General features: G+C 40.1%; 1 protein-coding gene and 1 pseudogene across 1 annotated transcript; one reads left to right on the top strand and one right to left on the bottom strand.

Annotated features, from left to right (window-relative positions):
• Positions 1–21,574: 21,574 nt before the first annotated feature.
• On the bottom strand, positions 21,575–56,656 carry LOC149145043 (glucan endo-1,3-beta-glucosidase 14-like; annotated as a pseudogene).
• Positions 56,657–56,978: 322 nt separating this feature from the next.
• On the top strand, positions 56,979–65,336 carry LOC149145042 (uncharacterized). Its single transcript, XM_089447233.1, has 5 exons — positions 56,979–57,363; positions 57,443–58,046; positions 60,422–60,825; positions 61,298–61,396; positions 64,788–65,336. The coding sequence occupies exons 1-5, from the start codon at positions 57,239–57,241 to the stop codon at positions 65,020–65,022; spliced, it is 1,467 nt and encodes a 488-aa protein (XP_089303359.1). The 5' UTR covers positions 56,979–57,238; the 3' UTR covers positions 65,023–65,336.
• Positions 65,337–72,089: the final 6,753 nt, after the last annotated feature.

Genomic DNA, 72,089 nt, shown 5'->3' with positions numbered 1-72,089 from the left:
GAAGAGTATCTTCCACTGGTAGAGTTCGCTTAAAACAATGGGTATCAGGAAACTTTGAAGATGAGTCTGTTTGAGGCATTGTATGGGCAGAGTTACAATACTCCCATCAGTTGCAGTGATCTAGTTAGCAGGGTGTTGATTGGACCAGACATGTTGGCGAAAATGGAATAGGAAATGCAGGTTATAAAGAAGAATTTAAAGGCATCATATGATAGGCAGAAGAGCTATGCAGATTAGAACAGGTTGTTCAAGGAGTTACATGTTGGGGAACATGTGTACTTGCGCATCAAACCAAAGAAGATCTCCTTACGGATTGGATCATGTGCCAAGCTGGCACCACGGTTTTGTGAAGCCTTAAGTATTATTGAGAGGATTGGGTCAGTATCCTATCAACTTGCAATATCTCCTATAGTGAAAGTCCATGATGTTTTCCATGTGTCATTGCTTAATAAGTATGTTAAAGATGTTGGTCATGTGATGAATGGTATGTATTGCAGGTGGAACCAGATATAGGCTTCCAGCCAGAGCCTCAGTGTATATTGTAGAAAAAGGTGCTCATGCTCTGAAAACGAGAAATCGAAGAGGTTAAAGTGCAGTGGAAGCAATTTGAGCCTAATGAAGCTACATGGGAGATGGTGGATCAAATGTGTGCTATGTATCCTTCATTGTTTTCCGGTTGAGGCAAAGCAGTTTTGGTATTGTGTTTTGGTATATGTTTTGGTACATGTTTGGTGATGTGTTGGTATATGCACATATGTATATGGATGTAAATACCGCCATGAGCTATGTTATAAAGCTCCAATAAGTAGTATGGGTGTCGTGTTTCATTATGATGTTATGCTGGTTATGTCATGTTGGTTTTCTTTTCAGCAGGGTGATAATTGTAAATACTGCATCGAGTTATGTTATAAAGCTCCAAGGGTAGTGTTGTAGCTAATCCTAGCACCTGTAGCAGCAGTGCTTCAGCGGATAAGAAAAGCCTCCTAGAGACAACCTTTGGGTTGATTGTAGGCTAGTGCCTAAGATATCTTAAGAGAGGATTGCTTTGGATATGATGAGTAGGGATTTCTGTTGCACTCCAATTGTCACATAGTTGGACAAAGAGAATAAAGGGAGCTTGGTTCAATATTCTTTCATTTCAGTAGACTCAAGCACATACATGGATCTAAATGCGTAGGGGGTAGATCTAGTTCATTCCAAAGAGAAGTGACTGATTCTAGTGGCCGACACACAATAATAGGCAACATTAATATTATCGTTGTAATAAAATGAAGAGGGGGAAAGAAATGAGGGAATTCGATGCATAGGGTTTGTACACAAGACAAAGTCCTAAGCAATAATGTTCTGACAGAAATATGGAAGACTGAAGAGGTGGAATGGAAGAAACAATGGAGCGTTATCAAGGTCCCAAGATCTATACATTATGAATACATTTGTTACTAACTAGCATATGTAAATATGTGCTCCTATAGGTATTGTAGGCTATCGAGTAACACAAGTAAATCTGTAATTACCATAGGTAGTATCACTACTTAGCAACAAAATATACAACCATGATTAAGAGTGAAACTAACAGCTTCATTACACTATTTCAAGAGAAGATAAACATACATGAAGTGATAAACAAAGGAGAAAACATATCGCACATTTCTCTGATATGAATCAACATAATAGCTTCATTAATCCATGAGTCCAAATCACCAGTCCATTACATTTAGCAAGATATCACTCAAGTCCCTCATGAACAGACAAGTAGAACCAAAAGTGGAATCACATAATTTGGACCACTGCGAGTACAGAATTCTAGAACCTCTTCTAATTGTTTCTTCCCCCTATTTATATAGAGAAGGGGGGGCTTTGAATCAACAGTTATAAAATATCTCAGCCAAGGGCCAACTGTTCGATTGACGAGATGTCTCAACGTATGATAGCTGTGCTGCCCAAAATGATTCTAAAGGATTTGATTCCTTTCTTGAAAATACATAGAAATCACATAAATAAGAAAAACTGAAAGATAACTGAGGAAAATATCCTTCTCCCATTCCTGTGAAGACCCTTGATCAGGCCATGTCTTTGCCACAATGTGTCCCCCTAGCTGCTCGGTCGATTCCCATCACTTTCGCCTTAACTTCCTGACTTCACCACTCTCTGGAGTTGGTAGCTATCAACTGTGGTGGCTTGTCATAGAGCAGAGGCAGACTTTGTCCTGGCAATCCTTCATAGTATGACTGAGTGGAGTTCTATGCTGAGCTATTAAGTCTCTATGAGCCCCCATACTAATTTACCGTTGCTCCATGTCTTTATTTTATACTGCACCTGCAGACCCATACGCATTCAAAGTTTTGTACCATACTACCGGGACTTTACTGCATCAGGACTTTTACTCTTAAAGGCGCTATAGAATAGCGAGACCCAATCTCCTTTGGCCCCATTTGGTTTAACCCCCTTTCTACATTTCTTCTCATATGACTTGGGTTCTATGAACTAGGGCTTGGCCCTAAGGCGCTAGAGCCTTTGGACTCATGTCCAGGAACCCTTTTCCTTTGTTAAATATTTCGGCTCCTTTTCTTTTATTTTCCTCTATAGATTGTGTTAGCGCTTGGAATTCACCTAGGCTGAGATAGACAAACTCTCAAGGCTACATCAAACCATTTCACCTCGTAGCTAGCCCTACGAGGTATGAGAAGGCTCTCTCGGGTCAGATTCGATAGATCTTTCAATATGATTAGGCTGACCAATTAATAATAAAGATTTTAGGCTAGTAAATTGATAAGGGGGTTGATTTAATGATTTTTGGGGTTTTTGGTGGCAATTGGTGGAAGTGCAATTCAAGGTGCGGGGATTGAGCACAATTTTCATAGGGGGATCTAAGGGGCAAGGTAGGAATGAGTGCTGATGTCTTAATCTGAGATGGATGATCAGAGATGATAGAGGAGAAGCTAAAGAGGGCAAACACACAATTCGAATCCTCTCTAGACAGTAGAAAACATTAAAATTGAACAAACTAAAAAGCTGAGCATGTCAAAACATGAGTTCAAACTTTACCACTTCATCTGTCCAATTTAGAAGCATAAGAGAGATGTGAAACACATAAACAAACTTACAAGAACATGTAGAGAACACACCATCAACAATCAGATCCACAAGAATCCTCAAAGATGTCTGTAAAACCCTGGCTTTCCTTGCCTTCAATTGCAGAAATAGATGCACAATATACAATGAAGCTTCCTTACACAAGAGTCCAACCATCAAAATGAGAAGGAGAGAGCATAATATAGACCATCTAACTCCTTTCCCCTCCTCTAGGGGTCGAGCTCAGCTTTCTAGGAGCAGTTTGAACAAATTCTAAACTAAGAACTAGAAAATAGGCAGCCAAACAACTTGCCTATATTACTTAGCTAACTCACCCATGCATTAATTTTTCACTTTTTACATCATGGAAGCTTCTAGAAGGGTAAAGAAAGATAAAATCTACCAAAGTGCCATGAAAATATTACATTTATCCATCATCTACAAGTAAAAATAGTCAACCATAGTCAAAACAGTGTTTTTTGACCAAAAATGTGAATTCTGGCAAATATTGAAGTTCTGGTCGCGCCCCTGGAAGTTCTGGTCGCGCCCCTTCACAGCTGTTTTTGAGTGGGTTCCACTGGTCTGAATCAGGTGCAAGATGGCTCATTGGAAAGCTTGGCCTGTCTACTTTCCATCTCAAGTGGAATTTCTGAATTTGGTGTTGATTTGACCCCTCAAAAACCATTTCTCCCAAGGTCACTTTCTGCAACTCAAAAAGTGGGCAGAAAGTCATTTTTTTTGATGTATTTTGAGCTTTTGGAGGCTCAAAACTCAAAACCAGGCTTCTCCCAAGCATTGGTAATTTTTCTTTTTGCATGCCCTTTCCAAAAATGCCAAGTTTTCAAAATTCCGAGCAGTCCTCCAAAATGGTCTCACCCGGGGTGAGACCAAACCGTGGGCAAAACCTGTAATTTTACCAAAAATTTCCAAAATGCTCCAAAATTCTCAAAATTTTCACATTTTGATGCTAGATCAAGGCTGATCAGTACCATGATGAGTGAGGGAGGCTTCAGCCAAGATACGGAGTGGGTTTGTCCTTTTCTTCCTCTTCCGGGCCTCAGACAGCTTCCTTTGGAGAATTTTCATTTTAGCCTTGCAAACATGTAACCACTATGATGACCACCTTTGCCACCCTTACGAGGCCTCTGCTGTGTCTCAACCTCTGTAGAAGAAGACCGGTCATCACCTTGCTCATTAGTCTCAGTGGTTGACATGGTGTTATTGAGCAAGGTGGAATAAACAAGTCAAGATGACCGCTGCCCTGCCTGCAAAATGTTGTGAAGTATGCTGTTTTCAAGGGGAAACATCATGAGGGACATGTTAGGGGAGGGAATTTACATATTGGAAAGGGAAAAATATATATATAAGCAGGGAATTCTGAAGGAAATCATCACACAATGCTAAACATGTCATTCCATCTTTCGTCATTTGCAAATTAATACTTTATTAGGGAAAATTTGTGTTTTTTAAGCACCAAGGGAAAGGACAATGAAAATCTTCATCGTGGAGGGAATGATGTCATGGGCATAGGGGAATAGGGCAGCATCATTTATAAACCATTAACAGGCTGTTCTCCTTAAATTTTGACTTTGAATGTCTTTTAAGAGCATACTCTGTTTTTTCATAGCTTTTGAAATGGTCATTGATACTAAATGGGAAACAGGATTTTGTTATTTTGATTACAAGGGGAAGAGAAGGGTTTTTATGACAATTTGAAAAGGAAATGGGAAAGGGATTGTATCAAGGGAATTAGGGAGATGGAGGGATATGGGAATTAGGGTTAGGGAGTAGGAACCCATCAACAATGCTGCCAACCATATTTCATAACAGCAGTCCTTTACAATGCTGGCAGCTTTCATACTTTTGTCATATGTGAATTAGGGTCTTCAATTACATACTTTGTCAAAAGGAAAGGGTATCAATTGCATAGGGATTTTAGGGGATTAATGAGCAATTGAATCAAGGTTTTAATGAGGGGAAAGGTAAGGGAAAACAGAGTTTAGGGATAGGGAGATAAATACCATGTCACTTTGCAAACCCTAGCACAGCAAAACTGCTCTTTTGATAACTATGCAGCTGTATATTTAATGAATTTTTGTCATGAGCACCATACAGCTACTAATCTTTGACATTTACACAGCAAGAGGTCATTTTTCTTTTGTTTTTATAAGGCTATGCAAGTTACATTTTTCACTGTTTTTTGTGTGATATTCATAAGCATGCCTTGCTATCATTTTTTCTTTTTGTTTTTATATTGTTTCTTTTCATTCTACTGTGTATTTGCATATGTAAATTTGCTGTATATACTAGTGTAGGGTTTGAACATGACACATGGGGGGAAACTAGGGTTTTGAAATGGTTTAGAAGGGGTTAGGGTTTCATAGGATTGGGGGTAGGGTTTGAGCTTTTCTTGCAAATGAGATTAATGAAAATGACATGTTAACATATGTAATTTAACTTTGGGAAAATGAATGGAGGGACTAGGAAAAAGTTGCCTTGAAAAACAACAAACAGTCAAACATATGCATGCAAAACATCAAGTCAATTCAACCTATCTTCTATGGATTCTTGGCATAAAATCATCATCATAATCTTCTTTTGTAACCTCAACACCATCACACAACACGTGGAATAGGAATACCTTTAAAAATTTGAGTGAATTTGAGTGAATTTGAGCATTTGGGAGAGTTTCAAGGCGGGCAGACTTTTTGGTCGCGCACGCCCTCAGAATGGTCGCGCCCCTTCGTTTGGTCGCGCCCGTGTTATTTAACACTGCGCTTTGGCCTCCGTTTGGTCGCGCGCACCCAGGTGGTCGCGCACCTGTCCAGAATGGTCGCGCACCACTTCTAACCTTGGAACTTGCAGAAACTTGCCCGAATTGCCTCCTTTTGCCTCTAACACAAATTTTTTGACTTTCAAATGCACAATAAGAGTGAATTGAGAGGGAAATTAGCTTTTATAGGGTCACTTTAAAAAAAAAATTAACTTTAGAACCCACTTTCTAATGCTTTCAACTTGCTTTGCTTTTTAACACTGTTTAGAGTCTTTTTGTCCTGAAATGAGCTCTTTTAATGCGTTTGACTCCGTTCTTTTTGCAGGTTGACCGCCTGAGGGACTGTAGTGAAGGAACCAGGGTTATTGCCGGCACTTTTACAAATTTTTTAGAATTTCTTTATTTTTTCAAATTCCACATGGCCTTGGACTTAAAAACAGGGTTTTTAAATCCAAGGCATAAAATGAACTGTAGCTGAAGAAAATGATAATGAAACATATGTACAAAACTCCTTCCGGCTTGCTGGGCACTTGCTGACCATGACTCATGACCTTGAAAAGATTTTGACTCAAAACCCTAGACCTAAGACCATGGGACCTCAAGACAAAAACAAAAACAAGTATGACTCAATTACATTGTTGTATGACCTGATCCAGCAAAGCCAAGAAGGGAACAAAGACCAGCTCCTCCATTCAGTGTTATGGCATGCCTAGTGGGATGCAAAACTGACACTGATGAGACACCTATAAATGCATATGCAAAGAGTTATTGATCACTGATGGAGGGCTCAAGACCGACACTAACATTGGCTCCAATGGGGATGGCAGCTCCTTGGAGGTGCCAAGAACCTCAGACCTCTTGGGAGAGCAGACCAGTGCTTTATTCATTGGGCAATGGAGTCATAAACTCAAGCTGAAATGCATGACTGAAAACTGACACAAACTAACTTAACAACAAGACTAAAAATTGACTCATAAAGGACTCATGACTCAACTAAAAACTGACTCGATACTTAAACACAACCGACAAACTGAAAATGATGCTCAAAGTGGAGCTTATTCAACACAACCTACCCTAACAGTTTCATTCATCAGCGGATCAAGTGAAATGAAACAACCAGTGCAACCAAGTAAGTATCTCGTCTGCTGTTTGAAACCTCCACACATGTTTTTTTATGAGCAACAAGAGAGAACTACTGAAAGGCAACTCTGATGGCAACTGAGAAACAGATCTGTTGAATGATATGAACTCTCTATCCGCCTCCAAAAACACTGCATAAGGATCTTGAAATTCAAGCTCACTGGAACTTAGCTCATCCAATGGATTACTTCTCTTTTCCTCATACCATGCATGCAAACTTTGATCTGAGCCTTGTGACGAGACCCCTGCTGAAAATGATGAAGAAACTGGCTGCCGGATCAAATTCATATCAGCACATTTTTCAAGCTCACACATACTAAATGGAGAAAGACTTTGACTGCAAAACTCATCCAAAACATCAGCTATTGGATCATGAAAAACTTGAAAAGACTGCTGCAACCCATTTTCTATTGGTTCCAATGTGACTACATGATTTCCTACATGCTGCTCATTCTGTTCTTTAGGGACAATATGAAAATTCTGCCTTATAAACTGAAATGCCTCGAAACAAAAAGGTATAGAATCTTCCTGCATCATCACATCATGTATTTCATCTTCCACAACTTCATCTATAATCTGACCTTCATCCTCAACATTAAGACTGAGTGACTGTTGATTTGTTATAAGCTTTTCATTTGAAGATGTACTATGCAATCGATCCTTCAAAAACTGAAATGATTCAAAACAGAATGGTACGGAGTCACCTTGAATCATTAAATCATCTGCAATTTGACAATCAATGGCTTTCGGGGGTTGCAAATCTGAATATGAGAAGTCTTGAACAAAGTTTTCATCGCGCTCAAGAGGATCCAAATCAAGACTGGTCAACAACGGATTTGTGATTGCATGGAAGTTGTCTCTGATGAACTGACATGAATCAAAACAAAATGGCAAAGATCCTTCACTTACTTCAAAATTTGCTGCACTTTCCTCGTCACTGTCATAGCTGATATATGATGGCTGATCATTGTATTCGAGCTGCTGAAAATGAACTTCTTCCTCCCACAAACGAGCTGCTGATTTGTCTGCAAGATTAGCTTCTGTTTGGAGAACATAATCATCATCATACTGATCATACTGAGGCAAATCATCGGTATAAAACACGTCATCAAGCATACATGTCATATCAACAGTTCTTTCTTCTCCAAGATGATCTACAAAACAATCACTATAAGTGCTATGACAACTAGGATGGGAAACAAAATGTTTTGGATCAGCAACTTGTTCTTCTTCAATCAGCGAGCCATGAAAATTATAATCATTCCTTGTGTTGATTCTTTGCATCATCTCCTCCACTGCACTTACCAAAATGTCAAGCTTTACCTCTAGAGATTCGGCTGGATCTATGCTTTTCATCTCTTCTTCTTTCATCCTTGCCCGTCGGATCAGCAGATGCGCTTCTACACTTACTACACAATTTTGCATCTCGTGAAGTGTTGCAATATCCTTTTCCCTCAGCTGAAACTCCATCTCCGGATCAAAGGCACCCGGATAGTGCAAGAGAGTAGATCTAGGAGTAGGCCTTATATCAGCTGGCATTGAATAATAAACTTGATTAAATCTGGCCAAAAACTGTTGTACTGTCTCCCCTGGCAATCTTTTCAGCTGGTTATACTCTTCTACAATCAAGGAAAGGTTTTGCCCGATCATCCACCTATCGAGAAAAACTTTGACGAACTGCTGGAAATCTGAGATGCTTGCATCAGGCAGGGTTTTGAACCAACTCTTAACTTCAGCTTGCAAAGAAAGAGCGAAAAGCCTCATACTAACATCTTCATCATCAACTTCAAAAAGGTCAAGAAATAACTCAAAATTCTGCACATGTTGCTCAGCGTTGACATTCTTACATTCATCGTCAAACCTCGGCAAGTATAGATCATAATTTTTGGGGAAAGGATGAAGAAAAGAAGGTAAAACAAGAGGCTTATACCGATCTGGAATTCTACAAGGTATAGGGGTATTTACAGCAGATATAAAATCGATCTTGGTCTCTTGGGGCTCATCAATTTGAAGATGATCATTACAAAATTCGGAAAAAGGATCTTGATCAAGCTCAAAGGCATGCAAATCTTTGGTATTCACAATCTTCAAAGGGAAAGAGTCCACTGTAGGCCTGGGATCTCTTCTCAAATACAATATGCTTTGCAAAGCTTTCGTTACATTCTTGGGAAAAGAGAAGAAATAATTTACGACAAAGAACAAAATATCTTGGATGAAATTCCAACTTGAGTACCTGATCTTGCCATATTCTCCTTTCATGTTTCTGCTGGTCGGGATCATCCTCCAGTGGAGTCTTTGGATCTGATCTCGAAAATATTTTAGAGTCGCCAAGTGAATGATTTCAGCCTTGCCAGTGTCTGATCGTTGTTCACCATCAACAATCAGATCTGAACTTGATATATGTACTGGGGTAAAATGCAAATGAAGCGCTATGTTCACAAATCCCACGGAGATAGACTAAAGCAGCGTTTATCTACTTGCGCTGATGTAAAACAAGAGCGTTTTCGAAGGCTTCTGGCGTAACTTCAGGCTCCGTCTAAGACTTATGAAATAACACGACAATGAGCAAACGATTAATATGTTCTCCCCAGTATGGTCGCCAATATGTTAGCGCTTGGAATTCACCTAGGCTGAGATAGACAAACTCTCAAGGCTACATCAAACCATTTCACCTCGTAGCTAGCCCTACGAGGTATGAGAAGGCTCTCTCGGGTCAGATTCGATAGATCTTTCAATATGATTAGGCTGACCAATTAATAATAAAGATTTTAGGCTAGTAAATTGATAAGGGGGTTGATTTAATGATTTTTGGGGTTTTTGGTGGCAATTGGTGGAAGTGCAATTCAAGGTGCGGGGATTGAGCACAGTTTTCACAGGGGGATCTAAGGGGCAAGGTAGGAATGAGTGTTGATGTCTTAATCTGAGATGGATGATCAGAGATGATAGAGGAGAAGCTAAAGAGGGCAAACACACAATTCGAATCCTCTCTAGACAGTAGAAAACATTAAAATTGAACAAACTAAAAAGCTGAGCATGTCAAAACATGAGTTCAAACTTTACCACTTCATCTGTCCAATTTAGAAGCATAAGAGAGATGTGAAACACATAAACAAACTTACAAGAACATGTAGAGAACACACCATCAACAATCAGATCCACAAGAATCCTCAAAGATGTCTGTAAAACCCTGGCTTTCCTTACCTTCAATTGCAGAAATAGATGCACAATATACAATGAAGCTTCCTTACACAAGAGTCCAACCATCAAAATGAGAAGGAGAGAGCATAATATAGACCATCTAGACCATCTAACTCCTTTCCCCACCTCTAGGGGTCGAGCTCAGCTTTCTAGGAGCAGTTTGAACAAATTCTAAACTAAGAACTAGAAAATAGGCAGCCAAACAACTTGCCTATATTACTTAGCTAACTCATCCATGCATTAATTTTTCACTTTTTACATCATGGAAGCTTCTAGAAGGGTAAAGAAAGATAAAATCTACCAAAGTGCCATGAAAATATTACATTTATCCATCATCTACAAGTAAAAATAGTCAACCATAGTCAAAACAGTGTTTTTTGACCAAAAATGTGAATTCTGGCAAATCTGGAAGTTCTGGTCGCGCCCCTGGAAGTTCTGGTCGCGCCCCTTCACAGCTGTTTTTGAGTGGGTTCCACTGGTCCAAATCAGGTGCAAGATGGCTCATTGGAAAGCTTGGCCTGTCTACTTTCCATCCCAAGTGGAATTTCTGAATTTGGTGTTGATTTGACCCCTCAAAAACCATTTCTCCCAAGGTCACTTTCTGCAACTCAAAAAGTGGGCAGAAAGTCATTTTTTTTGATGTATTTTGAGCTTTTGGAGGCTCAAAACTCAAAACCAGGCTTCTCCCAAGCATTGGTAATTTTTCTTTTTGCATGCCCTTTCCAAAAATGCCAAGTTTTCAAAATTCCGAGCAGTCCTCCAAAATGGTCTCACCCGGGGTGAGACCAAACCGTGGGCAAAACCTGTAATTTTACCAAAAATTTCCAAAATGCTCCAAAATTCTCAAAATTTTCACATTTTGATGCTAGATCAAGGCTGATCAGTACCATGATGAGTGAGGGAGGCTTCAGCCAAGATACGGAGTGGGTTTGTCCTTTTCTTCCTCTTCTGGGCCTCAGACAGCTTCCTTTGGAGAATTTTCATTTTAGCCTTGCAAACATGTAACCACTATGATGACCACCTTTGCCACCCTTACGAGGCCTCTGCTGTGTCTCAACCTCTGTAGAAGAAGACCGGTCATCACCTTGCTCATTAGTCTCAGTGGTTGACATGGTGTTATTGAGCAAGGTGGAATAAACAAGTCAAGATGACCGCTGCCCTGCCTGCAAAATGCTGTGAAGTATGATGTTTTCAAGGGGAAACATCATGAGGGACATGTTAGGGGAGGGAATTTACATATTGGAAAGGGAAAAATATATATATAAGCAGGGAATTCTGAAGGAAATCATCACACAATGCTAAACATGTCATTCCATCTTTCGTCATTTGCAAATTAATACTTTATTAGGGAAAATTTGTGTTTTTAAAGCACCAAGGGAAAGGACAATGAAAATCTTCATCATGGAGGGAATGATGTCATGGGCATAGGGGAATAGGGCAGCATCATTTATAAACCATTAACAGGCTGTTCTCCTTAAATTTTGACTTTGAATGTCTTTTAAGAGCATACTCTGTTTTTTCATAGCTTTTGAAATGGTCATTGATACTAAATGGGAAACAGGATTTTGTTATTTTGATTACAAGGGGAAGAGAAGGGTTTTTATGACAATTTGAAAAGGAAATGGGAAAGGGACTGTATCAAGGGAATTAGGGAGATGGAGGGATATGGGAATTAGGGTTAGGGAGTAGGAACCCATCAACAATGCTGCCAACCATATTTCATAACAGCAGTCCTTTACAATGCTGGCAGCTTTCATACTTTTGTCATATGTGAATTAGGGTCTTCAATTACATACTTTGTCAAAAGGAAAGGGTATCAATTACATAGGGATTTTAGGGGATTAATGAGCAATTGAATCAAGGTTTTAATGAGGGGAAAGGTAAGGGAAAACAGAGTTTAGGGATAGGGAGATAAATACCATGTCACTTTGCAAACCCTAGCACAGCAAAACTGCTCTTTTGATAACTATGCAGCTGTATATTTAATGAATTTTTGTCATGAGCACCATACAGCTACTAATCTTTGACATTTACACAGCAAGAGGTCATTTTTCTTTTGTTTTTATAAGGCTATGCAAGTTACATTTTTCACTGTTTTTTGTGTGATATTCATAAGCATGCCTTGCTATCATTTTTTCTTTTTGTTTTTATATTGTTTCTTTTCATTCTGCTGTGTATTTACATATGTAAATTTGCTGTATATACTAGTGTAGGGTTTGAACATGACACATGGGGGGAAACTAGGGTTTTGAAATGGTTTAGAAGGGGTTAGGGTTTCATAGGATTGGGGGTAGGGTTTGAGCTTTTCTTGCAAATGAGATTAATGAAAATGACATGTTAACATATGTAATTTAACTTTGGGAAAATGAATGGAGGGACTAGGAAAAAGTTGCCTTGAAAAACAACAAACAGTCAAACATATGCATGCAAAACATCAAGTCAATTCAACCTATCTTCTATGGATTCTTGGCATAAAATCATCATCATAATCTTCTTTTGTAACCTCAACACCATCACACAACACGTGGAATAGGAATACCTTTAAAAATTTGAGTGAATTTGAGCATTTGGGAGAGTTTCAAGGCGGGCAGACTTTTTGGTCGCGCACGCCCTCAGAATGGTCGCGCCCCTTCGTTTGGTCGCGCCCGTGTTATTTAACACTGCGCTTTGGCCTCCGTTTGGTCGCGCGCACCCAGGTGGTCGCGCACCTGTCCAGAATGGTCGCGCACCACTTCTAACCTTGGAACTTGCAGAAACTTGCCCGAATTGCCTCCTTTTGCCTCTAACACAAAGACTTTCAAATGCACAATAAGAGTGAATTGAGAGGGAAATTAGCTTTTATAGGGTCACTTTAAAAAAAAAATTAACTTTAGAACCCACTTTCTAATGCTTTCAACTTGCTTTGCTTTTTAACACTGTTTAGAGTCTTTTTGTCCTGAAATGAGCTCTTTTAATGCGTTTGACTCCGTTCTTTTTGCAGGTTGACCACCTGAGGGACTGTAGTGAAGGAACCAGGGTTATTGCCGGCACTTTTACAAATTTTTGAGAATTTCTTTATTTTTTCAAATTCCACATGGCCTTGGACTTAAAAACAGGGTTTTTAAATCCAAGGCATAAAATGAACTGTAGCTGAAGAAAATGATAATGAAACATATGTACAAAACTCCTTCCGGCTTGCTGGGCACTTGCTGACCATGACTCATGACCTTGAAAAGATTTTGACTCAAAACCCTAGACCTAAGACCATGGGACCTCAAGACAAAAACAAAAACAAGTATGACTCAATTACATTGTTGTATGACCTGATCCAGCAAAGCCAAGAAGGGAACAAAGACCAGCTCCTCCATTCAGTGTTATGGCATGCCTAGTGGGATGCAAAACTGACACTGATGAGACACCTATAAATGCATATGCAAAGAGTTATTGATCACTGATGGAGGGCTCAAGACCGACACTAACAGATTGTACACTTGGCCAAATATCAAAGCTCCTCAGTCGGCGTTTTGAAATCAGGGATTTGACTTGGAGTGATGCAAAATCAAGTTTCCCTAATCGTCGACCACCTTCCGTGCTTAGCCCTTGGTTCCTCGCTCTAATATGACCATAGGCCAACCTCTTTATCAGAGCCCCCCAATCAAAGGTTCATAATCGACGATTTCCTTTTGACGCACAACACGCTGCAACCACCGATTTCTGATTAGTGACATCATCAATGCCACATGTCGCTTCTTGAGTGGTGACACGTGTCACACGAATATGCCCCCATAGGACCTTGAAAATGCAAGATCAACATGACACGTTTCCTCTATACTTCCACGTCATGATGATGTCAGTTTCCCTATGTCTTTATCGAAACCAATCTTTGCTCACCATGTATCCCTTATTGGAACCAATCTTACGTTGCCAAGCATCCCATTGGAGGAGACTGAAGAGGCCTGGTCCTGTTCTAGTTTTACATTGAAATCCTTTGTTAACCTGCATTAGGCCCTCCCCGATGCTTTAACACTTAAGGCACAATTCTGACGCTTTAACACTATCGACGTTCACTGATCGCAACTTTGTTAAGGTTGACACTTTGAAAATGTCGATCGTTGATATGGCCTAGACCCATTGACTGCTAATATGACGATATTTCTCTAGACCTCCGATGCTGGGACCTCCGATATGTCGGGAACTTACCCTTAGTCATTTTGTCTTTATTTTCTAGCTTTCAAAGGGCAACTTCAATCTACTCTAACTTTCAATTCTTAAGTCCATTTGGGGAGTTCCATATACCGTTGGAAAGCTAATTCCGAGAATTATTCAATGGAGAGGGTTTGATTTAGATTTGAGTGATTATGTGGATTAGAATATGGCTGAAAACCTCTCTGCTATTTTGTCCTCTTTTAGCAGCTGAAAACACATTTTGCAGAAGGTGACAACATTGGCTTTGTTATTCTCCTATACCAATAGGGTTTCATTTTTCATGATGAAGTGCCAAAAATGTTCATCTTTGGTGATACAAAGGTTTCATCTTTTGTGAAAGAAGCAGACCGTTAAAAAATGTAAAGAGGGTATGCCTTAAAAGAATAATCAAAAGGCAAGAAAATGAATTGGTTAGAAAAAATAATTGAAATGAACCCCAAAGAAAGACCAGGAAAATAGCCAGCCAAGAGGCCACTGCTATCTTGATGGATGACCCAACAGTTCAAGCTGGGCCATGCCATGTTTTAAATTGCCTGTTTTAGACTAGAGAATGAATACCTGTTCAAACAGCTCAAGCTTGACAGATGATTAGTTGGATAGAGAAAGGGAGGAGCCCAATTGCTTAATCTGGGCCCTTGGAAGACATAAGGGTAGACTTAGATAGGAGGTCAGCAAAAAGAAAAGAGGATTATCAGGGTTTGCAAGGCTAAGTGCACCCATCAAAAAGAAGAAAAGATGTTAGGTCTATTAGGCAGGGTAGGTAGTTGGAGGTTGCAGAAACAAGGTCTAGCCACATGGCATATGGAAAATCATATCTGATCTCACCAATAAGAGGAAGGCTAGAACAATGGTCTATTTGGAAAAAATATCAAAGCATGTATAACTTCCCTCATTTCCCTTTAAAGGATTTCGTACTAACATCCCCTTGAGGACTTTAGGATCTGCCTAAACAGTCCTCCCTGCACTTCTCCTTTGAGAAAGCCATTGCAAGTTGTCACCTTCTTCTTCAAAAGGAAGCCACATTTCTTGTGTAAAGTCATCACTTCACACTTCACCACACATACCCATATTAACTTCTAACCCTATTATATAGCTCCCTAAGTACATCCCCACCCCTATTTCTTACGAAAAACTATAGAAAATTCCCAAAAAATATATCAAATATCCCACCCTTTTAGCATTATAGCTAAATAACATGTCATGGGAGACATTAGTCCATCTGGGACTATAGTCAACCCTTCCGAGTCCTTACCCCGGAATTAATCTAACCGCTGGTTAAATTAATAGCCTATTCCTAAACCACAGTTCACCCAAAAAACCCTTGCAAAATATTTACCCCCTCCAAGTTAAAACCCAATGTTTTTGGTAAAAATGGTTAAAAAACCTTTTATTATGTATTGTGGCGCATCGCATACATTGATTTAAAACCAAAAACCCACCCGACCAAGGTTTGGGCCCGCGCCATTAAATATTAATTTAATATTGGGCGGGTCCCGTTTCCAAACTTGCACGCCACACAGCGCGCCCCGCCAACCGTTGATCTCCCGCCGGGCTTGATCCAACGGTGGGCGGGCGATATGGGCCCCAGATGTGCCGACCTTTAACGTCCGGGGGATGGGCGGTTTTGCCACCATACCCCCGCCACGGAGCCCTCCCCCCCGAAACCACCTTTCCCCAAAGGCGGTGCGGGGAAACCAGAAACCGCCTCCCGCAAACCACCGCGCCCATTACGTCAGCACCTCGTCAGCACGACGTCATGCCCGGGCCCCCGCCACTTTCCCACGTCATCCGCCACTTTGTCCTGCCGCTCCCGCATTCCGCCACCGTGTCCCGCCAAGCTGTCATCCCAGTCAGCATCCACGTCACCATCCGTACCCGGGGCCCGCTGATGACGTCATGCTGACGTCATCGCGGAAAAGCGCCAAAAGCACATATGCGGCAAATTTGTTGTTAAAAAGGCCAAAAGTGACCGTTTTGTGTCATTTTCGCGATACAAACGCAGCTGCGCCGTTTCGCTGGTCACCTCCAACTACCTCCAGAGTTCAAATTCACTGCTGCGGATGCTGCCACTCGCCAATTCAACGGCATTCTCCGTCTTCTCATCAATTCGACGACCCTCGGCATTGGCTAAACCAGGTATTTGCCAAAACCAACCCGTTTGCCCGTGTTCTTCCCATTCTCTGCAAATTTTCCACTGAATTGCCTAAGAATTCCTAAATTAATGGTGTTGGCCTGTTAATGATTAGCCTAAAATAATCTAAAGCACCCTCTGTTCAAAATAGCCAGGCACCATACGTAATTTCACCGTTGCACAGTCATTTTCGGGCTTAAATTTGACTTACTCTCCCAACTGCCCGGCATTGTTCCCTTTTGCTGAGTTTTTGATTTAAAGACCTCATTATACCAAGTTGTAATCCTTCTCTCCTCTGCAATTGCCCTCCCTGTCTATAAATCCTGAGAATTCACAGAAGAAACCAAAGTTCAGTCAAATTCTTCAAGTTGCTCCTTTCAAAAGGCAACTTTGGCCCCAGCTGCACTCATTCTGCCACCTCACTTCTAAGCCTCATAAGCTATCATATTCAGATTGTTATACTAAGAAACTGCATTCTATAGTCAACTCTTGAAAATTCTACATGGCTACACCATCAGCTCTCAGTGTCACTCCTATGAACCCACCAAACAAGGAGCTTGAAGCCATGCCTCTGTCCATATAGGCTCCCAAGGTATGTACCGATGAGATTGTTCGCCTTGGAATACTATAGGCAACTCATTAGTTCTGACCTCACCCACTTTCATAGTGCCAAGAAGAAAGCCCACCTCAAATTCAAAGACCATATGGGCCCCTTTATCATGAATAAAAAAGAGGGTTGGCAAGAGGCTGATCAAATTCTCAGAGATAAATATAAACTAAAGAGAAGCTTCTGGTGGGTCCCTTATGACCCCGAAGGCTTCATCAGTGCTAGAAGAGTCAAATACAGGCTGCTAGGGTATGATCACTGTAAATATCCACAAATTGAGCAGTATGCCAACCAAGATGAATGGTTGCAAGGCACATTAGTTGAGGAACTAACTCAAGAAGAAATAATGGAAAAAAATGTCAAGGATTTAGAAAAAACTCTTGACTTAGATTCTGTGCAGCAGGTAACTTTCAAACAGCCACATAAAATTGGGGAAGGCACATCCACTGCTGCAACCACACCAGCCACCCAAGGGCCATCTACATCAGCAACAGCTACAGAAAAGGGCAAGGGGATAATGGGTGCAGAAAAAGAGATAGTCACAGAAAAGCCTGCCTCCTCAATTGGGCAGCAGCAAGAGCAGACTCCTCCACCACAAACAGAGGCACCAACAGTGCCCGCCTTACAGACCCCTGCACATGAGGAAAGAGGCAAGAAACGAGACCGAGAGGAGTCTACACCGGCTAGTGGGTCCACTCAGGAACCCGAAGCCAAAAGGCAAAGGGTTGATTCTCCAATCATAGAAGAAGTCAGTGAAGAGATCCTTGAAAGCCCAAGGAAAGAAAAAGAAGATAGCCAGCAGACAGCCACAAGCTCTTTTCAACAAGAGCAAGAAAGACAACATGGCATGGAGGTATCCTCCTCCACACAGCAAAGCAAGAAGCCATCCAGTACCAAGGCCACTTTCAAAGAAATTAAGGCACAAAATGAGCTGCTAAGAGTGCAGCTATACGACCAATTTCTCAAGGCAACGCCGGCTAAGCAAGAAAGGCTAATGGCAGCATATGATATCAAAGAGGAAAAGATAGTCCTCAGCCATTTCAAACCCAGAATACCACAGCCTCACTCAGCTGCAGATTTTGTCAGAACAAAACTAGAGGTCATGGCAAAAGACATTCACCCCATGGATCAGATAGAGCTACATAAGCAAACGGGGGAAATGGTCTATGCCACACTGGTAGACAGGGCCACAATGGCCCATGAATTAAAAGAATCTCTGAAGAACACCAATACTCAGCTAGACTTAGAGAGAATGTCCTCCACGGCCAAAGATAACAGAATCAAGACACTGGAGGACATTATTGTGGACTTAGGACATGATCCTAAGGATCCTAAGGGTGTGAGGGCCCTTATGAAGAAGAAAGATGATGACATTGCTGCATTAAAGAAGAGACTAAAATTGCTTCCTACTGAGCACCCTCAAACAGGAGAATTGCAGAAAGAAAAGGAAGCTGAGGATCAATTGGATCTAATGATGCAGCTGAACCAAAGAGTGATTGATCTGGAAGGGGAGCTAGAAAAAGCACTCCAAGACAAACAGGGAGAATCAACCTCCCAACCTCCTCAAACTGCCCCAACTACTGCAACAACTACAGAGGCAGCAGCGACCCCTGCAACGGCTACAACAACAACAGATGCGGCAGCAGCAACAACAACAGCTCCTGAGGCTAACATAAGCCTGGATGATTTGACCAAAGCTGTCAAAGAACTGGAACTGCAGGCTACAGAGATCAAACAAGCCAAAGAGAAATTGGCAGAGCTGGAAACTAAGTATGATAGATCCAAAATGACAGTAGCAGAGCAGACCAGAGAGATTAAGGCCCTAAAGGACAAAATAAAGGCCTTAGAGAAGGAGCTAAAATTAGAAAATACTCTGGCAGAAATAAAAAAGATTTTGTGGGCCCGGATTGACCACTCCATTACCAAACAGTGGAAGTCAATCAAAACAGTGCATGAGTAGATGGAATTAATAGGCCAAGCACAATTTGAAAGCCAGAAGGCTAGAACAGCACTAGGGAATAAGCCTGAGCAAGCCAACAGGATGATACATTTCCTCAATAATCACACCAAAGAGGAGTTGGCAGCCCTGAACATCAGCAACAGAACAGATGTTGTTCTAACAGTTAAAAAAGTGCTGACCCTCAGAAATTTTGTGCAGACTGTGGAAAGGAAATGTCAGGAAATGCAGGCTGAGGTAGATGACTACAAACTTAGAATGGGAGCATTGCAAAATAAAGGATTGCCCAGCCTATTGACCGGCACAGGAAGGCTGCTCACCCGTGAGCAATATGCCACTAGGATGACAAATTTTATTGAAAATCAGATTACAGCATCCACCAGTACTTCTGAGGAAACAGGACCTCCATCAGGGCAGAGCCTATATGACAAGCTTGAAAATTTATTCTACATTGAGCATGAGATTAATCACTTGTTTGAGGTCCCACCAAATTTTTACAGGTATACAGAGGCAGATGAAACTTTGATAAAAATACGAAGACACCAACTGCCCAAGGAAGATTGGTGGCAGGCAATGCTGCAGATTTTGCCTCAATAATCTTGGTTTGGTCTATCCTAATCAGCTTCAGGTCAACCAAAGTCAAAAAGCAGCATCAGGACAGCAGGCAAGGCGGGTAAAAGAAGTGACTCAGCATGATACTGCGACAGCAAGCCAAGGCAAAGGAAACGCGCAAATTTTTGGGCAACACGGCTCCAACCGACTCAATGGGTCACAAAGTCAAAACTTTCTGACAATTTTGGACAGCTAATGCACTAAGCAGTTATTTCAGCATTTACTCTCTCAGTTGTAATTCTTCAGGAGTTGGCACAGTATTTATGAGCCATCAATTCATCAGATAGATATTTTTGTATCTAAATTTTGTATATATACCTCCCCTTACAACGTATTTGGGGTTGGTGATTTTCTCTCTAAGACACTATATTGTATATTTTCAGATGATCTAATGCAAAGGCTGGAAAGTTTCACTATCTCTTGACTGTTTGATGTCTCAATGATGCTCTACGTGCTGTTACAGAATTCCTGTGGTGTCTAATGGAACAATAAGTTATCCTGAACTATGTTTTGTCTTTTCATGTTTGTTTAACTCATATATGTGTTTCACTAGCTTAGCAATAGAGAAAAAGAATAGTACAGGAATTGTTTGTCTACACCCTATGCTCAGTCTCTGTTGTTAAATATGTTTTCTTCAGAATTAATCATAAACATGAATTCTTAATTGCTCATGTTTGTATTTGTTCTATCAATATGAATGTTATTCAGGAATTCTTAAATGCTCCTAAGTAATGTTCCCACTATTCCCCATATCAGCTTACTGAAAGATCCTTGGTTGCCTTTCACGCCCTGATTTCATCCCATCAAATTACAAATTTAAAAAATTGTTCCATAGACACTTATCTGGCTCTGTAGCATCACTGTTTCTTCAAAACAGACATTTCAAGCAATTAAACCTCAAGGACTCCATGCCCAATGGCCTAGAACACCCTGCAAAAACATACATGTTCTGACTAAAATCATCATCCCAACAAATTCAAAACAAAACCTTGTGCATCATAACTAGCCTAAAAACTCATCAAAACAAAGTCAAATCAGAAAGAGAGAGCCCTCTCTGGTTACAGGTAGGCTAGGACCTGTGGCCAAAAGATTGGTTAGTGGTTACCTCGGCTGTATTCCCTTAGGAGTCAAAGGGAACAACCTGAGTGATAACAGGCTCCACCTGGGGACAGTGCCTTGCTGGCAAGGTGCTGAGAACCTGCAGACTAGTAGCCTTCACCATTAGGCATGGAGTCAAAATTTATAATGCCCTTATACAACCAGAAAAACTCCATGGAACTTTACTTGCAAGGAGTCATTTCCTCATCAAACTAAAATGCAGAAAAGTAAATTCTAACAACTGGAAAATAAATGCTCAACTAATGAGCTTATTTATATACAACTCATACCTATGTGCCAGGCATAAATTCACCTGAGGGAGTTCATCCTGCTATGGTACTAGGTCAACATTTGGATGTTGGAACTAATGCCTCCATGCTACTGAAATTTAAAAATAAAAGCAAGCATGCACCATGAAAAGTATTCAAACAAAAAACTTGATACATGCTCCAGAAACAACCTCTGTTGTTGACCAAAGAATGTGCTCATGTAATCAGTTGTAGGGTCATAAAACTGACAAGAAAAATTTGCAGCTACTTTATTTTCATGAAACATCTGTTGACCAATATCTTCTTGGTTAGGGCAGCGATAAATACTATTCAACTCCTAAACCTTAGATTTTTCAAGAAAAGCTTGTTGCTAGAAGCCTTGTCCCCACTTTCTGGTAAACCACTCCCTTTGAACATCCATAACCATCTCATCCTCTCTTGAATAATATGAACCATAAATTGGAGGAGGTTCTTGAACTTGTTCTCCAAGCGAAGGATGTGAACCGTGGACTGGAGCCTCTTTGTTGACCTCCTAGTGGGCGTCCTCTTCTTGTGCAGCTTCCCATGACTGGGTTTGTTGTGGCTCTTCATCACTTGAATCTCCATGAGAGTCATATACATCATAATAAGGAGAATCATGAACTTTGGTTGAATGAGAGCTCTGAGGGTTTATTTGTAGCTCTATGATGTCTCCTTCTTCTCTTTCTTGGTCATTGGGTGATGATTCTTGATGCAAGTATATGTTTTCTTGGAGCGGAGCTCCACAAACATCTTCAACAAGGTCATTAACCTCGGGAATATTTTCATCATTGTAATATGCATAACAATCTTCAAACATAGGATATAATCTTTTTCAATAATGATTGAATGTTATGTGAAAACTCTTTAAGGAAGATATGTTGCCAGAGGTATTGTTTTGTACCAAATTCTAACATCGTCTTCTAAAGGGTACATGAACAATTTCTTTTGCGCATCTTCAAAAATAATACCCTGTTGTTCCATGCATTCATGAAAATCATTAAGGTGTTGGTCTGACCTTTTATCTGCGTCTCCATTGAATCTAGGAAAATAGGTATTCCATTCATGAAATGAAGGGATATGATAGGGATAACCAGCAATAGAAGGAAAATCCAGCGGGGCAAATTTGTAATCCAGGAATGCAAGAATGGCCATTTTGAAAACCTTCCTAGGTGAGTGATCTTAGGTTCAAAGGTAGGAAAAGTTTTTGGTTGCTTTGGCATCAGAGCGAGTATGAGGCTGCTTGAAAATCAGGATGATCAAATAGAGATATAGATACTGGATTCACCAAGATGTTTACCATAAAATTGAAACAGTTGAGTCGCCAAGGTGAGAGAACTTCAACCCACACTTCCCTTTCTCACCTAATAGAGGGAATGTAAAGATTTGTAGTACCAAGGAAAAGTATTTCACAATTTTGTGCCCCGACAACGATGCCAAAAAGATGTTGTAGCTAATTCTAGCACCGGTAGTAGCAGTGCTTCAAGGGATAAGAAAAGCCTCCTAGAGACAGCCTTTGGGTTGATTGTAGACTAGTGCCCAAGACATCTTAAGAGAGGATTGGTTTCGATATTATGAGTACGGCTTTCCGTTGCACTCCAATTGTCACGTAGTTGGAAAAAGAGAATAAAGGGGCTTGGTTCAATATTCTTTCATTTTAGTAGACTCAAGCGCATACATGGATCTAAATGCACAGGGGGTAGATCTAGTTCATCTCAAAGAGAAGTGACTGATTCTGGTGGCCGACACACAACAACAGGCAACCTTAATATTGTCATTGTAATAACATGAAGAGGAGGAAAGAAAGGAGAGAATTCGATGCATAGGGTTGTAAACAAGACAGAGTCCTAAGCAACAATGTTCTGATAGAAATATGGAAGACTGAAGAGATGGAATGGCAGAAACAATGGAGCACTAATTAAGGTCCCAAGATCTATACATCATGAATACATTTGCTACTAACTAGCATATGTAAATCTGTGCTCATACAGGTATTGTAGGCTATTGAATAACACAAGTAAATCTGTAATTACCACAAGTACTATCACTACTTAGCAACAAAATATACAACCATGAATATGAGTGAAACTGACAGCTTCATTATGCTATTTCAAGAGAAGAGAAACATAAATGAAGTGATAAACAAAGGAGAAAACATACTGCACATTGCTATGATAGGAATCAACAAAATATATTCATTAATCCTCGATTCTAAATCACCAGTCCATTACATTTAGCAAGATATCACTCAAGTCCCTCCTGAATAGGCAAGTAGAACCAAACATGGAAACATAGAATTTGGACCCCTGCGGGTGCAGAATTCCGGAACCTCATCTAAGTGTTTCTTCCCCATATTTATATAGGGAAGGGGGGGTTTTGAATCAACAGTTACAAAATATCTCAGCCAAAGGCTAGTTGTCCAATTGACTAGATGCCTCGGCCTGCGATAGCTCTGCTGGCCAAAATTATTCTAAAGGATTTGATTCCTTTCTTGAAAATACATAGAAATTACATAAATAAACATAAATAAGAAAAATTGAAAGATGGTTGAGGAAAATATCCGTCTTTCGTTCCTGTGAAGGCCCTTGATCAGGCCACGTCTTTGCCACAATGTGTCCCCCTAACTACTTGGTTGATTCTCGTCGCTTTTGCCTTAACTTCCTGACTTCACCACTCTCTGGAGTTGGTAGCAATCAATTGTGGTGGCTTGTCACAGAGAAGAAGAAGAGATTGTCCTGGTAGTCCTTCATAGTATGACTGAATGGAGCTCCATGCTGAGCCATTAAGTCTTTTTGAGCCCCCATACTAATTTACCACTACTCTATGCCTTTATTTAATACTGCACCTGCAGACCCATACACATTCAAAGTTTTGTACCATACTACCGGGACTTTACTGCATCAGGACTTTTACTCTTAAAGGCGCTACAAAACAACGAGTCCCGATCTCCTTTGGCCCCCTTTGGTTTAGCCCTCTTTCTACATTTCTTCTCATATGATTGGGGGGTTTTGACCTAGGGCTTATCCCTAAGGAGCTCGAGACTTTGGACTTGTGTCCGAGAACCATTTTCCTTTGTTAAATATTTTGTCTCCTTTTCTTTTATTTTCCTCTATAGACCGCACACTTGGCCAAATATCGGAGCTCCTCAGTCAGCATTTTCAAATCAAGGATTTAACTTGGAGTGATGTAAAATCAAGTTTGTTCGATCGCCGACCACCTTCCTTGCTTAGCCCTTGGTTCCTTGCTCTCCCGTGACCATAGTCTAGCGTCTTTATCGGAGCCCCCCAATCGAAGTTTTGCAATTGACTATTTCCTTTGGTGCACAACACGTTGCAACCGTTGATGACTAATTGTTGATCACTGACATCATCACTACCACGTGTCACTTCCTGAGTGGTGACACATGTCACTCGGATATGCCCCCATAGGACCCTGAAAATTCCAAATCAGCATGCCACGTGCCCTTCGTACTTCCACGTCATGATGATGTCAGCTACCCCATGTCTTTATTGGAACCAATCTCTACTCACCATGTGTCCCTTATTGGAACCAATCTCATGTTTCCACGCATCATGTTGGAGGAGAGAGAATAGGCCTGGTCCTGCTCTGTATTATGTTGAAATCCTTTGTTAACATGCATTAGGGCCTTGTTAGCGCTTTAACACTTAAGGCACAATCCCGACATTTTAACACTATCGGCGTTCGTTGACCGCAACTTTGTTAAGGTTGACACTTTGAAAACATCAATCGTCGATATGGCATGGACCCGCTGACTACCAATATGTCGATACCACTCTAGACCTCTGATGCGTGGGACCTTCGATATGCTGGGACCTTACCCTTAGTCATTTTCTCTTTGTTTTCTAGCTTTCAAAGGGAAACTTCAATTTGCTATAACTTCTGATTCTGGAGTCCATTTCGAGAGTTCCATATATCGTTGGAAAGATAATTCCAAGCACTATTCAATGCATAGGTTCAAATTTAGCTTTGAGTGCTTATGTGGCTTGGAAGATGGCTTCAAACCTCTATGCTCTTTTGCCCTCTTTTAGCAGCTGAAAACACATCTTTCAAAGGGTGACGACAAGTAGTATGTTTTGTTTTCAACGGTTTTGCTAAGGTATAGGTGTGGTTGAACACCAAGGATGGTGTCCCTCAAGAGGGAGGGTTATGTAACAACCCTAGTGAAAATTCCATGTAATAAAGGTTAATAAAGGCAAAAATAATAACCATAGTTGATGGGACACTTATTCTAAGTTGAATGTTGGGAAAGACATCCTAGTGTGGGTGTTCATTAAGTTTATTATGGCTAAGGAAACTGGATAAGGCAGTGGCTAAGGCTTGGAAAGGCAAAATGGCATTTTTGGCACATTTATTTATGAAAGTAATGGAAATGATGAGAAAAGGAAGGTGAAAGGTCACAGGTTGCATGTGAGGAGGAAACTGAAGGAAAATAATGGAAAATGAACAAAATAGAGGCCTAATTGATAAAAAGGCTTCTAAGGATCAGTTGGTAAGCTTTTTTCCATTCAATTTTGGAGCTATCTCATCTCTCTCTTTCTCTCTCTCTCTCTCTCACTCTTGGAAACTTAGATTTTTCTTGGAGCACTTTGGCATTGGATCAATAAAGGAAAATAAGGCAAGAGGAAGGAAGGAGCAAGCAAGGAATAGTAGGATCAAGCAGCTACAACAATATTCTTTGCGGGTATCGCTTTGCATGTGTATTTTCCTTACTAGATTTGGCATGCATGTTATTGAATGTGGTTCTTTTGTTGTTATGGCATGGATTTTGCCAGGTGTGATAGTGTTTTCAGCCTACCCTTGCCATTTCCGAATAGCCATGGTGTGATGGGGTTCTCATGTTTTGGTTGATCTAGATTGCCAGATGGATTCGAAGTTGAGTGAGGTGGATCTCTGAATGATAGAATACATGGCATAATAACCCATGAACTGGATTGTTGATCTGGATTTAAACAGGAACACAACAAATTATAGATATAACCATAAACACAGAGATGCAACGGAAATAATACTTCATTTCATTAATGTAAAATACTGAAATATGCTTACAAACATAAATGGAAATAAACCAGCTATGGCGATGGTAGCTTATCTCTGAGAAGAGATGTGGTGGCTACATGCCTCTGAATTGTGTTACAATGAGGCTTGAAGGCCTATTTATTGCTGAGAAACAATGGAAAACCCTAAACATCCAAAAACCTAACCCTAGAAGATGAAACGCCAAATTGTGGGCCCCGTTTGGGTAAATTGGTACATCAACTTCCCGGGTTGTAACTTTGGCTTACGATCTCTGTTTGACACACACAATATCTCGTTAGAAAGATCTATCCAAGAACTCCAACTTTGGGAAGAGAAACAATGGGTCCATGGACCCATGTTGCTCCCATTTTTCCCAAAAAACATTGTTTAGGGCCTCAAAACGGCTCTGGAAGTTCAGGACCCGAAAAACTGCTAAAAATAGTAAATTGTGCTACAATTAAGGAAACTGAAAAGCTAAAAGAAACAATGGTGGGGGTCCAAGTGGACTTGGCAGGTGGCCACCAATATCCACTTGGATCATTCCTCCCCCCTAGGAAGCAATGGTCCCCATTGCGTTGAGTTCCTCCATGAGATGAGGAAACTTCTACTGAACTTGGTCCTTGGTGAGCCACTTGCCCTAGTGAAGGAGTTGGCCTGCTTTGACAACTCGATACAGTTGGATATTCTGCTAGCGAGTGTGCTTGATCTGTGTGTCCATGATCCAATCAGTTGCAACTTGTTCCATGCAATCTGGATTTAACTCTGTGGGTGTGAGTTGTTCTACAATGTCAGATGTGTCTAGTAATGGTGGAAAGTATGGCTGAAGGCGGTCCACATTGAACACTGGGTGCAGGCCAAGGAATGGGGAATGCTGAGCTCAAATGTATTGTCTCCCACAACCTTGGGAATGGTGTAAGGACCATATCTGAGTGGTATGAGTTTCTGATAGGCTCCGGTAAGGCGTTCTTTTTGCAAATGCAACTAGACTTTGTTGCCCACTTGAAACCTGTGTGGCACCCGATGTTGATCATGTCACTGCTTGTACTTGGCATTTGATTTCTGTTATGAAACCAGCTCACAAAAAGATAGAAAAGATAGATAAAGGCCTTAGAATTCAGCCTCTTCGAGGGGGCAACCTCCTGTACATTACATAAATGAACAATTCTTGGATGATTCAAATGACAAAACCTCCTTTCTATATATAGGAGTCTAAGGAGTCACAATATAACCAGCCGACCTAGCTAATAATATAAAGCCACAAAAATAACAATAGAGGGATTCTATGGGGCACAGTAATAACAATAGGGGCACAACAATATTAATAAGGGATACAAATACAATAGTAGTGGGGTAATCACTAGTATTATAGGGACCTAACATGCCCCTCTCCTTCAAAAAAGTGTTGTCCTCAATGCTTAAGTAGTTCTGAATGCTTGAACTGCATAAAATTCTCATCCTCCCATGTGGAATCTTCAGCGGATAAGTTCTTCCACTTGATGAGATACTCCAAAATTGATCGATTTCGTAGCCGTCGAGTTCTTGTTTCTGTGACTGCTTCCGGTTCCAATATAATTTTTCCTTCCTCGTCAAGTTCTGGAAATATTGTTTGAACTGGGAGCTTGTCGCCTATAACCTTCTTTAAACATGAAACATGGAAAACTGGGTGCACTTGAGAAGCTGCAGGAAGTTCCAATTTCTATGCCATAGTACCAATCTTTTGCAACACCTTGTACAAACCATAATACTTTGGTGATAATTTATTATCCTTCTTAGCTTGCTTGAGGGACATTTGTTTATATGGTTATAGCCATAGGAATACCCAATCACCTACATCAAAACTTCTTTCGCTGCGATGTTGATCTACCTATTGTTTCATTCGATTCTGTGCCAACACGAGGTTATCCTTTAAGAGTTGGAGGACTTGTTGTTGATGTTCGATATGATGTTCCACTGCTTGAACCTTAGAATTTTCTCTTAAATATGATGTGATGGATGGTGGTTGATATCCATAAAGTGCCATAAATGGGGTCATTTTTTTTCTATATGGAAGGAAGTGTTATATCACCATTCAGCCAGAGGCAACCATTTGACCCATTGTATTTGTTTATCAGATACAAAGCAACGAAGATATCCTTCCAAACATTTGTTTACTATCTCATTTTGCCCATCAGATTGAGGATGATAAGATGAGCTATGAGCTAACTAAGTACCAAGACAAGAAAATAATTCTGTCCAAAAATTTCCAGTGAAAATGGGATCTTTGTCACTTACAATAATCTTTGGGTTTCCATGTATCTTTTGAATTGTTTCCATAAATGCAGTAGAAACTGTACTGGCTTTAAAAGGATGTGATAATGCACAAAAGTGTGCATACTTGGTAAGTCTGTCAACTACCACCATGATGACACTCTTTCCCTCAGACTTGGGTAAACCCGTGATAAAATCCATTGAAACTTCCTCCCAACATTGGCTTGGAATGGATAAAGGTTGTACTAGACTCGGGGTCTTAATTGTTTCAACTTTACTTTTTTGGAAAACCAAACATTCCGCCACAAACTTTTGAATTTCGATTTAAGGCCATCCCAAAAAAATTCCTTCTTAACCCTGTGGTAAGTTTTTAAAAATCCTAAGTGCCCTCCTAAGGGAGAAGTGTGCAATTCCATAAGAATCTTTTGTTTGGGTTGGGAATACTTACAGAGGTATAAGAGATCTTTGTACCATAACAAATCATTTTTCCAGCTAAATGTATCAGATGTACTGGAATCTTGTTGTAACTTTCGAATAAGTGCCCACACTTCTTCATCATTCTTCCATTCCTCCCTCGCTTCGTTTATCCAATCTGGTTGGATAATAAAAATGACAACAATGCTTCCACATCCTCATCCTTTCTTGAGAGTGCATCTGCCACCACATTTTGCTTCCCATTTTTGTAGATGATTTCAAAGTCATAACCCAACATCTTTGTGACCCACTTTTGTTGCTCTTCAAAGGATAATCTTTGTTCTAAAAAGTATTTAAGGCTATCATGATCCGTTTTTACCTTGAAGTGTCTTCCCATTAGGTAGGGTCGCCATTTCTTAAGTGCATGTAGTATTGCCAACATTTCCTTCTCATAAATAGCTTTGTGTAAAAACTTTCCCTTGATTGGACAACTTTCAAAAGCAATGGGTCTTTCATCTTGCATTAAAATAGCACCAATTCCGTTTCCTGAAGCATCACATTCTACAATAAAGGTTTTTGTGAAGTCCGGTGTAGCTAAGACCGGTGCTTGGCACATTGCCTCTTTAAGATGTTCGAATGCCTTTGTTGCTTCTGGAGTCCATGAAAATGCATCTTTCTTCAATAATGTTGTTAGAGGTGCTGCTATTCTCCCATAATTCTTAACAAACTTGCGATAATACCCTGTCAACCCGAGAAATCCTCGTAGATGCTTTATGGATGTGGGGATTTTCCATTCCTTAATGGCTTTAATTTTGCTAGGGTCTACCTTAACTCCTTCATGAGATACAATATGACCCAGATATTCCACCTCTTGTACTCCAAAGAAACATTTGGATCTTTTTGAATATAATTGTTTCTCCTCCAATGGTTGTAGCACCCTGTCAACATGTTCAACATGATCCTTCCAAGACATGTTGTAGATTAGTATATAATCAAAAAATACTAACACAGATTTTCTAAGGAAGGGTTTGAAAATGGAATTCATCAAACCTTGAAATGTAGAAGGTGCATTGGTAAGGCCAAAAGGCATGGCCAAAAATTCATAATGACCCTCATGAGTTCTAAATGTTGTTTTCGGAATGTCTTCAGTCTTCATTCTGATTTGATGATATCTTGAACGAAGATCCAACTTGGTGAAGTAAATTGATCCATGCAATTCATCCAGTAATTCATCAATGACCGGAATGGGAAACTTATCTTTAATAGTGAGCTTGTTGAGCTTCCTATAATCCGGACACATGCGCCATGATCCATCCTTCTTGTGCACCAATACTACTGGAGCAGAGAAAAAACTTTGACTAGGTTGAATTATACTAGCCTCTAGCATTTCTGCAACCATATGTTCAATTTCACTCTTTTGGGCATAGGGATATCTGTACAGCCTGATGTTTGGAGGAACACTTCCTGGAATCATATGAATAGCATGATCATGATCACGAATAGGTGGGAGACCTTTGGGAGTCTCAAATACCTTGGAATGATTGTCCAAGACTTTTTGGAGATCTCGAGAAATAGATGATTCCGATGTGGAAACATCTAGCGAACATAATTGTGCAATTACACCTCTTTGTTCCTTTTTTAGAATCTTTGTCATACCGTTAGAGCTGATTATCTTTCCCGATTTCCCTGCAATACCCCTTAATTCAACTTCCTTTCCTTCTGCAGAAAATTTCATGAAAAATTCTTGAAAATTAAAAGTTATTATACCCAAGGATTGTAGCCATTGGACTCCTAGTACAACATCAGCACCTCCCATTGGAATGGAAAGCATTGGGCTAGTCAATACATATTCTCCCATGGATAGCTTGATATTATGGCACTTTCTAGAGCAATTTATCGTTCCTCCATTTGCAACCATCACTTGACACTCTGGTGCTGGATATAGGAAGCAATTCAATTCTTTTGCTATCTTACAATGAATAAAATTGTGGGTACTTCCTGAATCAATCAACACTATTACCTTTTTCTTCTCGATTTGTCCTTCTACCTTGATGGTTTGAGGAGAGGTAATTCCAGCCAATGCATTACAAGATATGGTCGGATTCATTTCTTCTTTATCTAGGCTTTGTTCCTAGAGTATATCCTCTTCTTTTGACCTTTCTTGCTCCTTTTCTTCTTCCTCTTCACAATATATGTAGAATCATTTCTTCTCAGCACACTTATGACCTTTAGTGTATTTGCTATCACAACTGTAACAAAGCCCTTTTTCTCTTTTTTCTTCCAATTGTTGTGGTGTCAACCTTATAGGTTGTGGAAGACTAGGGGCAACAACACTTCTATATTTATAGTTGTGAGTGGTATGCTTCCTGGTTGCCATAATTTTGCTTTCCATTTTTCTTGCTAACCTGAATGCCTTCTCTAATGAATCAGGTTCCAAAGGTGAACATCATGTTGGATATTATCCTTTAAAGTCCCTATGAACACATCAATCCTATGCTCCTCTGGAATATTTTTTACCCTTATGTTCAATTTTTGGAACTCCTCAATGTGCTCCATTATTGAACCCTTTTGTTTGAGACTTATCAATTGGCTAAAAAAAGTGTTGCTTTTTGTATCCTCATAATGTGCTGTCAATTCTTCCGTAAAAATTGCCCAAGTGATAATTTGTTTATGAGAGCAAAGCCATTGATACCATACAAACTGATTTGGTTCCAAATATAAAGTTGCAATACGTACCTTTTGTGTGTTTTGCACATTATTGAGATCGAAAAATTGCTCCATCCGTAATATCCATGTTGCGGGATCCTTGCCATCAAACTTCCTCATATCGATTTTTGGAATATGGTGGGTCTTCGGTCCAACATCAGAGTCTATGAAATCATGATTAACATTTCTTTTGTTCTCATCATGAGTTTCCTTTACTACCCTTTCAACATTAGTAAGCATTTCTTGTAGAAACTTTGTCAAATCTATCTTCAAATCTTCCATGCATGTCTTCAAATCTTCCATGCCTATCTTCAAATTAGCTTCCACGTCATTCATCTTAGCTTCTACGCCTTTCTTTAAACAATCCATCTTAGCTTCTACACCTTTCTTTAAACCATCCATCTTAGCTTCTACATCTTTCTTTAAACCATCCATCTTAGATTTTGTTACTTTTTGTTCAAGTGACACTTGTTGCACTTGGTCTCGTAATTTTGATATATCATGTTGCATTTCTTCCTCTTCTTCATGAGTTATGCTAGAGATTTCAGGTTTCTTACTAGGTGTTTGCATTTTCTTTCCTTGGGGCATCAATTACCGATAATAATGCTTTACTATGCCCTTTCAATTCCTTCAAACTAATTTTTCAAACCAAGCTTATGCAAAAAATTTAAAAAAACTACACACCTTTTTCCACTTTGTAAGAGCTTGATATTGAATCTGATGTATATCTGTGATTTCGGATCATCCAGTTTTGAAATTGCGATCTGCAGTAGCCCTCTGTGTCCTCTTTCCAATTCCGCCAGTCTGATCCAAATTGGATTCTCCAGGGAAGAGTTATGCCAAATCTCCCACAGTGACCTAATTATAGACTAGTTTAGTAGAGCAAACTTGTACGACGTGCCTCGAGTCACTGTTTTGACCTTTGGCTCTGAAAAATCTATACAAGACACTACAGTCCGTCCTCTTTTTGTAGCTTCTTACGAAATTTCAATCCGATGCTCAAAGAGAAAGTTATGACGATTTTCCCCAGGTCACCTGTTTGGAATGTAATTCAGGAGTCTGCAAAAAGACCAACTTCCTCAGATCATATATCCGCAAATATAGTGTGAAACGCTCTGAAATTCGGACCCGAGGTTCAGTGCGATTTCGTCTCAAATGGGTTTTTTCTTAGCTTCTGAAACATCGCAGAAAAAAAGTTATAGTGAAAATGCCACGATGACCTATTTGGAGCAGCGAAACCCTAGAATCCAAAGCTCTGATACCAAATGTTATGAAACCAGCTCACAAAAAGATAGATAAACGCCTTAGAATTCAGCCTCTTCGAGGGGGAAAACTCCTTTGCATTACATAAATGAACAATTCTTGGATGATTCAATTGACAAAACCTCCTTTCTATATATAGGAGTCTAAGGAGTCACAATATAACCCAGCCGACCTAACAATAATAATATAAAGCCACAAAAATAACAATAGAGGGATTCTATGGGGCACGGTAATAACAATATGGGCACAATAGGGGCACAACAATATTAATAAGGGATACAACTACAATAGTAATGGGGTAATCACTAGTATTATAGGGACCTAACAATTTCTCTAGAATGTCATGGACCTGCTGGCGAATATGTTGGATGTGCTCAATGATGTTGTTTGACTTATCTGTTTCGGATTGGACATGAGCTGAATCTGCATGAGTAGCTACAAATGGCATGGCCACATCAATGGGTCATAGTGGCTAGAATCCCAAGCCCACATAAAAATGGCTATGGCCAATCGAGCTGTGGAGAGCCCGGTTGTAGATGTGTTGAACATAGGGGAGGCTCTCGTCCCATGTTTGTGGATGCTTTGATTTGTACATGCGTAGAATGTGTACGATCATCCTGTTGACAACCTCTGTCTGGCCATCAGTTTGAGGATGGAAGGCTATGGACTTAGTGAGTTTGGTGTCCAGCATCAACCAGAGACTGGACCAAAATGTACTAAGGAACCTGCTATCTCGATCTGAGATGATAGACTGTGGGATCCTAAAGTATACCCACACTCATTCAAAGAAGAGTTTAGCAGTGGCTTCTATTGTGATATTCTTCTTGCAGGCCGCCATAATGGCCATCTTCGAGAACCTGTCGACGACCACAAAAACACAATCGTTTCCATGCTTACTGGAAGGAAAGCCGACATGTAATCCATGGAGATGGATTCCCAAGGTCGACTAGGGGTAGGCAGCGGGGTATAGAGGCCTTGCTTCTTGATGGTTGGTTTGGCAATGGCGCAGGCAGTGCATGATCTGATGTACTTCCCGACATCCTATCGAAGATTTGGCCAATAGAAATACTTCTGCAGTACTGCCACCGTTTTCTCGACCCCGAAATGCCCAGCAGCCCGATTATAGTGTGCTTCCCAAATCTTCTTGGCATGCTCGCTTGAAGGAACACAATGGTGACCCAGGTGGCATAACAGGGCATCCTGAAGGTGAAAATATGGAACATGCTGACCCTCCAAGAGTGTCTGGTATGCGTGGCCGAATTTTGTGTCGCTTTTGTAAAGAATTGGTCAATCAGAAGTCTCATTCCCACAAGAGTTGAGTACGGTGGTTAACGCCATGATCGATGGTCAACTAAGTCAATCTGCAACATTATTTGTGCTGCCCTTCTTAGACTTGATATTCAAACGGAACTGTTGTAAGTATGTGGACCACTTCTGATGGCGATCATTCTACAATTTCCCTTGGGTCTGTATAAACTGCAGGGGTCGGTGGTCTGTGTGGATGACCGTTTCCTTTCCCAAAATGTAATGCTTCCATTGTCAGCAGGCCTGCACAATGGAATACATCTCTTTATCATAAGTGGGATACTTCTGGACTATGTCTGAAAGTGTCTCACTGTGATATGCCACTGGATGCCCATGTTGAGTAAGGAATTCCCCAATAGCATAGTCAGAGGCATATGTCTCGACCTCAAATGGTTGTTGCAAGTCTGGTAATGCGAGCACTAGTGCCAAGCAGAGGCAATCTTTCAACTCTGTGAATGCCTTCTGTTGAGATTCAGACCAAAATAATTTTGCTTTCACTCCTCCCTTGGTGACTTGACTCAAGGGCCAAGTGATATGAGAAAATCCCAACACGAACCTGCGTAGAAGTTAGCAAGACCTAGAAAGTTGCGGAGCTCTGTCAGAGTGGTTGGAGATGGCCAATCCCGAATGACTTGGATCTTGGCTAGATCCACATGCACCCCTTGTTCATCAATAATATAACCCAAATACTGAACCTGGGTAATGCTAAAAGTGCATTTCTCCAAATTGACACATAACTTGTGTTGTCGCAGTGTTTGGAGAACCTGTCGGATGTGTTGGAGGTGCTCTTCCCAACTCTGGCTGAAGATCAGGATGTCATCCAAGTATACCACTACAAATGAGTTGGTGAATGGCCGCAAGATGTCATCCATTAGCCTCATGAAGGTTGCAGGAGCATTCGTCAATCCGAAAGGCATAACCAACCATTCGAAAAGGCCCTCCTTGGCTTTGAAGGCAGTCTTCCACACATTGGAGGTTTGATTGGTACTTGTTGATATCCTAACTTCAAATCGATCTTGCTGAAATATTTTGCCCCCTTCAGTTGGTCTAGGAGGTCATCAATCTGTGGGATTGGGTACCTATTACGGACAGTGATCTTGTTTAGCGCCCGATAGTCAATACAAAGTCTCCAAGTCCCATCCTTGTTCTGTACCAACACGATCAAGCTCCCACAGGGCGATGAACTCGGACGAATGTGACCTTTCTACAATAACTCCTGAATCTGCCTCTTGATTTCATCGTTCTCCAGAACGGAGCGCCAATAGATTGGTCCATTGGGTAGCGGCGCACCTGGGGTCAGATCGATGGAGTGCTTACCCTGACAATATAGAGGAACCCTTGTGGGGGAGGTGAAGATGTCCTCGTACTCCTCCACGACCTTGTCTATCTATAGTTTTCGTGTGGAGGAGCCCTGTCTGGAGGTTGTGGCCACCATCTTCTTCTTTCCTTGAGGGCATATCATTAGAAAAACAAAGTTCCTGGTTTTGGAAATGAGCTTACTGCATTGTTTTGCAGTAACCAAAGAGATGGCAGTAGGCGGTGCTACCTCTGGTATCCTGTACAACTTATTTCCCAAAGTAACAATAACAACACGGGGCCTTGATTCATACACAACATGTCGCTTCCACTATAATAAAGGAAAGTGTTCCCTCTACGGACAGAGGCAACCCCTCTAGCCCTAGAGTGGGTCTAGTCACAGCAAAGACAAAACAACAATCGATTCCCTTAAATAGTCATCGTTGGAGGCCTACCTCAAACCGGTGGTTGATGAAGTTTCCGTTGCGCTGCTCCAGCTTCCGTTTCTTTCTCCTCAATGAGCAATCAACCTGAAACACCACAGGAAAAAAACAGAGCACGTAACCAAGAACAACAATGATCTATTTACTTATAAAGTCAAGATATCATAAGCTATCAAGTAAATTGTACACAAGATATAGGAAATCGTCATTGATTGTATTAAAATGAATCAAAAGCAAAGCTTACAACCAAGTCTTGACGTCGCAAGCCTTCTTGGAGGGTCGAGCCATTATGTTTCTTCAAGCATTCACTCTTAAGAATGGGTCTCCCAAATAGATGATATCTATCTCTCACTCACAAGCTCTAATACAAAGTTAAGGCACCCCACAACCTCTTATCAAACTATTAGCAATCCCACACTTGTCACACTCACACCAAAGATATCTACCAAACTTAAAAGAACTAGCCAGCACTGTAGAACTCAAGAACTAGCAGATCATAGCAATGGTGAGTGATTTTATAGGAGAAGGATTCTCCTTGAAATGAGGGAGAGGGAGCTTATCCTTAAGGGAGGTTGCACAAGAGGCGGAACCACCATCCCAGAGGAGGAAAAGCGACCCAAACTGACCCAACAACCAGCTCTAGAAACACCCAGAAGGCCAACTGTTTGAACAAATTCGCTAAATCTGGGTTGTCGCAAGTCATGAACTAAGGATCAGTGACGACATCGCAAGGAGGCAATGTATTCAGATGAATCGTCGCTATAAATAGCTGGGAGATTCGCGCCAAGCCCTAAAATCGCATTATCGTGGGAAACACATGTACATCGGCAACGGTGTCACGACGAGACAGTTCATGACAAGGGATTGTCGCACCTTTTAATGTCTTATTAGCGACGATGCAGAAACTTAGGAAAAAGGGTCAGTTCTTCAGCATCAGAGAGCACTATTTAATCTTTTTGCATAAGTGGGAAGATATGGACATGTGTATTTGATACATGACACAGCAGAGGGACTGAGATGAGGACAGTGACAAATTACTGTGTAACAGATGCCCCCTAAAGCATGAAGCCCGAGAGAGTGGGAGGGGTGAAATGCTTTACGAAACCATGACCGAACTGGAACACCACCTTGAAGAACCTGCAGGCGCAAGTACAACTGATATCTCTGATAGTGAAATACATGTAGTCTAGGCATGGGCGCAGCCATCCAAAAGACATATGAAACTTGGTCTATGGTATGGACGCAGCCACCCAGTTGATAAGACCATATAGTGATTAAGCAACCATCCATGAAGACTCAAGTATGGTCATAGCCATCCAATCAGAGAGTCATATATGTAATCATGAACCAATCCACGCAACCTGAACATATGTAATCTTAGTCTGGGGTCTTGAAACCCAACCGATCATAGTACAAATTCTAGCATGCGAACAGATGTGCTGAAGTCGAGCATGATAGAAAATTGCTTGATTACCGGTCAATGATAGAAACCGTTAACAAGTGTGAGAGAAACCACCAATAATGTCAATGGTTCTCAAGGTACTGTCAGTACAATCCACCAAGTGTGAAAAATGAGCTGAAGTCGAACACTTGTGGAGTCACCCAATCAAAGACCAATGATGAAAGTCTGTCGTCAGGTGCGAAGAACTTGCCATTGAGGCATGCAAGCTCCAAGGTACCGAAAGAGGTCTCTAGATCAATCTCCTAGATAATGAGTTGGTGTCGACAGGAGACGATCCGTCGCAGGAGGGCCATAATGTTTCCCCCATCAACGACGCAAGATAATGAACAAGTGGTAGATGATGAAACATAGCAGCAGAGGAGGAGGTAAGGGTGTGAACTGCAGAAGGATTATACACTTGAACATATCGGCGACACAACTCCCGAACGCGACAGCATTTTGGTACCAAGGGATCGGAGGTCTGACGGAGACAACATGGATCAAATGGAATGAGGAAAAATGGAAACCCAAAACCCCAGAAGGCCAATGACAATGTGAGGATATCCCAACCTGATGAGAAGCAAAAGTGTCGATGTTCAGAGTGACTAGCTGCCGTAGGTAACTAACGACGACTTCCAAATTTTCCCCCACCATTGCTGGCGAGTACCCCAATTTATTTTTGAAAAACAAGCTTGAAGGGGATAACATATGCTTGTGATATAAGTTCGACCTTCGGACGAATCCAACCTAGTAATAGTTTAACGAGCCCTAGGGAGGAGAAGCTCGAGTCTCGTCATGGTGACGAGTCCAATGTCGTCAGGGTTTAACAAGTCCAACATAGGTAAAACTCAGAGTCTTTTTCATGTTTAGAGAGTTTGAAAAAGACATGGAAAAGAAAACTCTAGGGGGATCATTTTTCGTAATTTCGTGTCCCTCGAGCCCGAAATAAGTAGAAAACAATACCCAAGAGAACTGCTTGACCATTTCGATCAAGGAGTACTTTTTATAATTAGTGTTCCCGATCCGAAAAAGTAAAAAAGTGATCGGAGACACGACATTTCATAACCAAAATCAAACTTGAAACGACAAAAGCCCGGCCATCTTTTCGCATTTATATAGTCGAAAAAGCGTTGAAAGTGGACCGCCTTTTTATTCCATTTAACGAGTCAAAAAGGGAAAAACTCAGCAATATTTTCATATTTTACGAGTCAGAAAAGAGCTTAAAGGTGACTCGTCCTAGAGGAACGAGTGGTATAAAGGGTAGCAACTGGTTCCGACAATGGTGGAACTGCTCAAAACATGTAATGGTCAAGAGGCTGGCTAATAAAACCACTCATCGCTGCGGTTCCTCAAGAAAGGAAAAACAACCAAGTGAAAGCATATGATTGGCCAAAGAGATGGTGGCGATGGAAAGAAACAACCAAGGCTCATCTAGCAGAATTTAGCGGATAAAAATGGCAATCACGAGGTGTAAATCGGGTATGGGTTCAATTTTACACAAGCTTGACCATAGAGAACTCTGCTTGGATTCGGTTTCATGTTTACACAAGCTTGAAATGAAAAACTGTGCTTGTTATAAGTTCGCATGCCCCCAGCATAATGATGCAAATCGAGGTACATGCCCCCCAAGCTTCATTGCATTCAACGAGGTGGATGGAATGAAGGTTCACTTTCAAGATCTTGGAAAGACTCGACTTGGATTTTACGAGATCTTAATCAAAGGCTCGATTTGGAAAGGGAGTTGTTTCATTTTTTAATGAGGTTGACATAGTAAAAGAACTGTCCTCATAACCCTTGTTTCATTTTTTAACGAGGTTGACACAAGATCAAGAACTTTCCTCGTGACATTTGTTTCATTTTTTAACAAGGTTGACACAAGATCACAACTATCCTCTGCCTTGCTTCATTTTTTAACAAGGTCGACACAAGATCAAAACTATCCTCGGACTCCTTGTTTCATTTTTAACGAGCTTAACACAAGACAAGGAACTATTCTCCAACCTTGCTTCATTTTTTAACGAGGTCAACACATGATCAGAAATATCCTCGGAACTCCTTGATTCATGGTTTAACGAGCTTGACACAAGAGCGGGAACTGTGCTCACGATGCCCAGTTTCATATGTTAGCGAGGTTGAGATGGGAACAAACTATCCTCGTACTCCTATTCATGGGCCATATGAGAACATGGCTCCCAAGAGGTCTTCGCGGGATGGAAGAAACGTACTTTGGGAGGAATACATGTCATGAGGCACTAATGACAAATTGGGTTCCAATGCCCCTAGTACATGATGTACGAGACCATCTACATGATCATCAATAGATGCAGAGGTGAAACGGGTAGCCACATAATTGACCTGTGGCAAAGAACGACAATTGATCAATAGTCACCATTATTCCATCGTGTGGAAAACAAACCACACGGAAAAGTGAAGAAACGAGAGCCCCAATGGCATAAATATAGTCACGGCCAAGGAGAAGACTGAAATCTAAAGCACCTTGGACAACCATCACGTCGATATAGACAGTTTTGCCTCCCAAAGTAATAGGGAACTTCGGAAGGATCCCTAAAGGTTGACTGGTTCCTCTATCAAATGCCAACAGATTCTGCGTGACCAGCACAAGCTATGGGGAGCCCAAAGCTTGCCAAGTAGTGAAAGGCATGAGGCTAACCAACGCACCCTCATCCAAGACAGTGCCAGGTACTGCCTTATCATAGGCATGTACTGTAATTTGGAAAGGCACATAGGATGGAAGGTGGAAAGCAGTCAAATGACTCTAGTCGAAGGAAACAACCGAACTACTTGGTGGGGGTATCATATGATTGCCCCCATGCTCTATAGGAACCGAAGAAGGACGCTCTTGATCAGCAGGGATAGGAGGGTCGTTCTCGGACTCAGGAGAATCTGATGAGACGAGAAGAACATGAGCAGTATAATCATGATGCTCATCGGGAACAGAGTGGACCACTGGTGGTGAATCCAAGTCGACACTCTTTCCGACCAATGGTTGGTCAAGAACGGGTTGAGCACAGCCAGGTTCGAGAAGAGAAGGGTGGACAAGAGAAGAATCTAAGTTAATCTCTTTGTCAACTAGGAGAGGGTCTGAAGAGAGCCTCTGATAACCAACTAGAAGTGGAGGCGAAGAAGTTGTAAGACTTTCCAAAACAACTGAAGCTTTATCCATGAGCAGACAAAGGTGAAGGGGATGGTTGCCTTCACATAGCCTACAGGGGAATCGAATCTTCCCTTTCTTCTTACCACTGCCAATTGAGGATTGAACATCAACATGAGCTTCAGAGGATGATGAGGGACGAGCCAGATCGTGAGACCATACTTCTAAGATCCTAGGAATGCCAGGACAATCACGAAGAAGATGGTCACCCTTGCACAATTTACAAGGAAACTTAACCTTTCGCGGAGGAGCAAAAGGTGTTCCGACCTGAGATGTACTCGGGGAAATAGTTGCACAGGTGGCCTCGCGCTTATCGGACTTCTTCTTCTTCATCATCTTCTTCTTCTTCATCATCATCTTCTTCTTCTTCTTAGTCTCCTGGTTACTAGATGTGGAACTTTCACCAGGCGAAGTAGGAGATGAAGACGAAGAAACAGGGGAAGAAGGCGCAGGCTCAACCTTGGAATCATCGTGTCATGATTCAAACGAAGGAGACGGTGGAATAGGGGTCATGATGCTTGGGACCACCGAGGTTGAAAACAACCACACAGGAAAACCGATGGTTAACCCAGGCAAAGACAATGTTGCCATATATGGAGCACCAACATTTCCAAATGGAGGAAACGGACCAGGAGTTCCATCTGGGGGAAGACCTTGGCCGGTAGACTCGGGGAAGGTTTCCATCGAGAACGAGCCTGAAAAACACTTGCACTGTAACCAAGAACTTGAATTGTTACCAGGAATATTTTGTGGGCAGTAAATTTTATGACACAGGAACAAAAATTGACCTTTTCATGTTTCAAGAGTTGAGAAAAGGACGAAAAGGTGACTCTATCTCTTTCGAGGTTTAATGAGCCTGAAAGGACAAGTGCTTGGATGGACCTTTTCTTTTAAGGAGTCGAAAAGGAACGAAAGTGACTACTTTGGAGAACTAGGCAAAAGGTTAACCAGACAAACCGTAAAATTGCATATACACCTTGGTGATCAAATGAAAGAGAAATGACCAAGGACTTTCCATACGACAGTCAATCTTCCCGAATGCTGTGTTCAGTGCGTTACAGTTTGCAAGGTGGCAAACACGACTTCCTATGGATGTGGGATGATAATCTAGTGGGGTCTCCCAATATATACTCGACGGTACTGGGAGCACAAGTCTGTACTAGGCAGCTATTGAGTCACAGAAGGAGGAACCACCCAACCTTAAGCAAAAGCAATATTGACTAGGTTTAATGATGCTGGAGCACGTCTCTAGCCTAGACCTCTAAATAAGGAGCGTTAAGTTCCAATGCATTGTTAGGTTCATTTAATTGATTTTAGAGTTGATCTTGAATTAAGTTCTAGTTTTCAGGCCCTACTGTATGTATATCAAAAACCCTAGGATGAAACTAGAATGAGTAAATCATCTTTCATTTTGATGAACACCTACTTAAAGGAGGGTAGAAAATTCATTCCCAAGCAAACACAAGCAAATGCAAACACTAAGAAACACAATGCATCGATACACTACTCTCACGATGCATCGATACTACTAATGAAAGATTTAGAGTCCACTTTTCAATTTCTCAAACATGAAATTTTGAAATGCACATATACTTTCACTTTCGTATATCAAATGAATGCAATCCCTTAATTTTTTTTTGTTTTGTTTTGAATTTAAAGAGACAAACAAGCAAGTGTGAACTGATCGATCCAAACAATTGTGATCTATGCTTGGTAGTGAAGAAATCGAATCAATATCAAAAATTGGTTCAATAATTGACACGAAAATCAACCGGCAAGAAAACAAGCAACGAAAAAGCCTCGAGCAAATCAATAAGATGGTTGTGGATGAACCTTGGACAGACAAGTAACCCAAGCAAATGTTTTCTCAATGAAACCTCTAAAGAGCTAGGTCACACGGTCTAAAAACACAAGACTCACTCAATGAAACCAAAGAGACAATACCTTAACCAAAAGCAATCAAAACAAGCTGATGAGAGAGAGGAAACAACAGGGGATAAACAAGACTGGTGGATTCAAGAGGTAAAGTTGTAAAAACAACTTTACAGGAATCGTCGCAGGTGTTACACTGACAACTAGAGATGTCGTCGCAGGTGTTACACTGTCAACTAGAGACGTCGTTGCAGGTGTTACACTATCAACTAGAGACTAGTCGCTAAAGTACACCCGTTTTCAGAGACGGTCTGATTTCAGGAATCGTCGCGGGAATTAAACTAGAAACCTGAGATGAAAGCCAAATAGTCGCGGGTACAAAGCTAGAACATCAGCGACGTTGTCGCGACTGTTAGGCTATCTTCAGCGACGATCTTACTTAAGCAAAAGACAAAGTAAAATCACCTAAATGACACTAGATAATCTTTCCAAGCAGTAAGGGGAATTCCCAGATTGACCCAAGTAACCCAAAAAACTGATGGTTTAACCCCAAAATTCAAGAGACACTAAATCAAAAGACAAATCAAGGGTAAACAAGAAGAAAACATACAAAGGACTCCCCAACGGAGTCGCCAACTTGTGATAAAGGAAAGTGTTCCCTCTGCGGACAAAGGCAACCCCTCTAGCCCTAGAGTGGGTCTAATCACAGCAAAGACAAATCAACAATCGATTCCCTTAAATAGTCATTTTTGGAGGCCTACCTCAAACCGGTGGTTGATGAAGTTTCCGTTGCGCTGCTCCAGCTTTCGTTTCTTTCTCCTCAATGAGAAATCAACCTGAAACACCACAGGAAAACAACAAAGCACGTAACCGAGAACAACAATGATCTATTTACTTATAAATTCAAGAAATCATAAGCTATCAAGTAAATTGTACACAAGATATAGGAAATCATCATTGATTGTATTAAAATGAATCAAAAGCAAAGCTTACAACCAAGTCTTGACGTCGCAAGCCTTCTCGAAGGGTCCAACCAGTATGTTTCTTCAAGCATTCACTCTCAAGAATGGGTCTCCCAAATAGATGATATCTCTCTCTCACTCACAAGCTCTAATACAAGGTTAAGGCACTCCACAACCTCTTATCAAACTATTAGCAATCCCACACTTGTCACACTCACACCAAAGCTATCTACCAAACTCAAAAGAACTAGCCAGCACTGCAAAACTCAAGAACTAGCAGATCATAGCAATGGTGAGTGATTTTATAGGAGAAGGAGTCTCCATGAAATGAGGGAGAGGGAGCTTATCCTTAAGGGAGGTTGCACAAGAGGCGGAACCACCATCCCAGAGGAGGAAAATCAACCTAAACTAACCCAACAACCAGCTCTAGAAACACCCAGAAGGCCGACTGTTTAAAAAAATTCGCTAAATCTGGGTCGTCGCAAGTCATGAACTAAGGATCGGCGATGACATCGCAAGGAGACAATGCGTTCAGATGAATCATCGTTGTAAATAGACGGGAGATTCACGTCAAGCCCTAAAATCGCACCGTCATGGGAAACACGTGTACACTGGCGACGGTGTCGCGACGAGATAGTTCATGACAAGGGATCGTCGCACCTTTTAATGTCTTATTAGCGACGATGCAGAAACTCAGGAAAAAGGGTCAGTTCTTCAGCATCAGAGAGCGTTGTTTAATCTTTTAGCATAAGTGGGAAGATATGGACATGTGTATTTGATACATGACATAACAGAGGGACTGAGATGAGGAAAATGACAAATTACTGTGTAACATCCACAAGTATGGTTGTCCTAATAATACATCACAAACTTCAAGGGGAGCAATGTCACATAATACCTCATCCGTGAAGGGCTTGATGTTGTATGAGGCGACACTACTGGCTCACGCGAATATCCCGTCCTTGGTGAAGTCACCCGATGGTGTACGGTTGTGGATGTGTTGTGGTTGGTAAGCCCAACCACTTCACGACCTCTACCAAAATGAGGTTCTTTTGGCTCCCGCTGTCAACAATGAATTGTAGCGGGGAGCCCTTTACCCACATCTGTGAGTGGAAGAGATGCTCCTCCTCTGGATCTTTGGGTTTCTCCTTCTGGATCTTCGTGGTGGCAAAGGTGGCGTTGGGCTCCGCATCGATAATATGCTTCCCTTTGTCATTCCCCTTGTTGGGTTCTGGCTCAGAGTCGGAACATGCATCTCATTCTGAAACCTCTAGCTCGGCCACTAGTGACTGCTTGGCACGACACTCACTTGTGTTATGAGTGGAGCTCTTATGGAACTCACACCACTTTCCCGTGTCATTTTTCGGCTTCGCGGCGCTATTCTTTGCTTGCAGTTTTGGCGGGTTGCCTTGGGCCACCTTGCCTTGGCTTTGTCCTTTATTCTGCGGTTTGGGTGCACCTTCCCCTTGCTTCGGATTCATAGATCCAAAGTCTCGCTTCTTCTGTTTAAACTTTTGCTTGACCTTGACGGCATATCGGTATGTCATGCCGAGCGAGGAGATGTTCAGGAATTCTATTTCTTCCTGGATGTACTTATGCAGGCAGCCGCGGTATTTGAGTATCAAATGCTGCTCTGAATCCTTGATACCCAACTTTGTGCGAAGGGTATGGAAAATATTGGTAAACTCTGGCACGTCTTGGTCCCTTCCTTGCCGCAGCGTGGTCCACTTTATGTATTGATCCTCATAGCTTCCGACAGGGTAGTACTACTCCTTGATGGCATCCCAGAATGAATTCCAAGTGGGTGCGGCTGAAAATAGTGAGCCTGTACTTTCATCCTTCTGCTTGCAATAGGTTTCCCACCAGTCCTTAACGTGGGGGGCTACTTTGAGAAGAGCCAAAATAATATTTTCTCGACTGGAAAAATCATGAACAGAAAAATAAACCTCTAGCAGATTTAACCATTTATCGACAACACCTACATCTATCTGACCCTCAAATATGGGGATTTCAAAATTAACTTGCACCTTAAACGGTGTGGCATTTCCAGAGTAGTTGTTGGAAGTCGATGTGTCGCCCCTGGGTAGCCGCTGAAGGATCTGGGCAAAGTTGTCCATCATCACGTTCCTTTGTCGCTTGAGGGCTTCTTCGAGCAAGATTTTGATAGGATCTCCTGCCCCCTCATCTTTCCTTTCATCCGCCATGGGAGGCCGTCGGGATTTGTGAGGCTGGTCTTGCAAAGGTTCGACCAGTTCAAGCCCTAACTCTTTATATCCCGACCTCGTTGGGGACATGCAAAGAAAAACAAAGAAAAAGAAGACCGCTCTGATACCACTGATCCGTATTCAAATAGGAACACAACAAATTACAGAGATAACAATAAACACAAAAGATGTAGCGGAAATAATACTTCATTTCATTAATGTAAAATACTGAAATATGCTTACAAACATAAATTGAAATAAACCAACTAGGGCAATGGTAGCTTATCTCTGAGAAGAGATGTGGTGGCTACATGACTCTGAACTGTGTCACAATGAGGCTCGAAGGCCTATTTATTGTTGAGAAATAATGGAAAACCCTAAACATCCAAAAACCTAACCCTAGAAGATGAAACGCCAAATTGTGGGCCCTATTTCGGTAAATTGGTACATCAACTTCCCAGGGTCGTAACTTTGGCATACGATCTCCGTTTGGCACGCACAATATCTCGTTAGAAAGATCTATCTCAAACCCATGGCGTTCCCAGTTTTCCCAAAAAACATCGTTTAGGGCCTCAAAACGGCTCTGGAAGTTCAGGACCTGAAAAACTGCTAAAAATAGTAAACTATGCTACAATTAAGGAAACTGAAAAGCTGAAAGAAACAATGGTGGGGATCCAAGTGGACTTGGCAGGTGGCCACTAATATCCACCTGGATCAATTGTGGGTTACAGTAAAGCCAGATTTTGTGTTGCCTTGGTGGGCCAAGCAATCATTTCCGGCGATTGGCAGGATATGTGATAAAGCCTGGAGAGTGGGTCTCGGTTTAGGGCCTAGTGATCCGATGTGGATTGTGGTAAACCCTAAGAGACTAGGAGACATGAAAATTCCTCACGGTGTAGGTGAAGAAATCCGATGGCGTCCATGCTTGTTTGGCCTAGTGATCGAGTGGAGATCATGGTAAAGTCTGTTATTACGTGTTCATTGTGTTAGCCTGGTGATCTAGGATGGATTATGGTAAAGCTTGGTTTCTATTGATGAGGGTGAGGTCGTTTAGCCTCAGGATGCCCTGGTTGGTTCTTTTGGTTTGAGTCCCACATTCATGCTTGGAATATGGCACGTGGGTGAATGGCTGAAGAGAGAATTGGCTCAACCATTTTATGGTCGGGTGGAACATGGTAATCCCATCCCAGGTTTGGATTTTGCATCATCAATATTAGGTTATTTCCCCTTGTAATTCTATGAGTATTATACTGGTTTATATGTGGATCATATGGCTGTGATTTTCTTTGTTATTTATGTTGCTATTATGTTGTTTATGTATATGTTTTATGGCAGTGGCTATGTATGGCTCTCATCATGTTTTTACTTATAAATGAATGAACAATGTATCTATGACCTAATAGATGATAATGCAACAAATGATATAAGGGAACAATTTTTCTTAGCAATTCTTAGATAAGTATGAGATCCCTGGGCTTAAATATGTTGTTTACACTTGTAGATTACATATTTATGATATGTTTGACGAAATACCGTCATGGCTAGTAGGGGTCTAGTTAAGGGCTTGTTCAAGTATTTGCATTTGCCTCATTGTTTCCTTGTTATCTTTCTGTTCTGAAGGTGTCATTCAATTCTGGGCAGTGACCTGGGCTCTGGGCCTGAAAAAGTGGCTCAAATCCCGGGGACGCTGGCACAACACTGAGCAAAATAGTCCTTGGATGCTGGCATGCCTTGGCATGAGAGCGTCTAGAGCCTCTTGGACGCTGTCAGGTCCATATCATGGGAGCGTCAGAGGGTTAACTAGTCTAAAACCTCAGTGGGACCCAGGGGCTAGCTACCTGAGTGGTTGGGATGGTTCTTAGGATTCCTGTATTTGATGTGGAAGGCCTGTATGTTATGTTTCCGTCGATTCCACTTACTTAAGGTCACATAGGAGGCTGAATCCAATCATAGTAGCCTCTCGTCACATGTTTACCCCCAGTTGACGAATTACTTGGGTACTTGTGGGAGGAGGGTGTTACACATAACCATCACTAAAAACAGAAAACAAAAAACAAAAAACAAAAAACAAAAAACAAAAAACAAAAAACAAAAAAACAAAACAAAAACAAAAAAAAACAAAACAAAAACAAAAAAAAACAAAAACAAAAACAAAAGACAAAAACAAAAACAAAAACAAAAACAAAAAAACAAAAAACAAAACTGTAACATAACCATGAGATTAAAGACCAATGGTTAAAGGTTTTAGGGATTATATTTTCCATGACTACTAACAAAAGAATAATTAGTTTCATGAATTCATCTTTCAATGCCAAAGACTTGATTACAAATCTCTTGATCGATGTTGTGAATATTTCATCCTTGAAAAAAAAAAGAACAAATGGAATTAAAGATTAAAGAGTCACCTAAATTTTTTTAAGAATACATTTCATGGAAGAACAAATGGAGTTAATGATTAAAGGGGCACCTTAACATTTCAAGAATACATTCCATGGCATAATCTACCACAAATGCATTCATGCTTGAAAAAGTTGTCCTTAATACCAAATCTTACAACCATAGGACGCGATTAAATCCTATGACTAATTGCTCTACTCTTGAGCAACAAACTACAAGCACTCGTTTTCATTAGACTAGGTTTGCACAATAGAGACAAACAAAGAACAATAACAAATTGTGAGCTCTTCAAATCAGAGTCTCATATGTTGAGGCATGTGTGCCCTTGTTTCACTAGAGGAAAATAATGCAATAGGATAAAAATAAGTGCATGAAAGTTTTCAAGACTTCCTAATGAGATTAGGTGGAAAAAAGCACAACATGAATAGTTGCATACATACCTTGAAATTCTTTAAAGCTAAGTTCATTGCTATGCTCAAGTTTTGAATTTGTATATGAGGATTTATACTTTTAAGCTTTGTTTTTAGGGTCTATGGCCTAGGTTTTGAATCTATATATAGGGATTGATGCTTTTAGGGTCTCGTAGGCTACAATGTGGCCATTGAGGAGTTATTAAATGCCATTATGCTGGAGAATTATTTATACCATTTTCATGCTTGATGTAAAAAATAAGAACATGATAAGTAATGCCAACTACTACCATTAGACCTAAAGAAATATCTACATAAGATCATACAACAAAATCTTAACATATACTAATAAAACCCTAACTTTATAGCACACAAATTAGCAAATGTATGAGATCAAAGAAAAATCTATAGTTCAAAACTTCTCTTTCTTCTAGTTCTTATAGCAAAACAAACAATGAACCTTTTTATATCCAGATTATGCCACCAATGAACCTTTTTATTTCCATTTTTATATCCAGATTATGCCACCAATGAACCTTTTTATTTCCATTTTTATATCCAGATTATGCCACAAATAGACGAAACTAAAGCTCAAATAAAATAGTTTTAAAATAATAAAGCCTTACAAAAAATAACAAATACATGAAAACAAAAATAAAATTTATAACTCAAAGATTTCAATTTTCCTCCAAAACAATCGCTATATAAAATTGGAGTTGTCTTTAGTGCGATTTTTTGGACTTTCCGGTGCCGAAATTTGGCGGAAAAAATTGAGGTGAAATCTTGATTTGTGTTATTTAAACTGGTTTTTTGACTGTATATATGGATTCAACACCCTGAAAAACCCCTAGGGCACTTCGATTGTGTAGGGGTTACCCATCAAGCTTGTGATTTCAATAAATTTCTGCTAGATTTTAGAGAAATTAGACTGTAAAAAACCCATCGGAAAAACTTCCAAAAAATATCACTAAAAACAACTCGTATAAAATTATAAATAAAATTCTTACTCATAAAGAGCAAAGATCAAACAAACAAACCATTTTGTTAGTCAAATACATTTTCTTCACAAAAAATTGTGTTTAATTCTTTGAAGTTTGAAAACATGTTTGACACATTAATATGATAAATCCAAATGCTGTTGCTTTTTTGGACATTCTCTGAACAGCAGATGTATCTCTGAATGTATCTCTGATATTTATATATCCTTAATATAAATCATACTGCTTTTTCTCTCTGAAAGAAAACATTAATATGATAAATTACGACGTGATATCTTGTGATACCTCGTCTAAGTGAGTCTAAGTGGCTAAAATTAAAATATAAAAGGTTTAGCCAGAATTAAAAAATCTTCACATCTTTTTGTTCCGAGAAATAAAAGGTTTAGCAAGAATTCAAAAATCTTCCCATCTTTTTGTTCTGAGAAATAATTATCAAACAAAATGAGAACATATTAAAATCAATAGTTTTTATTTAAAATTAGTGAGTCACATAGCCCAAAAGGACACTCTTTACTTATTAAACACATGCAAGTCTCTATTTATTAGACACCTACATTTCTCTACTTATTAAAAACATGTAAATCTCTATTTGTTAGACACCTACATTTTTACATTGGCTTAGGAGAGTGCAAGTCATATATTAACAACTATTTGTTTGCCGCCAAAACAAACGACTTCCAATTTTTATACCACCAACAATAAAAGATTTGAGTCATATATAAAAAATCTTCACATTTTTTTCCTAAAGATAGATCATCAAACAAATGGAATATAGGACAATAAAAACTAATGGTTGGTTGTATAGAAAGTTCAAAAGGTAACCATGTAATTATTTGACACATATATTTACAAACCATTTATAAAAATCTTCACATTTTTTTCCTAAAGATAGATCATCAAACAAATAGAATAGAGGACAATAAAAACGAAATTTTTTTATTTTAAGTTGGTTGTATAGAAAGTTCAAAAGGCAACTTTATACTTATTTGACACCTATATTTTTCTTGTGGCATGGTCTTGTAATGTAGGCCCTCGAATAACAAAGATTCATTCACCAACCAAAAATACATTTTACAAAGTTTTCATATAGCCCAAAAGATGAAAGATGTACATTTTACAAGTTTTCATAAGGCTCGTTTTTTATTTTTTATCTTCATGGATGAATTATGAAATAAATGGATAGCACATTAAAAAATTGATTGTATATTGGTGAAGCAAAAAGTTCAAAAGCTCTACTATGACTTAGCAATCTATACCAATTGTTTATGAATTTTCAATTATAATATTTTTTTTGAAGTTAAACACTTTGCATCACATTAAATGAGGATTACATAGACCAAAAAATTCTATTATTGGTTTACCCAAAGAGAAATTAGTCCAATAGCATAAGTTCAAAGTCTTGAGGTTGCTAAGACCTTGTTTAACTAGAGTATTTTGTAAATAGAAACTTATAAAAATAAGATGGTTGTGCCAAACCTTGACATACATCGATACGCAAAGACAAAAAGTACTACTTGTGCAAGCAACAAACCACTAGGCATTCGTGTTGGCTAGTCATTGCCCTCATCTAAGGAGAAGGAGATGTTGGTTGATCTCTTGGCTAGAATGGTTAGCTTGTAGTCTATATAATCAATTTTTTCATCCATCTTTGTGAATATGATAGAAGTATCTTGTTGATCTTTTTGTACCTCCCTTTGCCGCCTATAGTATTCAAATGACGTTTAACCTTGTGTCGACTTTCCGCCATGATCGATGAAGTAATGGGAGTACATGTAATGTGCCAAGTATAGTGGGAGCCACAACCCCCTCTCGTGTGAGTTGCCATCGTATCAAGGAGGGAGAGGGGGGGACACTCGCTCTTGGGCACCCTCCTTGAGGGATAAGGTCCTTTGTAGGCAGATCTTGACAGTGAGTTTGAATCGATTTTGAAATGTCCTCACTCCCATGCAAGTCAAGTGGATGAGTTGCTATGCTAAGACCAAAATTAGCTAGCTTATCGGTCAATTCATTTCCTTCTCTACAAACATGAGAGAGGAGGGGAGTTGTGATTTTTGCTAGGAGTTTTGTGGTATTACCTATTTGAGCTTCCAACCTCCAACTCCTAGAGACTTTGGAAGGATATAATCCACGTTAGATTTTGCGAAAGATGTTGATAATGGTCTTGGGATCTCCTTCAATAACAAGCTTGTGAAATTGTTTGTGGTAACAATTGAGAGACCTTCCTTCAAGTGCCCAAACTTCAACAACATTATTAGTCTTGAGGCCTATGGCACTTTTCATAAACATGAAGAATCTGCCCATTAGTGTTACGAAAGATTCCACCATATTGGGCTTGGCTTGGATTTCCTTTCGAGGCCCCATTGAAGTTAAGTTTGATGAAGTCCTCTCGAGGGGGGGAGCAAAAGGAAGGGCTGGAAGGGAAGAAATTGGGGAAGGAGGGAGTTTTCCATAAGGAATAGGGGGAGAGACCCATTTTGGTTAGAATGAATTTTTCAGGTTGATTGCATTCCCAATCTTTGGAGGACCAAGGAAGAGAAGAAATTGTTTCCCTTTTATTTAGGATAGCTTGCCAATAAAGTATGTGGAGGCCCTGATATTTTTAAATGTTTGTCGATTACGCTCCGTCCAAATCTCCCATAAGATGAACCTTGGGATGAGTTGTTATGCTCTATTGACAATGGGATTAGTAAAAGGGGAGTCATGCCAAAATTGTAGAGTGGATAAGGCATTATTTTGTATTTTGATAGTCTATTGAAATAGCATAGCAAGGTTGTCCCAAATAGACGCAGAGAAGTTGCAACCGTTGAGAAGAATATTGACACTTAGAATTCGATAAATAGAGAAGATAGATTGAGGGGCCCTAAAAACCTTGACCATTAACCCTTTCAATCATTATAGTTAATCTAAGATTTACAATTAAAATTATAATGGTTTTGGTACCCTAAGGAACTTTCTAATTCACTGTAAAAGAAGGATCCAACAAAATTATCCAAAATAAAAGATTGGTTTAAAGTGTTAAGGCACTCTCTAATTCACCTACGTAAAAGGATCAAACAAAGTTTTCCAAAATGGAAGGTTGGTTTTCACACGAGGCACTCTTTAAATCACCCAAAGAAAGGGATCCAACAAAGTTGTCCAAAATAGAAGGTTAGCTTTCGTGACACGAGGTGCTCTCTAAATAACCCATGGAAATGGATCCAACAAAGTTGTCCAAAATGGAGGGTTGGTTTTGGTGGCCAGAGCTGCTCCCTAAACCACCCAAGGAAAAGGATCTAACAAAGTTGTCCAAAATCAAAAGCTCATGGTGAAAGCCTAGTAAGCCATCTTTACGAGAGTTGAAGAACAAATTCTCATGGAACAATCAGAGCCTAATATAAGATTGTTCATTTTCATTGATTGTTTTCTAAATCTACTGAGATAAACAAATCCTACAAAAAATTCAAACCTTAAACCTAACCTTAAAATGCTTATAAATATTCTAATTTTCACAGTTGCAGAGAAAAACACATGCATATAGCTTAATTGATATGCAAAATGCAAAGCCTAAACACAAATGATGAAAACATCGACATGAACTATCAAAGCATTACCTTGGCTAAGGAATTGTCTGAACTTAAATTAGTGTTGTCACCTATGGACATAGTGGATGTAGCAGTGGTAGGGGAGGTGATAGTTGTAATGGAGGTGGAATTACTATTATTACTAGTGGCAATAGTGGGAGGTGAAGACAAAGAGGACACTAGTTGCTTCAAGGCTCCATGCCAAGGCCATACTTCTTGGTTATGTTTAGTTTAAAGAGTCCATAATTTCTCTCTAAGGTTGGAGAAGGCTTCAAATTCCCATTGAAGAGAAAGAAATTGAAGGCCTACATGCTCACATTAGGTTGCAGAGGAGTCTCCTTCTCGTGGAGCCTCTCCAAAAGGTTCTTGTTGTATGCCTTTGCATCCTTTGGCATGGCCATGACCTCATTGTCGTCCTACCTGGAGGGCCATTTGGTCTTCGAGACCCTAACTTGGACCTTACTGCAACCCAGTGCGGTGAACGTTGATCTAGGCTTAGAGCAAGTTGTCATAGAGCAAGTTGGTCTTGGATTCATCCTCACCATCATTTGGCTAGAAGAGAGCATAGTCTAGAGAGATGTTGCTGAAGCGCCCTTTAAGAAATAGGGGGAAAATATTAAGAACCTTGTAGAGTCCAAGGACTATCTCACCTTGACACCCTTTTTGCCTATACTTCTTCCTTTTTCCTTATACCTATCACCTAAATAATGCAATAGACACAAGGTTTTGTTAAAGGTAAGCACTTAAATGTCTCCTTCTTCATATTTGTCTATATACCTTATTGTTTTGTTAAAGTATGCATTTGGCAACAGAATTGGCCTGTTTCCGCAGCTAATCCGGATTTTCGCAGCTATCTCCATTGTTAACAGGGTTCAAATGCTCTAGCTCGGCCAAGGAAGATATGGATAGATGAGGAATGATCCCCTCGTGGATTTTTTCCTATTCTCTCGAGCCAATCCTTCAAGAAGATCACATGATAACACGGTCAACCTCAAAGTCAGTTGCAAGATTATCGTCGGGACAGAGATCGAGTTTTCTCGAAATCTTATCGATTTGCTTTTCCAAATATAAAATCGATTATTTAGCAATATAGTTTGATTTAATAGGATCGAAATAAAGATATATAGGCTTGAAACTCTCGTATTGTTATACAGAAAATTATTATAAAAGCAATGGTCGCTATGTGTTTTGGGTGCGTGCTGATATATGTAATTTTTAAGAACATATTGATACATTTGTTTGCAAGTAATAGACTTGGTTTATGTTTTCCATATTGGGTTGATTGGAGATTGTCGACTGTTTCATGGAGGGCCCCTATGACCAGTGCAGGTTTTTAACCAATTGCACATAGAGTTCCTTAATTGCTTTAGCATAGATGCTTTGTACTGTGTTTGAAATGCAATATGATGGAATTCATAATTGAATCGTTGTCTACATAAGCAATTCCCTTTGCTTTATACCTAGCTTAATTATGTTATTTCATTTGCTTTTTATCTGGTACAATTTGATCATTTCCCTTTTTTTCTACCTAATGTAGTCCACTGTTTCATTTTCATAGCGTAGTTGCTTTTCAGTTTATTAGATTTATGACTTGCTTAGATGAAGTTTAATGAGTAAAAGAGTCACAATCATTTTCTTGACAATTAAATCCAAACATCATTCATTTACAATCTGATATAATAGATCTCTTTAGCACATAGTAATTTAGGCTTGGCCGCAACATAGAATTCAGAGATAAAATCCAAAACAGTCTAACAAGAGTAAAGCTTAGAATCACACTTAAACCATCCATAAACTGATTCAATAGAAACTAATTAGCTAACAACTTTAAGGCACAATTCTTTAATATAATCAGTGATACCATCTTCATATTAACTCTAAATTTAGACTTTAACAAGAACATAGATATCTTAACGACATCAATTAACTTCTAGCACATATAGTGCACTTGTGCTTCATCAGTATACTTGCCCTAGTCAATAATTTATGCTGACAAATTAAGCACATTAAATTGGCTAAAAAACCTTGTAATCTTTTCATCATTTCCATTAAATATCAGTGTATTCTCATCCAAGAGAAATATGCAAAGGTTATGAGTCACTCATTGCTTACCGCACGGTGCTTAATATTTGCCAAATAAAGCTACTATATTGACTATAAATGGCTTGGCTCACTGCATAAGCTTAATCATTAACTTATTGCCTGCTTGATATTTGGTAAATAGAACTAACACATCAACCCACAAAAAGAAAATTGGACGTGTGAGTTGTTAAGAGAAAGTCCCATAGTTGCTTCATATAAGCCATAGTCTTTTTGCTGAAGACACTGCTGGAAGGTAAGAAGGACGACCCAAAAACCTCAAAAGAGTGTGTTGTGGACACCTTAACGTTGTTTTCGAGGCTGAGGCTTACTAAAGTGAAGCGTATGTTCTTCAGAGCACCCATTAGATTTTGTTCCAGTATTGTGTCGTTGTCCAAGTAGACCTCATTGCCTATAAGAACGTCTGTGATGTTCGACTCCGCGAGGATGTAGGCTGCCGCGTTCCTCTTCAACCATTGTTGGGGTTTGTCTTCGCTGACATTAATTGTGGCCACATATTTATTGCTAAGGCTAACAATGATCTCCATGCTCGTGCTCTAGAGAGTGTTGATAGATAGATATAATAGTTTAATCACATCAACGAGGTCGAGCAACGATGTGGATAGATAGATATAATATTTTAATCACATTCACAAGGCCAAGCAACCTATGGGACCCACGGGTAGCTAGCAAAGAAAACCCTGCACAACCCAAAACACTGCGCTTAAATCTCCTTTTCCTTCTACAACTTGGATCTTCTACTATGTATCATGACAAAGAAACATGCGATTCTTATTATCTTCTCTTCAAACAAATTGCTTAGATTGTTCACTTTTAGTGTCTCAATGCATTTGATTTAGATATCCTTGTAAACGGAACATTCCATAATGTAATGCCACTGAGTCTCTACCACTTCTTGAGCACTGAATTGTGTTGTAGATCAAAACATTTCTCAGATGAGAAGACTGTGATAACTCTGTGACCTCTAGTTCGTTTTTTTGCCCATAGTTGATTCCATCGTTCCCGTTACACTAAACCCCTCTGCAAGAGACAAGTACAAACGAGTTACACTAAAGTGGCAGTTCCTATTTCCAACCCTATTGAAACATAAATGCGTCTGACATGCAAGGGGAATAGCAGTTGCCTTGCTGCTAAAATGCCAAAGTCAACTTTGAGGGAAATATAAATGCAAAGCAACTACTATTCCCCTAGCATGTCAGACCGCATTTATGTTTCAATAGGGTTGGAAATAGAAACTGCCCACTAAAATAGGGTTGGAAATAGAAACTGCCCACTAAAATAGTATAATCGAATGTCGCTATCTCCAATGTGCATACCTAATAGCACCAAAATGAATGCCCAACGAAATCCACTCCCCTTCTCAAATTTAGCGATGTTGGCTTTGTGTCGGCTTCCATAGTTTTTATGAATTGAGCACTCTTTTGGAGGTAGAGGCCCAAGATTGACGGTGTAAGAAAAGCAGGAGACCATGCTCTTCGGATTGCTTTGCAGGGGCAATAGATAAACCCCAGAGACTAAACAAAAATACCCCACAAAAATTTCCTCAAACTCCACCTTTTGCTTGCCTTGGGCTTTTCAGGAAATCTAACTCCGTCGCGACAAGCATGCATTCCCTTCTCCAGTCGTACTCCCCGGCATCCAATTTTTAGTCCTCTTCATCCCACCGAAAAAATCCTCAATGACAGTGCCGCAACGATCTCCTGCTCCTTGAGTGGAAATTCCCGAAAATATAAAATGATCTTTGTTTCCTTCCGTTGTGGAATTTTCATCGGTGACCATTGAACATCTTCAGCATATCTGGGACTTTCGCTAATTCTGTGAGCAATTGTCTATAATGAGACTTTTTGGAAGCTTTTCCGGTGGGTTTTTCCGGTCAAAATCCGGCAGCAATTTATTGGAATCGTAAGTTTGATAGCTAGTTTCTGCACAATCAAAGCGTCCCAGGAGTTTTTCAGGGTGCTGAATCCAAATATGCAGTTAAAAAACCATTTTAACTGCAACAAATCAAAATTTAACCTCAATTTCTTCTGCCGGATTCCGTCATCGGAATCTCCAAAAAATCGCACTATAGACAACTCCATTTTGTGATGAGAATAATGACATACAGTATGATATATCATTTCATTGGATGAGAATAAATGTAATATTTGTGTACAAAATGAAACAGCCACTAAGCGAATCGTTAAACCTAGTGCCACGTATCACGAAGAGAAGAGAGGGCCCTTTTACATTCGCGCCATTTTCCGTTCCAAATTGCATAACTCGCCCAAGAAGCCTCTATCTTCTGCTGAACAGTTCTTTCGCTCTTAACGCACTGTGGTAGTCCATCGCAGAGAATTGCAGCAACAGCGATGGAGCAAATGACAGAATACGAACGCAAGAGGTTAGAAAATGTCCAGCGCAACCGACAGATGTTAGCGGCTCTTCGCGTACACGATACAGCTGAGCGCCTTCGTTCCGCCACAAAAAAACCCAAGTAAGTCCCATTCCCCATCCCCAAATGCCTCCTAAGCTTGTGCGGCCAAAATAATTAAACGACTATTGCTGTTTGGAAGGTCGGAGACTAAGGCTTATAAGCCTCCCAAGCGTGAAAGAGAACCGGAACCCTCTGTACTTCGAAGGTCCCTCCGTACCAGAGGTCTCTCCCCTCACAGAATCGGGGATTTGGGCAGTGATGGCCTACCTGCTACACCCCGCGAGGGTTTGACTCCGCCAAGCTCTTGTTCTCCGAAACCCCCCACATCCTCGAGGAAGGGACCTCTACGTTTAGCTGAAACTTATGCACCCTACGGGGAAGAGGATTCTTATGATCATTATTTCAACCGGCTCAGAGAGCTCAGGGACCACGAGCCTTCGGCGGATTTGATATGCGCTAAGCAAGACAGGGAATCGGAAGGCCGAGGTCTTGTTGGGCCAAAATTTAGTCCGGAAGACCTAAATTTGGAGGCCAAAGACATAGCCAGGGTTGCTCCAAATAGAGTACTCAGTGTCCATATCTTGCCTTGCAGGGAGAGGGTTATTGTTGTGAGTGGAGACAGGGAAGGCTATTTGAGCCTGTGGGATGCTGATTGTGAGGAGGAAGGAAAAGGATTTCATATGTATCAGCCTCATTCAGCCCAGCTATCAGGAATTGCGACCGCGCCTTTTTCTGTGGAGAAGGTTCAATTCTTACCATGGTGTGTTATTAAATTTTTAGTCCCTGGTTGTTCTTTATTTGTTGCTTGCAATCTTTTTGAAATTATAATTTAACAAATGCAGTTTGTATACTTACCAAGGGCAGATCACAAGAGCAAGAACAAAACAATTATTTTGAAATTGTAATTTAAGTGCATTTTGAATACGGCTCAAGAACAATTCTCAAGACCAGAATGGAAATCTAGTGAACAACTCAACATTTTGTTAACCTCATTATGAACCAAACAATGTTTCGTTACCTAGAATTAGCTAGTATTCATGTTTTAGATGTGACACAATCGTCATGGGATATTGTGGCTTGGTAAAAGTTGTTCCTACGGGCTGCAAGATGTTGCTTAATACTGCTCTTTTAAGGCAGAATCGTAGTTGTCATGTGTCTGTATTGATATAAATATGGATATAAAACAGTGCAAGATTTGCTTAATAGTGCTATTTTAAGGCAGAATCATAGTTGTCATATGTCTGTATCCATATAAATATGGATATAAAAAGTTTATATGATATAGAAAAAGAAAAAAGAAAAAAAAATATATTGGAAGAGGCTAAATATTGTTGAAATATCAAAGTTCAATAGTATAGATTCGAATGTGGGCGAGATATGGTTGTAACACATCAAAAGTAAGGCCGAGTTACAACTGAAGGACGCCTAAACAATCGAGATATGGCTGAAATACGGCCAAAGTAGAGGCATATGTACGGCTGAAATATGCCCAATTTGTGGTCCTTATACGCACGTCCGAAGTAATGGACGAGATACGACTGAAATGCACTTAATCTAAGGTCTTATCTACAGAAGCCACAATTTTGCAGGGACTGTGAATTTCTCGCTGGAATTTGGCTTTGTTTGTTGTTGTTGAAAAAATCTAACTGTGGAAGTGTTTAAATCGTTGTTGTTGTTGTTGTTTTTTTTAATGGTAAAAATGAATTCAGCATCATCAAGAACCTCTATAACCTCTAAGAAACCTCCAGATTTTCTAAAAATAATCCCAAATTTTCTATTAGTTACCCGGCGAAATTGTGGCCTGTTTAGACTACGGGCTGAAACTAATTGCAGAGATATGGCTGCAATGTACCCAACATAATTCTCAAGATACGGTTATCATAGTTTGACCCTTTTTTGCTCTATATTGCTGAATATGGCTCTATCTGTATTCATAGGCTGTATATCTGCTGCACTTCTGTGTTAAGAAGGATGTATATCTGTATAAAGAAGGTTGACTGAATTTTTGGGGATTACAAAGTAATAGTTGATTTTGTTCTGGGAAAGATCCATATTAGCAATCCTCAACTTGCAGGCTGGATGAACAGGATTCAGTCCGTCTCAATTTTTGGGGATTCCAAAGTAATGGTTGATTTTGTTCTGGGAAAGATCCATATTAGCAATCCTCAACTTGCAGGCTGGATGAACAGGATTGCTTTTCTATGGGAAAGGATGGAAGGATGTTCCATTCAGCACATTTACAGGTTACAGAACAAGAAGGCTGACAGTTTATCAAAGGATGGTCTGCTTACAGCTCCAGGTATATGGCACATGAAGGTTATCTCAGACAAGCAAGTGTTCTCTATCACAGAATTCTCTTTACCTGAAGCTTAATATCATCTTGCTGGTGTCAGGTATGTTTTTTGTCTATTTTGTCCTTGCTGTCCTCATTTCTGTTTATGTCAATCACCTTCTTGGAATTTTGATGTATCCTCCAAGGAGGATCTTAGTTCTCAAACTGTATGTATTTGCAAAATACCGATTTTGAGGCCCCTACTACAGTGAATGACTGTCCTTTTAAACGATCATCAAAATTATGTTTTTCGGGGATCTCCATCCTCTTTATCAGGCTTTTTCTGTCATGGATTTTTAGTCCGTTATCCAGCTCATTTGCAGTTTCTGTCTGGCAATGTATTCTGATCATTATACTCCTTATATAATATATTACGCTTAGGAAAGAAAAAAATCTGTATAAAGAACGTAATAAATGGTGACTACGGGCAGAAGTGGACACACGACAAAAGTCTGCCGTACATCTGTGAATATGGTAACTACGGCACTTGGAAAGATGTTAGATAAATCATTTTTATGATGTCGATTGACATGAATATTCTTCCTTCTTTATCTGCGCTATTAATATTATTTTTTCCCTATTATTATTATTTTTATAACGGATCAGTAATTTGAATTCCTAGTGCATCATGAATAATGGTTTGAACACTACAGAATATATAGATGGTTAAGGCCAGTAACTCTCGCTACAACTAGTTTTTTATTGTTCTTTGGGTAATTATCTGAACTCTTTTTTTGTTACTTATTCACATGCAGTTGATAAATGCCAATGTTTTTGCATGTGCAGGTCCTCTCTTGTAGCTATGATGGGTTTATTCGTTGTATGGATATTGAGAAAGAAGTCTTTGATATCCTATACACGAACAATACGCGTCTTTCAGCTATCTGTTTTGCGCCACATGGTTTTCAATCCGCTTATTTTGCTGAGGCACACGGTGAAATGAAGGTGCTTGATTTGAGGGTTGGGGGTGTTTCAAACTCATATGATGTGCATGAAAAGAGGATAAATTCTATAGATTTTCATCCTTATAATCCACATTTAGTGTCTACAAGCTCAACTGATTGTACGGCAAGCATATGGGATTTGAGAAATATGGGAAAGAATCATCTCAAAAGCATTGCTACTGTGAGACATGATAGGGCAGTGCATTCTGCGCACTTCTCTCCTAGTGGAAACTACCTTGCAACAAGGTATATAGTTGGCAGTCTTTTAGTTCTTAGTGTCTAAAGAAAAAATAAATCCACTTTTTTGTTAATTATTATTATTTTATTTTTTCCCAGCAGTCATTGTAGGCTATTTTATTATATAAGATAAACTAAATTGAAAACCATATCATCCACTACATAATCAGCATCATCATAATTACTGAATTCTAATACAAACTTGTGGCATGTAATTGTGTTAGAAACTCTGTTGACTTTTAACAGTGCGTAACACTGGATTTAATCTATGGAATCCTTACATTTGAGGCGGACGATGAGTCGTAGGTAAAACAGTTTGAAACGTTGACTAAGCCATGGACCAAATTGCAGATAATGTGGAAAGCATAAATGCTAATGCTTCCTTCATTTTTATGATTGTTGGAATCATTGTTGGGCCCAACTCTTCGTTTGGAGTTTGGACCTTGTCTAATTGAAACGATGTTGGGTTCATGTGCAACAGCTATAATGGCAATGTGGGATTATTGAATGGACTGGACTCATGGAATACAACATTGATATATCATTCCAACCCCTCGCGTACAAGGAAATCTTTTCTCAGGCATGGTTCCCATCCTTCACCATAACATGTTTACAGTTTTTCAAAGTTTTATTTTCTTTTCCGGTTGATACAAGTAGGTTTTATTTCGAGTGATACCTTTTGCATTTTTCTTTTCTTTTCTTTTGCACTGGCTCATTCTAGGTTGAGACATTTCTTTAATTTTTTTTTTTTTTTAACAAAGTCGGTTGCTATATATTGATTGAAAAAAGTGATAAGGCATGGAGCCGTACATAGTTTGCTTCGAGAGCATTACATATCCGAGGATAGAGCATGAGGTTCCTATCCCTGAATTGGTTTCTGAAAATTCTGACTACTAAAGAGCTAGTACTACTATATATCCGGACGAACTGATGACACAAAAATTTGCATTTGCAATACATAGTTAGTCAATGGAAATATGACTGGTATTTCTCGCAGTGGAGTCCTCGGGATGCTGATCTGCTTCCATTGGCTTTGCGCTTGAAGAAGTTGATTTCTCTTTCTGCTTTGCTTCCAAAATTTCCCTTAGAATTGCCAACGACTCCTCGGCATGGATGCATCTGTTGTTGAGCCCGTTGAACTGCTCCTGAAGCGAGTGAACCCTGTGGAGAAACAAATTCATTTCTGTACGGTATTTAGCGTGGAGATTTCTGAACTGCTCCTCGAATTTTGCTTCTAGACTTCGAATCTGCTCTGCATGCCTAGCTTCCATATTTCGCACTTGATCTTCCAGAATTCGTTGTTGAGCTCTGACCTCGTCGAATTCGGCCTGGAGGTCGCGGCAATGGAAGCATTGCTCAGAACGAGCCATCACAAAATGGGGTTGGATTCTAAGAGGGACGGTTTCACAAGGATGATCTATAGACTCCTTCTGGCTACAAGAGGAAAAGGCCCAGGTAATAATGCGCGGATTATTGGCAGGTCTGGGTAAGATTAAAAAAGAGCAGATGAGCTTCGAGATCCCCGATCTCACTTTCAAGGATAGGTAAAAAAAGAGAATCTGTAAGATAGCTCCCAGGACTAAGAGATAAGAAATTGAAAAAAGGGGAGATGAGCCGGGTAGGTGCGAGCAGAGGGAGACATTTCTTTAATTTTTAATCATTCAAAACTAAGGCATTTTAAGTTTTATTAACTATAGCCTATGTAAGTATACGCGTGTATGCTTTTGTTGATATTCTTTAGTTAGTTTGTAGTCTTCTATTAGGCTTGTCAGCCTTGTCTAAATATATGCTATGTAATCATATATATTTGTTTTGTGAATTGAAACCTGTTTTACCTATCTACCAAGTTGTTTATCCATTTGACTATCCACATGTGTATTTATGTAATTTTAAAAATGTCTTGTTTAATACCTATCCCTAGTTAGCATGACGAGCCCTACCGCATTATATGTTCATGAATAAAAGTTCAGTTTAAGCATTACTGTATAGAGGAAGAGTTGTACATATTTATAGACTCCATTGGCATAAATTGATAGCACTCTGTCGCACAGCTTGCAGATATATTAGTGTGTTTTGTTTGAAGTTTAAACCTCCATTCTAAAATGCGCATTACAAAGTACAATGTTGATAAGCTAGCCCTCACCGATATATCTATGATTATATGTATTCTATTTGTTATTTGCCGTTCTATATTCATTGTGCTGACTCCCTAATGTTAGAGATTATGAGCTCACGCTTGCTCAAATCCATATTGATTGGATCAATAAACTCTTGATTTCACTGTTCGAGGCTTTAGGACTTTTCCAGAGGCAATTTAAAAAAAATGAGAAAGTGCAATTGAAATGCATTTAGATTTCTTAATGATAATATATGTGAATCTAGTAGATGAAATTATGGTTCCAAGTTAAGGGCAGATGGCTCCAACAAATGCTTAGTCAAACAATGCACAGCCATCCAACAAATGCTTAGTCAAACAATGCATAGTATATGAAACAATGGTTGATGTGATATATTGCTTCAATACTATTGAAAGTATTTCCTTATTTGGATTTAACCCTATTAGGTTTTTTATTTTGATTGTTTTTCATTTCTGGTCTTTGAAATTGGTCTTTGAAATTACTCTAGGCACCATTGCTATTATTACTTGGACTCTAGGGTTCCAGTGACCTACTTTGATCACTTGTAGACATTACTATAATTTAATTTAATTTTATTGTTTTTGCAGACAACAATCTGACCCCACCCTCATACACTTAGGTGACTAATGGGGGTGCTGGTGCTAGGACAGCTCCAGGGAATAGTGGGGGATAAGACTTTTCTAAAAGAAACATTCATAAACTAATTTTTTTAGCATTCTTCAATTTAAATAGTAAGGTGGCTGGTAACACTTCCAAAGGACTCAATGAGATTTGACCTTTGTGGACTTAGCACAACCCCATTTACCAATGGGGCTAACGCTTTCATTTCATTTGCTAATCTTTTCTTTATTAATTTCTCTTTATTCTAACCAACATCTTCATCTTTCACTGGTAAGCAAGGTCTTTCTTCTACACGAGTTACATGGCCTTTAATATGTTGACAAGTAGGTTATTCGTGAAACCTGCTAAACCCTTGAATTCCACAACTCAGTTTGGTGTCTAATAGGAGAAAGGCTGATCTATTGACTGATGTTGGTGTGATTGCAAGTTAATTTTCATTCATAAGTTAGATAGTCTTTGTTTAAGTAGACCTTTTTACGAGAAGCATTCTAGACCCTAGAATTCTTCAATTTATGGCAATTGTTAGTCACGTCTAATTCAATATACATTATTTTAAGCCTCTTTACATGGTAGTAAGAACACACCGTTTGCCTTATGCTACGAGACTTCCTCAGCTAATATGTTGCCTTGACGGTAGATTTCTGTGAAGAAGTCACCATTATCACTTTTGGCCATTTTGGCTAAAATTTAGGGATCCGAAATGTATACAATTACGTAATATATAACAAAATCTTGTTCAGGACAGCCAAGGACTGCCCACGTGCAATATGAAAGTGAAAAAAAAAAACTTTGTTATATTGCAATTTTATCTCAAGATGGCGAGATACATGCAGAGTGCATATTTCATAAAAGGTTTGTTCGAATCAATTGTATCCAGTTTTCTAGCAGCATAAGTACATGCGCGTTTCAAAACTGTTACTACGTCTGTTATAGTGCAATTTTATCTGAGGATGCAGAGTGCATAGTTCATAAAAAGTTTGTTGGAATCAATTGTGTCCCGTTTTTTAGCAGCCAACAAGTGTTTCATGTGCGTTTAAAAACTTTTACTACGTCCGTTGTTTAGCCTAAGTTCTAACTTTGGTATGTTCATTTTGTAGGGATGTGCGAAAGTATGTGCAAGCCGTTTATTGTGCTGATATATTTACCAAGTTGATATATACCGTGTTGTTATAATTTCTGTTATGTTTTAAACTTGGCTGGTTTCTTTTGCAGAACAAAATGGGGACGGGATTGCAGGGCAATATGGGGATGGAATGATAAATATATTTTCATGGGTAACTTGGAAAAGGCTCTTGATGCAATCTGTACATCGACAAAGATAACAACAACTTTACACAGCCCATTGATGACAGCAATTCCTTCGAGATTATCTAAGCATCCTTTCTCCCATGGCATATTGGCTGTGGCCAACGGAAGTGGTCAGGTGTGGGTATGGCGAAAACATTGAAGTACCTCAATAATGCTCTTGTTCTCGTATTGGTGTAACCTATTTAGCGGCCAAATATTATATAATGGTGCAATGGGCATTTTTTTGCAACGGAAAAAAGAAATGTGTCGATGTTGGAGTTCATAGATAACATGTAAATGTATTTCAATTTCCTTTTGAAATGTGCATTGAAGTATTTGAACTTCGTTTACATATATGCACACATGGAACTGGAGTCATATAAAATGGTTAATGTCTCTCTCATTTCCATTTTGTAACACCCTTTGTAAGTATAATGGTGTTATTGGTTGTGGTCATCTAAATAATGAAATAATCACTATGCATTAGAATTTATTATTATGGAAACATCTTTTTTATTCACAAGTGATTCTAAGTATAATTTTTCCATAGTTTAGTCTTTGTTTTTATTAGCTATTTTTCAACTCTGTTTTTATGCAAAGAATGAATTAGTGAAATACCTCTAACACTACCAAATTTAATAGTCTAGCCTTGTAGTAGTCGTGTATTAGTCTAGTCTTGCAGGACAGTAATTGAGTAAGTTTTCTTGGAAAACTCTGCTTTGGCTAGACAATTTGCTGGGGTGTTTCCCTTTGGTTTATGTGAGAGGGGGTTACCACTCTAATCTTCTTGATCATCTCTGCTGTGTTCACCAATCTTGACATAAGGCATTAATTTCTTGATACCTTAGTTGAGTTAGTTTTGTTGATAATTCTTTTTATAGCTCCTTTAAGGAGTTCATGGTCACCTTCAACCACTAAATTCATGTTTCGTTTCTGTTTGGCAATTTGCAAACCATGGAGGAGCCTTTCTCTTGCCCGAGATAAAGTTGGATTACCCTTTGATGCCCCATCGAAGTTTTAGCGTTATATGGAATATTGATGCGGGGGGTCATTGAACATGGTGTTGGATCTATTAGGCAGAGTTTGGGTTAAGCATGAGATTGCAACCTCTTTTTGATTGCCAACTTTGACAGAGGATGGCCTCACTCCCTGACGATTCCCAAGCCTCCTTAGGCCATGTTGTGTTCATTAATAGTTTCTTTGATATTCCTTTGGATCAACTCCCATATTGAATCAGTTGTTCAACTTTCAAATTTGAAGATTATTAGAATATTCCTATTTAGTATTTAATACTCATTTTTTTATCTGTTGCTATTTTTTCGTTTAAGCAGTTTCTTAGATGAAACTGAGTGTTTCCATATTCTACATAGAAACTTGATGTTTCTATTATTGTAAATATCTCTGTATTATCATTGAGCTGTATGCTCATTTTGAATTAATTCATTCAACATTCTTTTATGGTATCAGAGTGAGGTTAAGAGATTTCTTGAACAGTTATTCTCTCTGCATCCTAATCTCTTGAGTCCTTTCTAAGGTCGAGCCCTCTGTAAGCCAGGTAGCCTTCACTGAGTCTTAGCCTCGGCTTTGCTCACTGTGATAAAAGCTTACAGTCGTCCATCTCGATACAGAAATGGATTCTTCTCCTGCATAATCATTTTTCTGAGGAATTAACTTTGTGGCGGTGACCGTTTCGTGGGAGCGGGATTCGTTTTCTGGCTGGCCAATTTGCACTCATCTCGTCTCCGATTTCTCTGTGGACTGTTTCGGCACTGGGTTTACAAGTTAGCAATTCTACTGTGTTTTTCATCCGAGCAAAGTCGATTTGTGATTTCTCGTCATACACACCATCTCCGACGGCTTTCCGGCTCGGAATCGTGAAACCGCCTTGAAATTAAAGCCCAACATTTCGAATCCCGCTATTTCTTCGGCAAAGCCTTGTCGTCTCATCGTGGTTCTCGTCTTTCCTATTGGTCTCATCGTGATACTCTGCTTCAGCTCGTGCCGCTAATCGAACCCAGCACCTTTTAATACCAAGCATATTTTGACAACCCAGAGGTTACCGAGGATTGCCATTGAAGACCGATAAATAATTACTGTGAAGCAGCAGCGTTTTTATCAGAGATCCAGCAAGAAGAGACCGGGAAAAATCGTAGCAGAGACGTAAAGCTTTGAAGGCATTCGACGGCTCACGTGGGTTCAATTTTTTTTTTTTCAATCTACGAATCACGTGGGATATTCGACGGCTCACGTGGGATATTCAACTGTGCTGCTGGGGATCCCCACGCCACTTTGCCAGGTAAACCGCACGTCGCTGGGCACGACAACGGGCCACGTCCATCAAATCGTGGACTTTCCTCTCGGATCTCCTTGCTTCGTGCCACATTGTGGGATTCGAACTGGGGAAGTGAGAAGCTTCAGCGGCAAACAGTGGGTATCTCAATTCGATCCGCCTCTGCGAGCGAAGCAAATCAAAGCGGAAAAGTGCCTGAGGTTTCATATACAAGTCAGCGGATTTTTTCATTGTGATTATTTATTATAAAGTTTAAAAGAAGGGTACAGCTACAGCAGTGGAACCTGCTCTATTATTTTTTTTTAAACTGGGGAGATATATTTTTGCTGGGTAAATATATTTAAAAAAAAAAAAAAACCTGTCTAGCAGAACAAAGTCTGTTTTGATTTGCACCAGGATAAGCAGGCAGCTACATTTTTTTTGTGTGTCAGACTTCTGTATTTTCTTTGGGAAAATGGCCACGCTCACCAATCTGATGTTAGAAGGAAATCAACGCTTTAATGGCAGCAACTATAACATTTGGAAACAAAGAATGTTGACCATTTTTGAATACAGGCGTCTTGATCAGCTCATTTTGGGCAAAGAGCTTCGTCCCGGTACAGCTGGTACCGATCAAGATAAATTTGATGATCGAAATCGAGAGGCTGTTATGCTTCTCAAGCTCTCTGTCGCTGATGATCAGTTACCACAGATTCCTTCTGGCAAGACAGCTGCAGAAATCTGGCAACAGTTGAAAGAACTGCACGAGACATCTGACAAAAGCAGAGCTTTTTTTCTCAAAAATCAGTTGTTCTCCATCATGATGGACGAACATATGTCTTTACAGGAACATCTCAACAAAATTAAAGACATTCGAGATCAGCTCGAAGCCATTGGTCGGACCATGGAGGAAGAAGATATGGTAGTCATTACTTTGAAAAGTCTACCGAAATCTTATGAACACCTCATAGAAACACTCAACATTACCACCACAAATGTTGATCTGAAGTTTCTAGAATTATGTACCAAACTTCTGCAGCAGGATCGGTGGAAACAGCAGTTTGGTAGTAGTGCTTCATCAGTGTCCTCGGAAAATGCATTTGCTGCAAAATATCAGTCCTCTCAGTCCTTTCAGCAGAAAGGCTCTTCTCAGCCTTTTGATCCTGCTAGGAAGAAAAGTGTGCAGTGTAATTACTGTCACAGGTTCGGTCACATGAAGAAAGATTGCCGACAGAGGATTGCTTCTGAACAGAAGAAACAGGGAGGGCCACATCAGATAGCAAATGTTGCAGAACATTCCGAGCAGACAGAGTCTGCCTTTTACGCCTTTATGGCTAAAAGGTCTTCAGATCATGTTCCTTCCTCTGCATGGTACATTGATTCTGGTGCATCACGCCATTTCTCTCATAGGCGTGACTGGTTTATTGACTTCTCACCTTTCAGTGATTCCGTGGTATTTGGCGGAGGTGAAAAGTACACAGTAGCTGGCAGAGGTACAGTTCAAATTCAGTTTGGTGGGCGCACACTCATATTTCTGAATGTATACTATGTTCTTGGTATGGAAATTAATCTGCTATCTGTCAGCCAGATTATGAGGAATTCTCCTCAGCTTGATGTTGTGTTCAGTGCACACAAGTGCTCCATTATTGACAGGGAGACTAGTCTAACAGTTGCGGTTGGCCTAGAGGACCATGGTCTATACACGCTTCTTGACACCGGTGACTCTCCAGAAGTGGCTCTAGCAGCACGTGTCTCTCCCATCAGCACTGTATGGCATCAACGATATGGGCATCTAAATATGCAGTATCTCTCTCAGCTCTCTCGGGAGGGACTTGTGTCAGGATTACCTGATATTCAGACTCAGCAGTTGGGGGTATGCAGCGCCTGTCAAGCGGGAAAGCAACATCGGTCCTCATTCAAAGATGGAGAATCTTGGCGAGCATCTAAGGTACTTCAGTTACTTCATGCTGATATTTGTGGTCCTATGAATACAGCTTCTATCACTGCTTGCAAATATTTTTTACTTATTGTAGATGATTTCAATAGAAAGATGTGGGTGTATTTTCTAAAAAATAAATTTGATGCTCTTAGTACCTTTCAGAAGTTTAAAACCTTAGTTGAAAAAGAATCTGGTTGTAACATCATGACCCTTAGGACCGACAATGGGGGGGAATTTTGTTCCTCAGCTTTTGCCAACTTCTGTGATATTCATGGCATCAAACGTCAATTAACCACACCTTACACTCCTCAGCAGAACAGTGTTGTCGAGCGTCGCAACCGCACGGTTGTTGAAATGGCTCGTTCCATGTTACAACACAGGAGTGTTCCAAACAAATTCTGGGCTGAAGCAATATTTACTGCTGTTTATCTTCTTAACCGATCACCTACTCAGGCTGTTAAAGGGAAGACTCCTGAAGAGGTTTGGTCTGGCCGTAAGCCTAAGATCAGTCACCTCAAAGTATTTGGCTCAGTTGCATATGTTTGGATTCCACCTGCTAAGCGCTCTAAGTTGGATTCCAAAAGCCAGAAACTCATGATGACATGTTACAGTGATCATCACAAGGCCTATAGGTTGATAGATATAGCCACCGGTCGTCTTAGCTTCAGTCGGGATGTAGTATTTGATGAAGACAGAGGATTCTTTCAGTCTCCTTCTTCTGAGCAGTGTTCTGAGGATCAACCTCACAGTGTTCTTCTTCCGGTCGGTCCACCTGACGGGAGGGATGATATAGCATCAGTATTTGATAATACTCTATCTGAGCTTCTTCCAGAAAACAACCCTCCTCTTGATGCCCCTATTGCTCTTGAGTCTTCTCCACCTCCTCCTGATATTGGTTCCTCTACTCTTCGGCCTAAATGGTGGGCTAAAACCATTGGTGATCTCCGAGATGATGAGCTTCTTGAAGGTAGAACTTCTAGACATAAGAACAAACAACAGTCTACAGTCAATTTTGCGCTTATGGCTAACCTTCACAGTATTTTTGAGCCTCAAACCTATTCAGAGGCTAAGGGTACAGCTGAGTGGGAACAGGCTATGGACGCCGAATTCCAGAGTCTTCAGAAGAATCACACCTGGACTCTCTCTGATCTTCCTGCAGGGAAAAAGCCCATAGGCTGCAAATGGGTGTATAAAGTGAAATATAAAGCTGATGGAACCATAGATAAGTATAAAGCTCGTCTTGTGGCTCGAGGGTTCTCACAGAAGGAAGGCATTGACTATGAAGAGACTTTTGCTCCTACAACCAAGATGAGTACCATAAGGCTTGTTCTTGCCCTAGCAGCTCAGTTCAATTGGAAAGTTCATCAGATGGATGTAAAGAGTGCTTTCCTAAATGGTGATCTCCAAGAAGAAGTCTACATGACGCAGCCTTCAGGGTTCAAGGTTGCTGGTCAAGAACAGAAAGTGTGTCGATTAGCTAAAGCCATTTATGGATTGAAGCAAGCTCTTCGGGCTTGGTACATGAAAATTGATCAGTCCCTGACAGATCAGGGTTTTCAGCGGAGCCCATCTGATGCAAACCTGTATATCAAGCATACTGCTGATGATACCTTGCTTGTGGTTGTCTATGTGGATGACCTTATCATTACTGGCAGCTCTGCACATTTGATCCATGGGATCAAACAAGATTTATGCAGAACTTTTGAGATGACAGACTTGGGACTTCTTCATTACTGTCTGGGGGTTGAAGTTTGGCAGACTGAAAATCATATTTTTCTCTCTCAGTCCAAGTATGCAAAAAATCTTGTGGACAGGTTCAGAATGCAGGATTGCAAACCAGCCACGACTCCTATGGAACCAGGGCTCAAACTTTCATCGCAGTCATCCTCTCCCCTTGTGGATGAAACTTTATTCAGGCAACTAGTGGGCAGTGTCATCTATCTTACTGCCACCAGACTTGACATCAGTTTTGCAGTAAGCTATATCTCCCGCTTTATGTCAGCTCCTAAAGCTGATCATTGGATAGCAGCAAAGCGTGTGCTACGATATGTGCGTGGTACTTCTGATTATGGCCTCTTATATACTCGTAGTTCCAATCCTATTCTCAGTGGTTACACTGACTCTGACTGGGCCGGTTCGGTTGATGACCGTAAATCTATAGCTGGGTATGTGTTTAGTCTAGGATCTGGTGCTGTTACTTGGACTAGTAAGAAGCAACAGGCAGTGGCTCTCTCCTCAACAGAAGCAGAGTATCGGGGAGCAGTTAAGGCATCCTGTGAGGCAGTTTGGCTTCGACGTATGCTTGCAGATATGCATGTTTCCCAGACCGGGCCTACTTCTTTGTTTTGTGATAATCAGGGAGTTCTCAAACTTGCCAAAAATCCAGTCTTTCATGAAAGAACAAAGCATGTGGAAACTCATTGCCACTACATTCGCCAGCTTGTTGAAGATGGCTCAGTTCAGTTGAAATATGTTCCCACAACAGAGCAGCTCGCCGACATCTTCACCAAGCCTCTTGGTTCTGATAAATTTGTAAAATTCAGAGGGTCTATTGGTGTTGTAAATAGATTGAGTATTAAGGGAGGGTATTAGAATATTCCTATTTAGTATTTAATACTCATTCTTTTATTTGTTGCTATTTTTTCGTTTAAGCAGTTTCTTAGATGAAACTGAGTGTTTCCATATTCTACATAGAAACTTGATGTTTCTATTATTGTAAATATCTCTGTATTATCATTGAGCTGTATGCTCATTTTGAATTAATTCATTCAACATTCTTTTAAAGATCCCTATGTTGTGTTCCTTTCATACATTCCATAGGAGGAAACCAAGGAATGGATTCCCGACTTTGCTCAAGTTGGATTTTGGAATGGGTTTGTCCTCCATTTGATTTAAGGTTTAATAGTGTACCCTCGAGCTTTGTCTAATTGCTTGAACCTCATTGTTCCTCTATCACATAGTTTTGAAATTTCCTACAATTTTCAAGTAGGTGGTTGTGGGATTCACCTTCTTGTTCGCA

The sequence above is a fragment of the Pinus tabuliformis genome, chromosome X (assembly GCF_031772625.1).
Source record: "Pinus tabuliformis cultivar Carrire ecotype Pingquan chromosome X, CPIR1, whole genome shotgun sequence".
Taxonomy (NCBI): Eukaryota; Viridiplantae; Streptophyta; class Pinopsida; order Pinales; family Pinaceae; genus Pinus; species Pinus tabuliformis.
The sequence above is the reverse complement of the archived record's forward strand: the minus strand, read 5'-3'. Positions and strand labels throughout refer to the sequence as shown.

Bases quoted from the DNA above. Each gene is read 5' to 3' on its own strand.
- LOC149145042 (XM_089447233.1), top strand. From the start codon at position 57,239: ATGGAGCAAATGACAGAATACGAACGCAAGAGGTTAGAAAATGTCCAG. The intron at 58,047-60,421 runs GTTCAATTCTTA...TTGCATGTGCAG, and splicing joins CGCCTTTTTCTGTGGAGAAG to GTCCTCTCTTGTAGCTATGA. The intron at 60,826-61,297 runs GTATATAGTTGG...CATGTGCAACAG, and splicing joins GGAAACTACCTTGCAACAAG to CTATAATGGCAATGTGGGAT.